This window comes from Chionomys nivalis, chromosome 22 (assembly GCF_950005125.1).
Source record: "Chionomys nivalis chromosome 22, mChiNiv1.1, whole genome shotgun sequence".
Taxonomy (NCBI): domain Eukaryota; kingdom Metazoa; phylum Chordata; class Mammalia; order Rodentia; family Cricetidae; genus Chionomys; species Chionomys nivalis.
In genome coordinates this window covers 27,251,060-27,323,148 of record NC_080107.1, presented here as the reverse complement: position 1 = coordinate 27,323,148, position 72,089 = coordinate 27,251,060, and the positions used below count along the sequence as shown (strand labels likewise).

Here is a 72,089-nt window from a genome sequence, read left to right as displayed (position 1 = left end):
CAGCCACGTCAAGTCTAAGGTTTCTAAGCTCATAGCAAGTTTCCATAAGACTCCGAGGGAGCTCATCTGTCAATACCCAATCCCATTCTACTTTCTCTAATATCATTCCCCATTCTCCACTCCTGCCTCAAAGAGCTTGTCACTCCATCCGAGGGTGAGGTAAATCCTTCTAGAATTGTATGCACCATTGGGTACTTAGTTCACTGTCTCAGGCATTTTCTTCTTCAGGGGCTTTCCCAGAAAGCCCTTGTGTGTCTCTAAAGGGGACCAGAACAGTAAATGTAGAAACATTTCCAAACCTAGGTGTGTAACTAGAGAAATCCCAGGGGAAAAAAAAACAAGAACACGGCTGCAAGATGCCCAGTGGGAGCCCCCGGCCGCACAAGCTTGAGGCCTGAGTTCTGTCCTGGGAATTCAGAGTAGGAGAGAAGTGACTCTGGAAGTTGCCCCCTGACCTCCACACCATGACAGCGGCACACGTCATCATCATCCTATTTTAAAACAAGGGAATCCCGGAGGAAAGAGCATTTCCATTCCGAAGCAAGATTTTACAAACTTCCTCTCATTGCTCCCGGGCCTGCCTCCTCCTAATATACTGCTGAAAGTTTTCTTGCAGTTGACTATCTCCTGAAGTAAACACACCCTGCATCCTATCTCTTTATCCCAAGAGAAGCAGACCAATATTTGGGAAGGTAATCAGGCTTTCGGAAAATATGCTGAGACCATCATTTGTCTCAGGGGGCCGGCACCTGGGAGTCCTAATCTAGACTCAGGAGAGAAGGCTTTGAGTGTGCACCTTTGAACAAACGTGGCAGAAAGCAGTAATCTGCAAAAACACCTCTGCAAGAATTCTGACAGTTTAGGGCATGGGGACGAACCCGGTCCAGTGTCTAACATGCAGATGGCCGTGTTTGCAGTGGAAGATGGGGTTACTAATTAATAACTGATTAGCAGCTAAGAGTTACAATGCGAAACAAGAAACTACAAAATAAAGATAGCCTACACTGCATAATCAGTGTTGTCCTAAACAGGGGGAGGGGGGTTGCCCTGTACAGGAGGGCCACGTGGTTGTTACCCAGCATTCTCTAGTTTATGCCTTTTGTCCCTGTTTGTGAGACAGGGGTCAGCTCCCTGAATAAAGCAACAACAGGGCCCGTGGTAGTTCATGAGTTAGTGATGTAGAAAGTGACTCTGCTAGCCTACAGAACAGGTATGAGTTGGGAAAGACAGTGGAGGAAGGTGGCCAAAATGTGTGGCCTACTCTGAATGCAGAATAACACATAACCATGTCTCTGGCTGGGCAGAGAAGGCATGCAAGCAGTGTGTGGACCACTTAACTGTGAAAACTGAGCAGTCTCCATGGAGACTACCTCAATTCAGTCTCCAACCATCAGAGGCAACCGGGCAGGGCCGCAATCCTGATTCCTCTCTTGGAAATATACACACTCTCTTTCTCTCTCAGGAGTTCTTTTTAATTTTAAGAGTGAATTTTCATGAATTTACATTCTCACTTGCTCACTCCTCACCTACATTGCCTTATTCTTCGCAGACATGAGATGACGAGCTTGAAGCCACTACCTCGGTGGCTTTGACGACTGCAGAATCCCCAACAGCCTATAGCCTGCCAACAGTAGCCAGGAAAGTGCCTCAATCTACAAACCCATCCTTTGGATGATAAACAATAGGGTTTAGTGTCTTTCACTCCAGACTCTTGCTCCTCCGGAGTCTTGTTTGCTTGCCTGTGTGTCGTCAGCCTCAGGTTTTTACCAGGACAAAAGCAGAAGCCATCATCTTCTGCACTTGGAAATGACACCTAGGAATTGGCCGTTCTGGGAATCTTCGGGCCTCCGCATTTCATTATGATTCTGGTTTTGTCTTGTTTGGTAGTTGTCTTGTTGGTCTGATTACGGAAGATTACTTTGGTTTTATAAAGAAAGCCTACATTCTGAAGTAAACAACATTTTACTCAATATTCACATTTCTGTGTGTGTATATATATGTATATAGATCACAAAACAGGAGAATCTTATTTTCTGTACTGTTTCGTTTTTTCCATGTAAATATACTGTCCCATTTGTAAAAGTATTAATGTTTGGTTTTTCTTTCTAGCCATAGGTAATCCTAATATTCCAATCATAATACTTAAAAAGTAAAGTCAGAGTGAAGAACCTAATTTCTGCAAATGTTGACTTCCTATTAGAATCACTTTTACAGAAAAAGGCCAGGGCTCTGAGGGTGTCTGGAACAGGCGTCTCGAGGGCCTGGCCAGTGTGCAAGGCACGCAACATGAGAACTGCAGCTACAGAGGACGCATTTTTTACAGGCTGTTTGCCTTGTTTTACATTTGCTCTTAAAATCTAAGGAAAGCAGAAGGAAGGATTAAAGGTTCATAATAAGTTTTACAAGCCTGGGCACTGAAAAAAAAATCTTCAGAGTGTTATGAGGCGTTAAATAAATTGAACTGACTAAATTCTCCACCCTGTTGTCATGATGGCCTTTACACCTCTCACCACGTGGAGACAATTAGGTGTAAGCCAGGCTTAGAAGGATAAATTTCGGGCGGTGGCACACACCTTTAATCCCAGCACTCGGGAGGCAGAAGCAGGCAGATCTCTGTGAGTTCGAGACCAGCCTGGTCTACAAGAGCTAGTTCCAGGACAACCTGGGCTACACAAAGAAACCCTGTCTCAAACCAACAAACAAAGATCTGGGCCTGGAAAGATGGCTCAGTAGTCAAGAGCACTGGCTGCTCTTCTAGAGGACCCTGGCTCAATTCCCAGCACCCACCCACATGACAGCTCACAACTGTCTGAAACTCCAGATGCAGGGAATCAGATAACCTCACACAGGCAGGCAAAACACCAGCACATTAAAAAAAATAAAAGGAATCATTAAAAATTTTCATTTTTTTCTTTTTTTTTTTTTTTTTTTATTTTCGAGACAGGGTTTCTCCGTAGCTTTTTGGTTCCTGTCCTGGAACTAGCTCTTCTAAACCAGGCTGGCCTCGAACTCACAGAGATCCGCCTGCCTCTGCCTCCCGAGTGCTGGGATTAAAGGCGTGCGCCACCACCGCCCGGCTTATTTTATTTTTTAAAAAAGAAAATAAACTATTTTTTTTCATTTTACATACCAATTCCAGCTCCCACTCTCTCCCCTCCTCCCATTCCCCCATATACTCCTCAAAGGCATTGCTTTGGGGAAGGTCCAAGGCCCTCCCTACTATATCTAGGCTGAGCAAGGCATCCATCCAAAGAGCCATCAGTAGGGATAAAGCATGGTGCCACTGTCAGTGGCCCCTCAGTCTGCCCAACCATACAACTGTCACCCACATTCAGAGGGTCCAGTTTGGTCCCATGCTGGTTCCTTCCCGGTCCAGCTGGAGTTGGCAAGCTCCCTTTAGCTCAGGTAAACTATTACAGTGGGTGTCACCCTCACGGTCTTGACCTCTTTGCTCATATTCTCACTCCTCCCACTCTTCAACTAGACTTTGGAAACTCATCATTAAAAATATTTTAAAATGTACATTTTCTCCATTACTGAAGTTTCCCCACAAGGATGGCTATGAAAGGACCCCAGAGGCAGAACGAAACAAGCATGTCTATTTTCTTTCTTGTTTGGTCTGCCTGCTTATTTTATGTGTGTGGGCGATTTTCTGTGTACCTGGTTTGTGCCTGATGCCTGCAGAGGTCACAAGAGGGCTTTGAACTCCTGGAAGGCTCAGTTAAGCGCAGTGTGAGCCATGCTGTAGGGTCTAAGAATCTAACTCTGGTCCTCTGAAAGAGCAAATGTTCTTAACCCCTCAACCACCTCTTCAGCTTAGCTCTTTCCTTTTGTTGTTTGGTTTTGTTTTGTTTTGTTTTTCAAAACAGAGTTCCTCTGTATAACAGCTCTGGCTGTCCTGGAACTGGCTTTGTAGACCAGGCTGGCCTTGAACGTAACTGTTTTCAGGTATTACTAAGACAACAGTCTCCCATGGCATTTTAGGCACATGCTCAAAATGGACACACAACGTTAAAATAAACATGCTTGTCCACTTCACTACGTAAGTCAGTCTGCCAAAGGGGTTTACTTCCACACTACCAGTCATAGGGTCTCTTCTGTCACAACCTTTGCAACATCAGGCTCTGAAGAGAGAAGCTACAAGAGCATCAAAGACAACAGGTTAGCACTGAGAGGGACTGGCAAATGTCCCCCCAAAACAGGACATAAAGAATAACAGGTAGCAATGGTCTCCCTAACAGGGACCAGCTCAGGTGCGACAGAGAAGGCAAAAAACAGCAATAGGTTGTCGTGGTCAACTCTAGCCGAGGCCAGCTTCAGGGACGTTCTGCACAAGAAGATCTGTGCATAGTTGTTGAGGACCGGCCTCAACAAAATCACCTCTTCCCAGAAATATAAGTAAGAATATGAAGATGCATAAGGATAAGACAGAAAACAGAATAATACCGGGAGGGTATTCTAGTGATTACTGAAATTCTGAAATTTACCCACATTTATTTTTCCACAGTTTTTATACCCAATGTAAACCAATAGCATAGGAAAATATTGATGTCTGATTAAAGAAAAAGTAAATATAAATGATATCAGAACAAGGTAAATAACGCATTATATAACAGATAAATATTATTTTTACTTTAAGGATATTTTATAACTCTTTATATTAGTAAATTTTAAAATCTAGTATGATTCATAAAAAAATGAACAAAACTGACTCGAGATAAATTATCAAGATAAAGTCAGTCCATAAATGTAGAAACAGGAAGAAGTAGTAAAATTATTAGACCTTAATAAGTAATTTCTGTGTCATATGAACCAGCTGTCTCTTGTCCAGTCCTGTGAGAATGGTCACCTTTGGGAAACCTACTGACACAAATAACCACACTATGATATTTGTGGAAGGAAAGCAGATGAGGAGTTTCTTAAACATCTAATAAATTTAACAATTTTTGATGTTTAAAAAAAGGCTTAAAAGTAGAGAACAGAAGAAAATCGCTCAAACTGATAAATGGCGTCTATCAGCAACCTCTGGAAGCCCCCAAGCTGGTGAAATCTAAGAGCCCTTCATGTTCATACCACCTGTAAGTACCCTGTCCCTGATGACAACTCTGCATTGTTAACCCACTCCACCTTGCCCACGTTAACAGCGCAGGATCGGAGTTTGTCTTGTGAACTTTGCGGTTTACACAACGCAAGACATGGTCTCTGTCATGAGAATCTCAGATGGAAAACTAGCCGGAAATATCCCCCATTTCATATCTAACTCTGTTGAGAGTTATTTTGTGCATGCATGTGCGCACATGCACATGCATAAGTGTATGTGTATGTGTGTGTTTCCTCTAACCATTCTTGAGAAATTCTGCTCACTCTTAGCCCACTCTAACATCATTTGAAAGCATTAACGATGCTTTTGTTTTGTTTTGTTTTTATTTGTTTATTAGAAATTCGATGCTTTTGTATAGATATTTCTTGTCAATAATGTGAGTCTCCTGCCAGTCAGAACACCTGAGCATCCTAGTACCTCAGGTTCCACACCAGCTCAGTTAATACACAGCTTAGGTTCATCTCAGCTGAGCTGTTTGGAGGAAATGTCATCACAGCTTGTGAGCGGCTCTCCTCTCTTACAGGCACTGCGCCCTTTGTGGAATGGCGTTTGTAGCTCACACGGAACAATGACTGCATTTGTTCCCATCAAAGTCTATGACTTGCAAACAAGTTAGAGAATATTTTTTCAGTTTTATGTGTTCTGGGGTGATTACAATCAGATAGGTTTCAAATGTCAATACGTTCTAGCGACTGCCCGAGTCCTGCTGGTTGTTTGGCTATGGAGAATGGGAGCCAGCTTTAAACAGAAGATGGATGTATCTTCTGTTTAAACAGTGACAGTCAGAGAAGCAAGTTAGAGAGACAGGCTAGAAAAAGCCTAAGAGGCAGAGCGGTTCCCAGTCACTCTTGTTCTGCCATCATTGCAATTAGTGACCTCTGACTTGGACCCTTTCTGAGCAACTCCAGCCAAGGATGCAAGTTCCAAGAGAGTCCAGCAAGTTAGGTGCTGATGTGTCCAAAAAGTAGATATTCTAAGGACGGGCAGTTTTTTAAAAGGAAATTAAGGACTTTATGCATAAGTACAGGAAATGGGTAGAGGGTAACCAGATCTGATATATTCCTCTAGCAGAAATGCTGGCTCCAAAATGCCTGCTGCACAGGATAGGTTAAGATGAAGTAAAACGGCTGAAGAGAGCAATTGGTTATTTTTATGAATGTTTAATTTCCAATAATAACTGCACTGCTTTTACTCAAATTGTTTGTAGTTGTGAAGGGTTGCTGGAGATTACCGGCCAGCTAAACCTCTCTGAGGCATACTTTGAGCCTGCTGACCCCAAACCAAAGGCAGCCCTGGTTGCTGGCGCAGTGGGCGACCTTGTTTTAGAATCCCCAGTCGCCCTAGGCTGAAGAGCTGGGGGCATGATCCACACTGCACGGTCTTCAGTAACAATCCGCAAGCTAACCCTCTGCCAGACTCAACACCAGCCAGCTGGACCAGCTCTTGTGGGTTTTCCTTTATCTGCGAACGATCTCAAGACTTTTCTAAGGAGGATCCAGAGCTAGCACACGCCTCTCTGTTTTAGCGGCAGCAGAGGTCTGAGTGATCCCCAATTTCCGTGAAAGCAGACAAAATGATTACACCGCAAAATCAAAACACAGACGATATTTACGGCTTGATCAGCTTCTTCTGCTGTGTTATCCTTCTGAGCTGATTCTGTGTGTGATCGAGAATAAAGAGCCTTAGTGGTGACACAATGCTTGAAAGCTTTCACGGTTTAAGCCTCTAACAGCCATGACGTCTAATGTTGAAGAAGATATTAAAGCTAACGCATGAGAACATAAATGAAATCTGGCTCACACCTGTAATCCCAGCACTCGGGAGGCCGAGGCAGAAGGATGGCTGCAAGTTCAAGGTCAGCCTTGTCTGTGTGGCAAGTGCTATGCCAGCTATATATTTGTGTTGAAATTCTATTTTCCATAGGGTAAGGCAAAACTTCTTAAGAATATGACTAATTCTAGGTTAAGAACAAGAAATGCACTGGGTGAATCAGGAAATTTGGTCATAACAGACAGTAAATCTATACTTGCTAGGATCCTGTCAACAGAATCTTGCAGACAGAGGAGAAGCATGCCCTAGCTGACAGGAGGGTGCTTAGTATCCACTGAAAACACATCAAGGCTCCATATATCCATATACTTCTAGCTGTTCAATTTTGTTTCAAACATCTCCTGTAGTGGGGTGTTCCTTCACACTGTGTGAAGCTGCGTCACTGTGACTGGTTTAATAAAGAGATAATGGCCAATAACAAGACAGGAAGAGGTTGGGCAGGACTTCTGGGGACAGAGAGGACTCAGAGAGGAAAAAAGCAGAGTTGCCAGCTGGACACAGAGGAAGCAGGAGGAGATAAAAGCCATGAGCCAGGTGGAAGCCATATAAGAATATGAATGGATTAATTTAAGTTATAAGAGCTAGTAGGCCAAGCCTAAGCTACAGGCCAAGCTTTCGTTACTAGTAATAAGTCTCTGTTAATTTTTGGTTATCTGGAGGCCCAAAGAAAAGGCCTGTTACATCTATCTATTTCTGCATTGATAGCACATGCTTCAAGGCATGCATGGTAGTGTACATTGCAATCCTAGCTCTCAGGAAAATCTGCACTTTAAGGCCAGCCTGGGCAACAAGAGCAACTCTATCTTTAAAATACATACAAATGGTTTAGTCGCTACAGCGAACGGTAAAGCTGAAAGAAGTATTGACGCTGTGAGAAAAACTGCTGGACTTGATCTTGAATATACATTTTTCTCAGGATCATAAATTTCATGAAAAAAGAACATGCTATTTCATACTAACATCCACTTGTCATGAATTAATTTGGGGAGCACTACCACACTGAGTGACCATGTCTGGGAGACCGTGTCCTTTATTTGTGTCTCTCCTGTTTCTCAACAAGCTTGCATAACTTTATTTATTTGGGGGTTTGAGACAGGTCCTCGTTCTTAGCCCTATCTGACCTAGAACATTTTCTGTAGCCCAGGCTGGCCTAGAACACATTCTGTAGCCCAGGCTGGTCCCAGGCTTGCAGAGATCCTCCCATCCCAACCTTCCTGCCACCTGGCATAATTTGTATAATGCTAGAAACAAGGCTTCACATGCTTTCACGAGATTGACCCCTTTTTAAACAAGTTGCTTATTTTTGGGTCACCGGTGACTATGGAGGCTCAGTTCTATTGCCCTTTCTAACTGCTTTCTGTCATTAGCTGTGTTAGAACTACGCTACCTGCAGCAACCACTGCACATCCTATTTGCCCTAACTCTTTTGTATTACCTGCACCGACATCACACCCTCAGCAAATACCAACCATTTTCTTTCATCTTTTCAGATCTTCATATCTGCTCTGTTTCCTGCTGGAAGCCCCAGAGCGGCAGGCCTTCCAGCCCAGTGTTTATAGAGATGTCATTTCTACCTTATTACATAATGTAGTGACAGTGTCTCCATCACGGGCTTCCCGGTGACTAGTGGCTTATTTATGTATGCGTAAGCTCTTTTATGAAATGTATATTTAACCAGATGTAGCAGAAGTTTAAGTCGGAATGCCTGAAACCATCAGCAGTCTGTCTTGGCCTGGATGTCAAAACTAAACGGGTAGCCTTGGTATCTGGAAGGACTTGAACGCACTCCTTGACACCCAAGAATAAACTATTTATAGATCATGGATTCTCAGACATGAGCTGCAGTTTTTCACGGGATATGAAAGTTTTCAAATACACAGTCCTCTGGGATGCGAAAGAAAACAGTCTCACTCCTCCGACATAAGCCTCAAATAAACCGTGTGTCTGCTGAGCAAGGTGCAGTGTTTCCTTCCACAAGGGTTACCGCTAAGCAGGACACCTACCGCGGGTTCTGGATGGATCTTTCCTGCCGTGGGAAAGTCCTGGTTTGCAGCGTGGGCCTACAGTTGCCGCTCCCTAACGTCTGTTATTTCTGAAGTAAAACTAACTTAGACATAGTGTGTGTGATCATGATAAGCCGTTGCCAGTCTTGATATTTTACTTGCTGTTTCTGTTCATATTTTCCTTGTGTTAGCCTTGTACATTTTGTCTAACATCAAAGTTATCCAATTGTTCTGAAATGAGTTTTGGAGTTGAAAGTTCTTTTCTGCTCATCAGGGCCCTTGGCCTGTCTCAGGAGGACTGTCAGAATTGCCTGCATTTTCCCCTTTTTGATATGAGGCTTATTTGTTGTTTTTAATGGATGTGGATGTGCTCAGAGTTCTGTGACTTCTTTAATCCAACGTGAAAACTTTATTCAGAAAAGTGTTCTTTTAATATAAAGTTGCCAAAGTATTGCTAAAGAATCGTTCATGGGGGGCTGGAAAAATGGCTCAGAGGTTAAGAACATTGCCTGCTCTTCCAAAGGTTCAATTCCCAGCAAGCACATGGTGGCTTACAAACATCTGTAATGGGGTCGGGTGCCCTCTTTCTGGCCTGCAGGCATACACATAGACAGAATATTGTATACATAATAAATAAATAAAGAATCATTAATGGTATTCTCTCTATAGGTGTGTGTGTGTGTGTGTGTGTGTGTGTGTGTGTGTGTGTGTGTGTACGAGAGAGAGAGATCCACCAGCCCTGGCTAGCCTGGAATTCTCTATGTAGACCAGGTTAATAGAGATCCACCTGCCTCTGAATACCAGGTGCTCTGCTGACAATGTTCTTTTTTTTTAATTGTTTTTATTGAGCTATATATTTTTCTCTGCTCCCCCAGCCTTCAACCCTCTCCCATGGTCCCCATGTTCCCAATTTACTCAGGAGATCTTGCCTTTTTCTACTTCCCATGTAGATCAGATTCATGTATTTTTTGGACAATATTTTTGAAAGCTGTTGAAACTCTCCAGCGTCAGTACCCACAGCTCCCCATTCCTCCCGCTCTCTTTCAGTGACGTACACCACATAGTTATTCTTAGTAAAGTTATAGGAGCTGTCAATTATCTGACTCTTCTGGCGATGTTTTTGTTGGTGCTCGTTGTTGAAAACAATGGCCTAGATACATAACTTTACATCCAAAGGTTTTGCTTTGTTGTCTTCGGGTTTCCGCTCATGCTGATGTGGAACCTGTTGAAATAAGTGACTAACAGAAAGATTTCTACATCTGATGCCACCTAGACTGAAAAAGTAACACGATGCCCCAAACAGTGATTTAATAACCTACTACACAGAATACATACAAAGACAAGCAAAAATAAAGTAATTTAGTAGGGTCATAAAGTATAAGCTTGGTATTTTAAAATCGAGTGTGTTTCCCATCAATGATAAACTTTGTAGAAACATCAGTTCTAGTACCACAAAGAAAAAATACATTAAATGTCAGAAAAATAAATCTAACAAAGGTGAACAAAACCTTGGCAAAAGAAACAGTACCGTGTGTGTGGTTTTCTGTTATAAAATGGCGAGTCTGTCTAATTGATCTACAGGTTCAAGGAAGCTCTAGTGAAGACACCAGTGTTAGGATGATCTTTAAGAAAAAGAACAAAGTTGAAGAGATTCGCTGGCAGACATGAAGATGGAATGTATGTCAAAAATATGGAAATATAATTAACACACAGACAGTGAGGGGGATGAGCCTTGGGGTTTGAAGCCTTAGTATAAAAAATAAAATAAAATAAAATGCAATGTGTGATTGACACAAACCTAGACGCCCAACCACTGGAACATACTGAGTGTGGAAACACACACGGTCACCTGGCTGTGACAAATGGTTCTGCTCAGCTGCTGGGAACGTGTGCATCGCTACCTCCTACCAAATATAAACGTGTGTTCTGTGTTAATCATAGACCTACACATGAAGAACAAAAGCATGAATCCCCCTGGAAACTCCCACAGGAAAATGCGTTCCTGCTAATAAGCCAGGCAAACAAATCCAAATGGGATTGGAAGTACTAAGTATAAAAGAGAAGGTCGGGAACTAGATTACATCGAGTCTTACAGCTCTGTTCATTAGCGGCGCCATTACGAGAGTGAACAAATGTACGTGGGTGGACTGTGTTTATTTATTGTTCTTAATAGATTCTAATGTGTTTGGTGTTCTATGAAAATAGAACAAGAACAGCTAAATATTAGAACATGGGGAAGGGCTGGAAGCAGACGATAAATTATGAATGAGGACCTGAAGCTTGGATTTCTCTAGTTCTCAGCCCGTCACCGTTTTTCATTTTTGCTAATGCATAAAAATATAGTCCGTAGTTAAAGTCTAAAATCCAGCGTGATGCTGCACAGCCTCTGTTCTGAAAGGTTCCTCGGACTGTAGAGTTCATTGAGTTCAATAGTCTTTGTTAATTTTGGTCTGGTTAATTTGGGTGTGTGATGTTTTGGACCTTTTGCACATTTTTCTATAATAAAGTTTTAAATTTTAGAAAATCAAAATAACGCTGTGCTAGAGTAAAGTCTGTTCTTTCCTCTGCATTGAAAGGAGTACTATGTCCTTTAAATGCATTCAAAAAATCAGCACATCGTAAAAAAAAAAAAAAATAGAAAATCAAAATAGAGAGAGAGAATGTGGGAGAGGGTGAGAAAAGGCCAGTCACAAAGTAGAATACAAAATATGGGATATGTGTGTTGTGCAAATGTCTCATATACAGAGTAGAAAAACAGTAAGAGAAAGGACAGTGTTTAAAAGTGGGTTAGGCCCTGTAAAATCATTCATGTGCTGCTCAAGCCTACTGACCCAAGTTCAGGCCCTGGAACCCACAATGGAAGGAAAGTTGTCATCTGACCTTTACACACATACTGTGGTGCATGCACACACACACACACACACACACGCACACACACACGCACACACACACATACCAAATAATAGTAATGAAACTTGTAAATAAATAAAAACTGTGAAAAACTCAAATGGGCATGACACAAAAAAAAAAGTTGACAAGCAGATAAGACAATTCTCAAGGTTATTACTGATCTGAAAATTTTAATAAAAATATTACTGCATAATCATGCAATTTTTTTTCTTTTCTTTTTTTTTTTTTTTTTTTTGGTTTTTCGAGACAGGGTTTCTCTGTGGCTTTGGAGCCTGTCCTGGAACTAGCTCTTGTAGACCAGGCTGGTCTCGAACTCACAGAGATTTACCTGCCTCTGCCTCCCAAGTGCTGGGATTAAAGGCGTGCGCCACCACCGCCCGGCTATAATCATGCAAATTTAAAATTCGACAAAGTCCAGCACTCGGAAGAATGTGACTAACCAGAACACATCTGTGCTATGCAAGAGCTCAGACTGGCACAGCCACTTAGGAAAATGGTTGACTGTCTGCTGGAGTTAAGAGCATCCTTTTCTTACAACACAGTAGTTCAACTCCTAGAGTAGATTCACAAGAAATGAGCTTCTATGTGTACCAACAGGGGTTCAGAAGGATGCTCACAGAAGTTAGTTCACAGTAGTCAGAATAGGATACAACCCAAATATCATCTATCCTAGAGTAAATCAGTGGCGACATAGTCACCAAATGAGGGTCTACACAGAACATTGCAAACTTGGGTGACAGCATGATTTGATGACAAGACATTGAAAGAAGACAAACACAAAGGACTATGCTAAATGTAATTTCATTGTTTAGAAGACAAACACAAAGAACTATATTAAATGTAATTCCGCTGTTTAGGTTTGAAAACATAAAATGGAGCTATGGAAACTGAAACTTGCTGATCGCAGGGCTGCTGCAGTCATGGTTTATATTGTTATCTGGCAGATAAAAAAGCTTTCTCTTTTAATTGGCCACACGATTTCTGTACTGGCATGTACACTTCTACTTTTAAATTAATAAGGAGAAATAAATCTGCAGATTTATTGATAGATATTATGTTTCTGTTAGTGTTTTTACAACAGATGAGTAACCAAACATCCTACAACACCCTACAATCTGTTTTCTAAGCTCAGAAATATTGTTTTTTCCTAAATACGATTTTTGTATTAAGAGTTTTTTTAGCAAACTATCATATTAAATAAATTTTTTTTAAAAAAAAAGAATTATCCCCCCACCCCCTTGCCACTTGCAACAGATGGGACAGCTGGCCTCAAGGGCAGGAGAGCAGGAGAGCGGGCCCTGCACCTCACCAACTGCAGCACTTGGGAAAGCGGGCCCTGCACCTCACCTGAGCACAACAGTACAGCTGGCCTGGTGGTGTGGGTGCCAGTGAGCTAGCCCTGAGGGTATGAGAGCAGAAATGACCCCACTCCTTCTGCCTGCTGCAGTGGATGAGCTAGTTGGGGTAGTCCCGGAGAGCTCACCCTAGTGGTGAGGATGAGGGAAAGCAGGCAGGCTGCCCAATCCAGCTACCACCCAGGCTCAGAACCAGGGTTATGAGTGGGCCCACCCCAATGCCCAGCTCATCTGTAAACCGCTGGAGCATGTGAAGGGGCTGGTCCTGCAGATCCACAGCTGCAGGGTCTCCATGACACAGGGCAACAACAAGATATGCAAGAGGAGTTCCAGTACAGAGAATGTAGCAGGAGTCAAAAGTCTTGAACCAGACCAATGACTCATTGCAATGAAGATGTACAAGTAAAGATGTGTGGTTCAAAGGGGAAACTGTGTGGCTCACTGTGTCAAGATACAACTTACACAACAAGACTTTTTGTTTGGTTGGTTGGTTGGTTTTGCTTTCTGTTTTTCTTTTTAAATTAATTTTATTGTGGGAGGGGTTGTAAGGGCAGAGGGATCATATGAAGGGGTGGGGGGGTTAATGGAATCACAATGCATGATGTGAAACTCACAATGAATCGATAAAAAGGTTTTTTTTTAAGTTTTCAAAAAAATTATCCACGTCCAGCTAACTAATATCTACAAATGACGTTTATTTCTTGCAGTTACATGGATTTAACATCTAGTTCAGTGACCACCACCCCTCTGAGGTTTTCAGAGTATGTGCTGGATCTCTTCTCCAGCTAACTGGTTTCGCAGAGACAAGCTATTTTCTACAGTGCTGAAAGCTACACGTGTGCTGGGTCCTAACTAGAGAGTGTGCCCTTGGTCCTGACTGAAAGTATTGGGCCTCTTGATGTTTGGACCACTTCAAAAACCAGTCTTTGAGGCCAGAAAAATACAAGCACAGATTGACTAAAAAGGAAGCCACCTGAATCACTCACTCCCTCAGGCAAATGAGAACCTGCTACCCTACCAGGCTTGTTAGATTCTACTCTTGGGCTTCCAGGGGCCCAGTGGATGTTAGAGATAATATCTACTTTATTCAAACCACATTCACCTCAGCTTTTATTTACACGAAATGTTCTGAGTGTACAGAATGGGACTCCATGTTAATTTCTTTTTTTTTTTGTTTTTTTTTGTTTTTGTTTTTTTTTATTTTTAAAACTATTTATTTCTTTTTTTTTCTTGCTGATTTTTTTTATTAATTAATTAATTTAATTATTAAAGATTTCTGCCTCTTCCCCGCCACCACCTCCCATTCCCTCCCCCTCCCCCAATCAAGTCTTCCTTCCTCCTCAGCCCAAAGAGCAAGCAGGTTTCTCTGCCCTGTGGGAGGTCCAAGGACCACCCACCTCCATCCAGGTCTATTAAGGTGAGCATCCAAACTACCTGGGCTCCCACAAAGCCATTACGTGCAATAGGATCAAGAACCCATTGCCATTGTTCTTCAGTTCTCAGTAGTCCTCATTGTTCATTATGTTCAGCGAGACCGGTTTTGTCCCATGCTTTTTCAGTCCCCGGCCAGCTGGCCTTGGTGAGTTCCCGATAGATCATCCCCATTGCCTCAGTGTGTGGGTGCACCCCTCGCCGTCCTGAGTTCCTTGCTCGTGCTCACTCTCCTTCTGCTCCTCCTTTGGATCGTGAGACTTCAGTCCAGTGCTCCAATGTTGGTCTCTGTCTCTGTCTTCTTTCATCGCCTGATGAAGGTTATTATTCGGGGGGATGCTTATATGTTTTTCTTTGGGTTCACCTTCTTATTTAGCTTCTCTAGAGTCACGAATTATAGTCTCAATGTCCTTTATTTATGGCTAGAAACCAAATATGAGTGAGTACATCCCATGTTCCTCTTTTTGGGTCTGGCTTACCTCACTCAGGATAGTGTTTTCAATTTCCGTCCATTTGTATGCAAAATTCAAGAAGTCATTGTTTTTTACTGCTGAGTAGTACTCTAATATGTATATATTCCATACTTTCTTCATCCATTCTTCCATTGAAGGACATCTCCATGTTAATTTCTGCTAAGATTTGCCACATTGCCTTTGTCCAATCTCTCAGCCGTTTCGAGGGCTAACATTATTACTTTGTCTTTGTATATCAATCCCTGTTTCTCACGCTGTATTTTATATTAAAAAGATTAAATTTCCACCTATTTCCTGTTTCTATGTCAGGCATCAGTGGCCTGATTATACTCTTTTCAAATGTGAAGTTACATGTGGAATCACCTGGATGTGAAAACTACCCGCTACGTGATACTATTCTTGGCTATAAATAATACAATAAAGCTATGGTATGGGCAGGCAAGCAGTCCGACACGGCTAAAACCGAGACAGAAAATACCATTGATTAAACCATCTGACAGATGCATCTCATACGTTAAGATACTTGGAACATAAATCATAAATCATAGTTTCAAATAAAAAAGTCCTGGTTGGATGGTATAGAGAGAGTAGGCAGTGGTTTGCAATGGGCTGTGCATTAGGTGGACAGCTCCGCATGCTGCATTCGAGGCAATAGCAGGGATTTATGCGATGATGATAAAAGATGTTCTTTAGCTGAGAGGAGTTTACCAGCCAGTAAAGAAATTTAAAACAAACATTCCATACTGTTGTACTTTTTGTGGACCGTGGTTATTGCTCTAGTCATCCGGGACCAACAGTGATGCAGACGGCTGTACCATAATTTGTGAACAGAGCATGAATCAGACATCAATACTTACCCTGAAGAGCCAACGTCTTTATTTTGCTGGTTGAAGTGTTCCGTGCATTTTACTGAAATGATACCCTGATGTAAATGGCTCTGGCTAAAACTGATTATCATTTAATATCTATCCTAATTATACAGAAGTAAAAACAACACACTGGCATTCTCGTGCAGTCAATGTTTAATCCTGTAAAGGCACAGGCATTTCTGAACAAACTGAAAAATATGAAATAGTTCCATGATTTTAGACTTTGGAGTAAAAAAATAACAAATGTATTGACCTTCATCAAAATAGCTTTATGTGACATATAGGTCTGTGTGTCTGTGTGTGTATTCAGGAATCAATTTCGATGTAAGTGAACATCTACGTGGACAGACAGCCCCCACACTATTGCAATCTTGCTGTCAGTAATGACCTCTCACCCTGGTAGACAGAACAATAGAACAGGCTTTCAGGAAAAATTCCACTAGCAACTTTGCCTGGGAGGAAATCAATAGCTTCCTTCCTACTTAGCTTCTCTTCCAGAGCACAGAGAGCAGGAAACAGATTCAACCTACTGAATGGCAAAAGACAAGTCTTATTTTTCCAATGCCGCTCATGCCAAAGAAAAGCCACTTTTCTGTACCAGACGTTTCAAATCCTTTAATGTTTTCTTGGCCTATTGTATGTGACAGACGCTGTTATTCACGTGAGAAGTTACCAGCTATCTATTGTGGATAGAACTATACCTCGACTTCTTTGCTGTTGTTGTTGGACTCGGTGTCTCTTGGATGCTGGCATTGCAGGTGTATGCTACCACTCCTGGTTCAGTGGTTTACTAGAAAGATAAAGAGGCAGTCACAAGATGATTGCTTGTATTCCAGCTTTTGCATCCTCACTAATCTGTCGCTCGGTGCTATGTACCTTAGTTAATGATGTATACAAGGACGGTCATATGATAATCACTTTCTCCTAGGTTCATTATTGAAAACCGACTTAAGCCAAAAATGGCCATTTGGCAGCTGTCAAATTATTTGGGCAAATATAGAGAACCTCCTTGATAAATTCAGAATTAGAAGTAAATGGGACCATCTCTGCAACTACCCACAAGATGATAAATTACTACAAGGCAAAAAAAAAAAAAAAAAATCAGATAAATGCACCAAAAATTAAAGCAAGCAAACAAAAAAGCCATGAACTCCATTCTTCTAAGTTTATAAGATCATTACAACTGACTTACATAAATGGCTCGTTTCAAGGACAACACAACAGTTTCTGAGGGCTAGGTACCAACTACCTGCTATAAAAAAGTGGCAGAATCCTCCTTAGCACCATACATCAAAAGGAAGGCATTTTTATAGAGCAGGAGCTGGATCACACAGAACTCTTATCGCAGTGCTGGGAAAGTTTGGATAGAAACACAAAGCATCACAGAAATTGGGATGCAGGGGGCTGGAGAGATGGCTCAGTGGTTAAGAGCACTGCCTGCTCTTCCAAAGGTTCTGAGTTCAGTTCCCAGCAACCACATGGTAGCTCACAACCATCTGTAATCAAGTCTGGTGCCCTCTTCTGGCCTGGAGACACACATGCAGACAAAATATTGCATACATAATAAATAAATAAATAAATAAATAAATAAATAAATAAATAAATATTTTGAAAAAAAAAGAAAGAAAATGGGATGCAGATGGGAGGCTGTATAGCTATTGTCTCCAAATTGAAACATTTCCTCCTGGAGTACAGAGGCAGGCTCACAGGCTTGAGAAGCCAACAAAACTTACAGGACTCAGGAAACTCATGGAATTTACAGGACTCAGGAATTTACAGGAAGCTCATGGAATTTACAGGATTCAGGAAGCTTATGGAAATTACAAGACTCAAGAAACTCATAGAACTTACAGGACTCAGGAAACTCATGGAACTCACAGGACTCGGGGGGGGGGGGGGGGTTGTGCAGGGGACTTTCCAGGCTCAGGAAACTCAGAAAGTCACAGGATTCACAAGGGTCCTCTCAAGGTTCTAGAAGCAACTAGAAACTTAGAAATTGCTAAGAACAAACAGCTATTCCCTGAGAGCTTCCTGTTAGTTGTTCAGGGTTCTCCAGGGATACAGCTTAGGGGAGCCATCACTCATGCTGGAGGTGGATCTTATTGGAGACATTTGGGTCAGTGGAGCAAGGCCACCATCAAAGGGTAGGTGGGTAGGTGCCTCCCTTCTGCTCCTCTCTATGTGAGGACACGGTATTCCTCCTACTGGAGGATGCAGGAATCAAGCATAAAGTAGACTCTAAACTGCTGATGCCCTTACCCTGGTCTTCCCAACCTCCTGAACTCTGAGGAATAACTGTCTTTTCTTTATTTATAAATCATATATCCTCTGGGGTTCTTGTTAAAGAAGTACACAGCAAGTATTCAAACATGATTCTGATGTCTGGAATGTATAATTATGTAGCCATGCATGGCAAAAAAAAAAAAAAGACTTTGCATTTGTGATTCTATTAGGGGTCTTGAACCTGGAAAACTATTTTGGCTTGTCCAGGTGCACCCAGTGTAACCAAAGACTTCCTTTTAGAAGTGAAGCAAAGAGGACCAGAGTCAGAGAGAAACAGAAGTGAGAAACAAGGCAGAGGCAGCTGATGTCAGAGTGATTGATCAGTAACCATATGCCAAAGAAGACAAGTGGCCTGCAGAAGCTGGACAAGGATGCCCTGGATCACCTACAAGGAACCAGCATTGTTGGAACCTTGATTTGGGCTCTACAAGGCACATTTTGGACTTCTATCTGTGTTATTAGAAACCTTTGATTGGTGGAAAATTGTTCCACCAGAAGCAGCAATCTAACATAGGACAGGGTACAAGTAGCAACAGCCTAAACTCAGAGAGGCCATAGACAAGGGGTTTTATCAGGGTGCCCGCCACTGCTATAGACTTATCCCATAAAAGAGAGCAATAATTATTTGTGCCCACTCTCTCTTAGGGTCCCCTCAATGATGGAGCTAAATAACCTGATTTCTGTAAAAAAAAAAAAGGGGGCCCTCCCAAACTGTCCTGCTAAGAGCAAATTCAGAATCCTAACTAGAAGCAATGGACAGCCTGCACACGCCCAGAACAGGAAGCCTGTGTGCATGGATGCGTGTCTGATTGCTTTACAGAATTCAGAAGAGAGTAGAGCCGTGGAGAAATTATGCACGCAGTCTGTAATCAAGCAGGAGACATCAAACACGTGGCCTAAAAACTAGAGTCCAAAATTACAAAATGAGAGAGTTTGATGTCTCCCAAAGATACACCACCATAGCTTACAAGGAGGTATAGTTCCTCAAAAGTGGGACAGATTTTCGTAGCTAAGCCCAAAACTTGAAAAAAGACACCCCATCACGCATAAAGCTCCAGCGTGTCTGCAAACAACTCTTCACTTCTCTGTCAGATGGGATGGCTTGTTCTGTGCCCACCGCAAATACTGAGTAGAGGCAAAATACATGCCCACACGCAAATTCGCAGCCCCAGAGAAACCGGGAGGGTCATATTTTATTGCCACTTCCAGGCTGATAGTCTCACTTAGCACTTTTAATTTGCAGTCAGACGTTAATGATATAGGCAGCATGCCAGATCTGTCCTGCCATGGGGCCCTAGCCCTTCTACGAAAAAGGCACAAATCACAATCCACATTGTACCTCCCCTCCCCCTGCCCCTGGTCTTCCCTGCAGCCAGACCAGACTTCAGCTCACAGCAGATTTAGAACGCTGAAACTGTAAGGATCAACTACCCTTCTTAGTTGCCAAGTCTGTGGCGGAGGGGGTGGGGCAGCAATGGGTACACAGGTGGAGGCCTGGAAACCTTATGTGTCAATCATTTCTCACATTCGGTTCACCTTGGTTGTTTGTTTGAGACAGGGTCTCTCATTGGCCTAGAGCTTACCCATTGGAGGCTAGTCAGTGAGCCCCATAGATCCAGCTTCCTGAACTGTTTCAACCTCCTGAATCCCAACTTGCTGGGATTGCAGGTGCACACCCACACACCTGGATTTCTTATGTGGATTCTGGGCATCAAACTTGGGCCTTAGTGCATACGTTACAAGCACGTTATCCCCTGAGCCGTCTCCCGCTCTTCATGTCTACCTTTTGTAAAGATAAGAATGTGCACACCCTCAGAAGATACTAGAACAGGCTGGGGTGGGGACCAGTTGTTCAGATGATGCTCTAGAACTCAAACAATTGGACTCTATGCTGTAAGGTAACATATCCCATCATAGGTTACATGTCAGGCTTTAGGCCAAAATGGATGCTGCTCACTCTGTCACTACTGATTTTTAATGTCACACCCCAGGGAGTAGCACTGGGGACACAGCAAAACATAGATAATCCCTCCCACTGGCCCTATACCAACTCCCTGAACTGTTTCAACATATTGAAATGATTATATGAGATGCTATATGCAAAATACTTGGTACAGAATAGCCGATATTCAATACATATATCAATGTTTGATTTGACAATGACTATGATGGTGAATATTGGCATAAAAGTTGGCAAGTTTTTATCCAGGGCCTCACGTATATATGCTGGGCAAGCTCTCTATCCCTGAATTACACCCTCCATGAGAGCTAGTGAAAGAGGCAGGTCATGACTAGGCCTTGAATCAATTAAACTCCTTCTAACAACCTAAATCTTGCACGGAAATTTCCAAGACAGCTGCAGGTACCAAGAATCCAACTGAGCTCTGTCCTGAGTTATCAGAAAGATCATAAAGGCCATGAAAAGTCTACCATAATTTCTGCAGGATTTGAGCTATTCCAGAAGCTTCCATCCTAACACTCAAAGGTCACAGATGCATAAGTACACACCTCCCAATCCCCCACTCATTCACAGGACACATGTATCCTAAATACATAGATGCACAGTGCAGATCCTCCTTCGAGAAAGGGCTTCGTCTCGGCTGCAGGCAGCAGCTCACGTCCAACCAAAGGACTCCGTCACCACCTGTCTTGGCTACAGAAAGCTGCGGGGCTATGCCCAGTCCCTCTCCAGTGCCTGAGCTCGGCATGGGGAACAGTACTTCAACACATGACTCAACACCAAACAATTCAGACCTCAGCCGGCCTCTCAGGGGCCAAAGTTTATCCAGGCCTGCCTCACACTTCAACATTTTTCACTGTTAATTTTTCCTTCCTTCCTCAATTCTTAATTCCTGATGTGTTTTACAGCCAGACTTTCAGTGTCTGATTCCAGAAAACCCAACCAGAGATTGTTGAGATGCAGTGATGGAAGAAAAGACAGGAGGGAGGGAGGGAAGGAGGGAGGAAGGGAGGGAGGGAGGGAGGGAGGGAGAGAGGGAGGGAGGGAGAATGGAAAGAAAACTACAATATCCTCAGCCCTAGAACCTATAACTATGTAGCCTTACTTGCAAACCAAACTTCCCAGATGTAATTAGCAAAAGGATTTTAAATAAAAAATCATACTCCATTACCCAGGTGGGAACAATGTAACCATAAGGATGGTTTTTCTCTTTCCTGGGGTGATGAAGATCAACCTTCAAGGTTCTAGGCTAGACGCATACTCTCCAATCACAGCCATAAAGTTCCTTATAAAATGAAGAGAAATAGGAAAGTCAGACCAGAAAGGGGGCTGTGGCAAAGAGAGCAGGGGTCAGAGCAATGTGGCTCTCAGAAGCAGGACACAAACCAGCAAACCCCAGCAGTTCCGGTAAGATGAGACGGTCCTTCCTTGGAGACTCCAGAAGAAAAAGCCCTGTCCAACAAGCACCTTGACTGCAGCTTCATTACACACGATTCACACTTCTGCTCTCCTGACAAGGAATTTGTGTTAAGTCACTGAGTTTTCACAACTCTGATGCAACAGAAAATGCATAATAGGAACTTGAGGGGAGGTGCTACCGTAAAACATACCTGAAAACCTACTTTTAGAACTGAGCAATGGGTGGAGGTTGGAAAAGCTGCTGAACATAGTAAGAAAAAGCCTAGCATGCTTATAGTGGAGATTCAAAAAGAAATAGGAAATGGTGGGGGGGGGGGAATGCATGTTCTCAAATAATACCTAAATTGCCATGAAGAGAACGCTGGTGAACAGACACTGAAAAGGCTCACCGACGGCTCACAGAGAGTTTGGAAATGTGTTACTGAGAACTATAGGTGGCAAGATTCTTTTACGTCATCTCAGAAAGCTCCAGTGAGCTGTGTCCTTCAGCTTAAGCAATCAACATGGATATGAGCTTGAGAATCCAAAGTATTGGAGAGGTAACCTGTGTCTTACTTCTCATGGTAAAAATGCAAGAGGAAAAATGTGGGCTGCCAGAAGAACCAACAAATGGAAGGGAAGTCAGCTTTTGATGACTTAGGACTTCAGTCCATTCTTAACGTTCAGGGAGACACAAAAATGAGGAGACACGCCACCGTGTTCTGAAAAGAAAGCTACAGACATGGTAAAGGGTCTTCTGCTTGTGCTGCAGAAAGATCAACGGGTCAGAAAGGGTGCTCAGTCACAGGAGGATTCTTTGAAGAGATGACTCCTGTGACGGCTGGGTCCCCACAACACCCCAGCGGAGGTGAGGAAACACTGCGGACAAGCCTCTCTGTCTAACGGAGTAAATCCTCATGACAAACATGGAAGGTTTACAAGGTTCACAGTGAAGCTGCAGAGACAGTCAGCTTTTACAGTTGGATCAAAAATGGCCCCGGAGCCTACCTGTTATAGACTGATCTCCTCTGACACTATTGGGAGGCGAAGAACTTTCGAGAGATGGAGATGGGAACTGGTGGGCTGTTTCAGTCACAAGAAGCCTTTTCCTTGGAGAGGATTATGGGGCATTGGGCTCCTCTCTCTTTTTGCTTCCTGGCCTCTATGAGCTGAGCAGCTTGCTCCCACCACAATTGCTGCCTTGAAAGAGACCTGAAAGCTTCGGAGCCAATCTTAGAGTCAAACTTCAACCCTCCGGACGCTGCAGGCCAAAGTTAACCTCGTCTCATTTTCATCAGCCCATCATCTGTTACAGAGGACCAACATGGGGACTGAAAGGAGCACGTGGAGGAGGGTTGTAAGACTTCATCAGGCAGGAAACAAACTTACGAAAGTGCTCATCTGCAAACATGTGCTATTCTTCACGAAGAAGAATAAGTAATTCTATAGATAAAGCCTCAAACCCAGACCATGGAGCTATGAACTGTGCAGTACTTTTCCCACGTCTTGAAGTCTGATGTTGTTAGCCCTGCTGGGTGTTGGCCTTGCTGAGTACAAAGCAGTATCTTTAGTCCTCCCATGACCCCCCTCTTGACCCAGAATGCATTCTGTCCTGGGCCAGCGCCGCCACTGCGGGGGAGGGGCAGAGGGATTGTATTTTGTATTTCATACGTTCGTTGATGGGGCTGACTCTTGCCACAGAACGGCCTGTACTGGCCCCAGCCGTGCCTGTTAACATCCGGGGCTTTGAATTGATGGCATTTTAGATTTGGGGTTGAGGCCTTCAGAGATTGTTGGGAGCTGTGAACCCCCCAGATCCTGAATTTCTTGTAAACAACTTGTTTTCCTCTGCTCTGAGACAGCCTGCAGCTGCTCTGAGCATGAGACCCTCAGGAGCGCCTGATGGGCAGGGGCGTGGTTTCTGGTGCGTTTGGTGGTCATAAGTGGGCCTTGTGATGAAGGAATTATCTGGATTATCTGAGGGCGCCCAATGTAATCACAGGATTTATAGCAGTAATAGGAAACTTTCACAGGGGTCCCCAAAACGTATGCTTTAAGACATCCTAACAGGGGTCCCCAAAATGTACGCTTCAAAACATTCTAACAGGGGCCCCCAAAATGCACGCTTTAAGACATCCTGGCTTGAGAATTTTCGTTGTAAAATGGTCTAAGAGCCACTGATTTCTGAACGTAATTTGTCCACTGAATTTGCTTTTAAAGCATTAAAATGCAGCCAAGTGCCCTGAGCACCTATGATCAATTAAAAGATTGCATCTGGATACAGAGCATGCAGGTGTGCGAGGCTAGTTCTTGGTACCTCCACAGCAGCATCCTGCCTCCAGAAGAAAGCTAATGACAAAGCTGGACATCTCTGCCCAGGGGCCTGGAACCCAATGTCCACGAACCAGAAAGAAATCAACCGCAGTTTAGCCTGGAGTCACTGTTGAGGGACCCCCAGAAACAGAACAGTAATCTGCTGTTATTTCTTTCCTGGCCATCATGGAAGGAAGGAAGCCTGGCTTTTTCTCACAATGCAAGAGACGGACGTAGCGCAGTTTGGGTTTGGTTTCTATCCCGAGCAGAGGTCTTGACAATGAGCATCTGGAAGCTTGTCCACTATAAACTGTTTGGGTTCCTTTTCCTCTCTTTCCTGAGGCCGCAGTGACATGATACTGTAGGAATTCTGCCTTTCATCTGCCGCCTTTCCACTCACAGCTCATAAAGAATGGGCCACACTGGGAATGAAAGCTCCGCACTCGTTTCTTAAAATACCAGGGGGATTTCAGCTCCGCAGACCTGGGACTGGATGCCAGAGAACATTTTTCCTGAGTTGTGGCAGCCTCAGTGCCTGGGGCTCCTCCTGGATTCCCACCCGGCCCTTTAAGGCCTGAGCTAACAGCTTAAGACGTCTTAGGAGAAAGATTCAGTAACCAGGTGGAAAAATTAGATAAGAGGCTTTTCCTGCTTGTTGTCTTTTTGCTAATAACAATCTTTCAAAGGCTTGTCATGCATAGGTTTTATACAAAGGGCCAGATTTTCTTTGTGCATCTGTTATACATATCCTTGTTTAAGCCAAACTTGCTTTGACTCTGCTTTCTAACTACCAGCAAGATGCTTTAAAATAAATAAATACATAAATAAATAAACAAATATGTACCTGATACCCACCACAAAAGGCATAGACTCTGAATTAGAACACAAGTCTGTGTAAGCCCAAAGCCTGCAATAGTTTTTGTATGTATGGTACTGCAGATCAAACCCCAGTCCATGTGTGTGCTAGGCACACTCTGTACCAGTGTAAATACCCATCGACCACGCCCTGAAGTTCCCCATCACCAGTGGTTCTATACCCTAGACTTTTTTTTTTTTTTTCGGTTTTTTGAGACAGGGTTTCTCTGTAGCTTTGGTGCCTGTCCCGGAACTAGCTCTTGTAGACCAGGCTGGCCTCGAACTCCCAGAGATCCGCCTGCCTCTGCCTCCTGAGTGCTGGGATTAAAGGCGTGCGCCACCACCGCCCAGCTCTACCCTAGACTTTTGTTCTTTACTAATGCTGCCCTAGTTTCTTTCTGTGTAGAAGGAAATGTTAAGGTTTTAGTCATAATTATCCAATGTAATCATACATTATTATTGTATTAACTGACGAAACATTCTTCATAATCCTATTGAGCTCATGGCCTTCCTGTGCAGCCTGGACGGCTCTGAGGGACTGCAGTGCGTTTGCGCTGTGAGTTTGTAGAGTGATGTGCTCTGTCTACCTGCAGATAGATCAGATGAGAAACCACATGCTTCATGAAGAGATAGTAGACTTCCCAATATTCCCTTCAGAAGGTGACCTGTGTGTACGCCCCTCTCTCTTGGGAACTGAACCCAAAAGCTCAGGTGTGTCACAGGATTCGAAAGTCAGAAGTAATTATTCCCCTGTTGGACCTGTGGAAGCAACAAGCATCCTAGCGTTCTCAAGGCCAGACCATCCGAGCTACACCTGTTAGAAATAGCCAAGCAATTGTGCTAAGGAAGTCAGGTAGAAAACTTTTGAGTATTGCCTGTATTCTGAGAGAGGTTTGGAAGTCCTGTGGAAAGCAGAGACACTGGAGCCCCTGCAGACTCTCATAGACAATGTGAAAGTCAAGAGAAGGTTAAAGTGGTCTTACGAGAATTTTGAGCCAAGGTGACAAGCAAGTTCCATCATCCCCTCCATGCCCCAACTCCCACTCTAACGTCCTGGTATGATTCTCGTGTGATAGTGAAATACCAGACAAATCTGACTTAAATGATGCTGATTTCTGACATATACTAGAAGAGAAGCTCTAACCAGAAGGGAAAAGGACTGAAGTACGGACGAGCAAAGGACTATTTCCTTACATATTGGACTTTGTAACGTAAGAAATACAGATCACCAATATATGATAAATTAAATCATAAATACATATTGAAATATTGTAGTACATTTTCATCTTTGCTCTTCTGTGTATGTGTGTGCATACATGCATGTGTGTGTGTGCATGTGTGCACACGCACACACGCCACACTACGTGAGTGGGGAACAAAGGACAACCTGCAGGAGTTGATTCTTTCCTTCTACCCTATGAGCTCCAGGAATCAAACTCACATTGTTAGACTTGGGCGAAAGCAACGCTGCTGACTGACACACCTCTCCAGGCTTCATCTTTAGGTTTTAATAGAAATTTCAAGAAACTCACAAAAGTATAGTCAATGCTACATTGAACTCCTCTTCCAACATCTTATGTCTTCTATGATCCACTGCAGAGAGAGAGAGATGTGTGAGCATGTCATCACTTTATTGTAGATACTAGCCACTCTCTACAACTGAGCTGCAACCCACCCCTATTGTAAAATATTTTATAATGAATTTTGGCATTGAGTAATTTCATGTAAACATTTTTGTCTTTAATAGTTAAGGAATTTTTAGCATTACCAAGATACCATTACCACACCTAATAAAACCAACAATAATGGTGTAATATAGCTTTTATTCCTGGTCAAATTTCCCTGGTTGTCTCACAAACATCATTTTAAGAATGGCATTCGCATTATGATTCAAATAAGGTCCATAGATTTTCTTAGGTAATAGGTCTCTTAGGTCCATTTTAATGTGCAGTCGTAACTTTACCCTCTAAAATCTGTGACTGTTAAATTTCTAATGCATGTGTAATCGTGCCTGCGGACTCAGGCTGATCCCTGAATTCACAGGTTGCCAGGCTGATGCAAAGGTGCTGTGTTCTGCAGGACAAAGAATTCCTCACAATGGAGTCTGGCGCCCTCTAGCGCATTTTCAGGTTGCAACTGTTTCTCAGTCTCAAGGCAATTTTGAAACAAAATTAAGAAGAAACTGATCCTGGTGTGTCTAGTTCCCACTCGATGACAGTTTAGCTGAGAGTTTGTCACACTGCACCACTCGGCAGTGAGGCTCTTTAATATTGAAAGACAACACGGACATCCAAGTTCAGAGTCAGGAGCTAATTGCTTAGTCCTCCACTTGAGTCCTCAGACTGTTGTGGAGATGGTCACACTCCCTCACTCAGAGTGACATCATTGATGCTGGAGTCTTCTAGACACCTCCACTGTGTTGGTGTCTCTTATTCCAAAGTGCTGCTTCCTGGTGGTATTTGGGACTCCATTGGGGTTGGGTTGGGGAAGGTAAACAAGGCCTACTACAAAGGCGACGAAAGCTTGTTAGCTTTTTGACGTGGCACACCAAAAAACTGGGGTGAGGCTATATGAAAGGAAAACATATAAATGCATTCTAAAATTCTTAAGGCCAGACCACATCACCTGGACAGAATGAAAGAAGCGTGAACTGTATTAGAAACGTTGTGTTTTAGAAAACGTGATGCTGAAATTAACCTATTTTAGAATACTGATTGATTGCAGAGAATGTAAAACTGGTATGAAAATAAAAAGAGCATCAAACCCAGAAGCATTTGTTTGCCTTGGCTAATTCCGCATCTCTGGATATATGGAAAGTTTGCACTGTTGGCTACAACAGCATTAAGGCATACTTTTCTCTCTGTATGTTTAAAAGCAATCATGACTTCGGGAGGCAGGGGCAGGTGAATCTCTGTGAGTTCAAGGCCAGCCTGATCTACAAAGTGAGTTCCAGGACAGACGCTATACAGAGAAACTGTCTCAAAGAAGCAAAAAGCAGCAGCAGCAGTAGCAGTGTTGTTTTGGTTTGTTTCTTGTTGCTGCAATAAACATTGACCAAAACTAATTCAGGAAGTAAAGGGTATATTTGCCTTGTACTTCTATATCACAGCCCATCTAAAACTAAACCTGCAGACATGGTGATTGAGGCCCATGGCCAAGGCCAGCACACTTTTGGAGAGAACTATGTTCAGGAACTACAAGAAAAAGCACCAAACCCTGCGATTCTATCTTCCTGTCCTGAGATCAAATGGCACTTCATTGGCCATTTACAGAAACAGAATGTCAACAAATTAATGGCTGTCCCCAACCTCTTCCTTCTGGGAACCGTGGACTCTGTGAAGTTGGCAGACAAGGTGAAAAATTCCTGGCAGAAGAAAGATTCTCCTGAATGACTAAAGCTGGTGGTCCAGGGGCTGGAGAGATGGCTCAGAGGTTAAGAGCATTGTCTGCTCTTCCAAAGGTCCTGAGTTCAATTCCCAGCAACCACATGGTGGCTCACAACTATCTGTAATGGGGTCTGGTGCCCTCTTCTGGCCTGCAGACATACACACAGAATATTGTGTACATAATAAATAAATAAATATTTTTAAAAAAAAGCTGGTGGTCCAGATTAACACCAGTAGAGAGGAGAGTAAACATGGCCTTCCGCCTTCAGAGACCATGGTGGAACACACAAAGACCAGTTGTCCCAGCCTGGAGTTCGTGGGGCTCATGACCACAGCAAGCTTTGGACATGATCTTAGTCAGGGACCAAACCCAGACCTCCAGACGTTACTGCGCCTGCAGCAGGAGCTATGTGAAAAGCTGAGCATTCCTGCGGACCAGGTGGAGCCGAGCACGGGCTTGTCCGTGGACTCCCAGCATGCTATTGAAGTGGGATCCACAAACGTCCGGGTAGGAAGCACCAATTTTGGAGAGCTGGATTGCTCCAAGAAACCCACTCAAGACTACAGCAGACCTGAAGGCCTCAGTGCCAATGGCATAAGAACAGAGAGGCCAGGCCAGCTAGAGAGATGAACTATGCACCAGCCTAGGTTTTCCGTTTGGTGTCCACATGTTCCCAATCACACTCTCCTGCGGCCCGTGTAGAACGCTGAGGATTACCTGTGTTGATGGAAACCACCTGGGCTTCGCCTCCGCTGTAAGAGGCTCGATTCGAGCAGTGACTTCAGCTTGAATTTGAGGAGTTCCAAGACTTTAGAATTAACGCTGAATCAGTAGCCTGGAACTGGACACTGCCTAAGCCTCCATGAATGTCTTTCCCGGGGCAGCTTCTGCGTTACTGGTGTCTATTACCGAGAATATCAGAGGGATTCCCATTTGCCTTCCACCCTAATAGAGCGCCCTACACTTGTTCCTACAAGTCCCCACTGAACACTCACTGGCTCCTCTGGACCGGGATGATTTTTGCTGCCCTGGCCAGTGATGTCTCTAGCCACAGCTCCTCTGTGGCACTGACCTGAAATTCCAGGGTAGCACTTGGGCCTTTCTGACATCCTGCTGAAAAGATGGGACTTGGAGCTCGGTCCTTGGGGACTATAGTGATGGAAAGTGGGGGTTTCTTCTCCATCATGATCCTTTTCTGGCTTTAGCAAAGACTGTCCCCCACTTGCCTTTTCTTTTCTGGGGACATATTTCCCAGGTGTACTGATCGCTACCCCAACATACACACTTTATTTATAAGCCAGAATTTTGCAGCTCTTGATTGTAATGTTACAAGATGGTCAAAGACCTGGAAGCAGCTGGGCATAGAAGCACCTGCCCATAACTCCAGCATTTCGGAGGAATGGGCAGAAAGAACAGATGGCAGACAGCAGCTAAATGAGACCCTATCTAAAATAAACAAGCAAACAAACAACAGAACAAACTCAGAAGCACAATTCTCCCGTAACCACAGAAGAGCTTCGGTGGGGGCTGTTTAGTTCCTGATAGATTTTCTCTTGTTTACGCCAGCTCTTGTCCTTCATCTATTTATCCAATAACTTCAGAACCTGCTGCTGAATGTAATTTCATACATTTAAACCACTATGGTTCTTGTTGTGTTTCGATCAAAGCTAGTGTGGTATTTCAGAGTCTTAAATACAAATGTGAGCTTGAATTATACCATCTGTGCCAACTGCAAAGTGATTAAAGGTTTATTTTTATGAAAAATAAAAAGATCACCAAAGTGTAAACAGGGCTTCCTCTCTGCACACCAGATGACCCCATCTAAATACCTTTATACAGCAGTTCAGCAGTAACAATTTTTCAAGACTGGACCCTAGGATGCATAAGAGAAACTCAAGTTTAGAACATTATCACCTTTGAATTCTTCACCTAAAGCTAAGATTCAATGTAACACAAACTCTCTGTTAGCTCAAGGCCACCCTGGGTCACACAAGATCCAATCTGTCTAAAAGAGAAACAGAGCTCACACAAAGGTGATCCCAGCATTTGAGATCACGTGCCTTTAATCCCAGCACTAGGGAGGTGGAGACAGGAGTGACATGGCTGGGTGGAGAGAGGAACACAAGGCAGGAGACAGGAGCTCAGGTGTAGTCTGAGGCAGCAGTCTGAGGCAGCAGTCTGAGGCAGCAGTCTGAGGACAGGAGCGCCCCTATGGTCTGAGCGTCGATAAGAACTCTAGTGGCTGGCCGCTCTGATTCTCTGATCCTTCAGCTTTTACTCCTAATATATCTGACTCCAAGTTTTTATTATTAAGACCAATTAAAATTCGTGCTACATTTGGTGCCCACCTTTTGAGGTACGAATTCATGAAAAAGCCGCTTGCCTGTGGCTTTACAGGCACTGGCATAGGCCAAAACTACATGCAGTAAAAGTCACCACTCTGCCAGCTACGTTTTCCTTTCTTCTCTCCTGATTGACTTTCCCTGGACCCCATTCTCGGGCTGCTGTCAAACTAGGTAGCTGCCTTGAAATGCAGCCAACCCTCTACTCTTCTACTCAGCAGGAGATGGTCACATCGTCATTGTCATCGTTGGTAGAGTTGGTGAGAAAATTGGGAATTCTTAAAGGGAGGAATTAGTTAAAAAGAGAGAGGTTTTTTTCCCCATGTTAAAAATGGGAAACACAATTATGTGTCTGCGTGATTACACAATGGATGATTTAAAAATGGAACAATTAGGGCTGGAGAGATGGCTCAGTGGTTAAGAGCATTGCCTGCTCTTCCAAAGGTCCTGAGTTCAATTCCCGGCAACCACATGGTGGCTCACAACCATCAGTAATGAGGTCTGGTGCCCTCTTCTGGCCTGCAGACATATACACTGACAGAATACTGTATACATAATAAATAAATAAATAAATTTTTTAAATAAATAAATAAAAATGGAACAATTAAATGAAGGGACAATCAGGATTGACATAATGCTAATTATCATTTTGATAATTCTTGGCTTATCTCATAAAAAGTTGTTTGATATGTGTGCCAAGATACAGGCCTTAGAAAAACTCCAAGGAAACTGCAGCAGAGATGTTCTGAGATGTTGGATCACCTGGGTCATTCATTTTTATTGGTGTCTGGCCTCTTGCTCTGAAAATTCACAGACTTTCAAAGGTAACATATATATCTGCATTAATGCAAGTATAGACTTGTGTTGTGCATAAGTTAGCCAAAGATGACTTTTTGTTTTATTTTTAGTAAGTAAAATATACATGTCTTGTAGCTTTTCTAGTTTTTTTTTTTCAATATGTCTATAGCCATGACTTTCAAGGGGTCTTCCTTGATCAAACCTGATTATCTTTAACCTTGAGTGAATCTAGTCTTTCATTTTCTGTGGGAACAAAAACACAACCTCTTCCCCAAAGCAGAACATCTTTTGACTTCCATTTTGAAGTCAAGACATTTTAAAATATATAGTATGGTTTAATCCAGCAGCATTCACAACCCAGTGTCTCTTAGCAGCTGTCATTTGCTCATCCGCCATCAAGAAATTAAAAGACAACACAACAGCATACAGGACCCAGACTCCCATGGATTTCCCATCTTTATATGGCTTTTTTTCTTTTATATTACTTTACTCATTTTTAAGGACTTTATCGTTTTTAAACTATTCTTTTTTTCTATGACTGTCTATATCTTTTTTTTTTTTTTGTCTCAAGCCAATGCACAGTTTTAAGCACACTGTAACCTGTTAGGAGGTTTCTTTTGTCTGGATCTGCCTTTATTGACCATCTATAGTGTTCTTTGATTGCATGAGATGAATCTTAAGCTGATATGTCAGCCACCGGTGGCTCGGCTTTGCCAGTGCATGGTGCTAATGCATGGGGGACTGGTGGCTGACAGCTGGCTCCACCTAGCAGGCAGCTGCTGGGAGAACCATCTCTGTACTACGGCTGGCATGAGACTCTGAGACTATGTTTGGCTTCATTTTTGGGTGTATTTTCTTAAGCTTTCTCAGGTTTTATTTGGCTGGACTTTGGGAAGCATTTGTAGGCAGACTTTTCTGTCCCACCAGCCTGTTCCCAAATGAGTACCCTCACAGAGACTTATTATTAATTATAAATGCTGAGTACCCTCACTCCTGTGGCCCACTGGGGATAGAGAGATTGGATTGAAGATAAGTAGGTAGACAGACAGAAAGACAGGCAGGTTATTTTAATTTATTCTTTGAGATTTCAATCATATCCAACTCTCCTACTTTCCCCCTCCAGCTCCTCCCAGATCTCACCCATGTCCCCCTCCCAACTTCATGTCCTTTGTTTAAAACTAGCACACTGAATCCAATTAGCGTTACCCACATGTGCATGGGTGTGGAGCAATACATGGAAGAATGGACAACCTGCTAGGGACCACATCCTGAAAGTGATCTCCTTCCCCTAGAAACCATCAATTATTGGCCACCTCAGTTAGTAGCGGGAGTTCATGTGCCCCCTGCCCATCAGGACTGGAATGTTGACTGGCTTGATTTTGTGCGGGCAACCACAGCTGCCATGAGTTCATAACCACAGCAGCCCTGCCATGTCCCGAACACATTGCTTTGCCCCAGTATTCCCTACCTCTGGATCTTACTATCCACCCACTGCTGCTTCTACAGTGTTCCCTTAGCCATGGCAGCAAGAAAGAAGGCCAAATAAGCAAGAGAGACGAGCAATCTCTCTCTTACTGTGCCTGTGCCTGTGCGTGTGCGTGTGTGTGTGTGTGTGTGTGTGTGTGTGTATCTTGACTGATACAGAAGGTGCTGGCACATTTGGGGAAGTCTTCACACATCAGGTAAGGGACTCTCTGCAATTCTTCAGGGTATGATCCCTACTCAGGTGATTTTTAATTTGTGGCAAAATGACACTAACATCAACACCACATCTTATGTAAGGAAATTATGAAGGAAGGTGCATGCAGACTGCAGCAATGCAAACATGAAGAGTAATGAATGCATAGAGCCTGGGGAAAGGGGGTGATCTAGGGGCAGAATCCAAATGCTTGGCAATGTACAGAACACAGGAAGAAATCTGTGGGGTTTTTCACTCCAAAAGGCAGCTCTCGGGGGAAAGGGAGAAAGGTATTTTTAATAATTACCCAACTGAAGCAAGCTGTTCTTCTCCACTCTCATACACAGGCCTGAAAATGCTTAGCCATCATTTGGAACAGATTCGTAAGAACGCTTCAGAAGACGCTTGTAATAAATTGTGCCCAGACAGCTATACTTTAAGTTAGCATCTCAGCTCTTGCTGGATCTGTACTATACTAGCTAGGCTCCTTTCCTCCTGTGCTGTATTTCATTCAAAATAGCAAAGGGAGGCATATTCTGCTCCTCGCCTTTGCCAGAATGATGGGAAATAAGTTAACTGTGAGACACTCTTACCACACTATACCTGCTACAGAGGGTTTTCTAAAAATCAATATTATTAATATCGTATTTCCAAGAGAGAATATACTATATAACAAACAAGCAAAAGAGACAGATAATTTCTGGCCCACTGGGTACAGGTTTTTTAGACACTCAGGGCAAAAATCCTTGTCTTAGTTGCTTTTTTGTTGCCATGACAACACCATAACCAAGGCAACTTACAAGAGGAAGCATTTAATCGAGGGTGCACAGTTGCAGAGGTTAGAGTCGGTGACCAACGTGGTGGGAAACATGGCAGCAGGCAGACAGGCATGGCCTCCGGGCAGTAATTGAGAGCTTACATCCTTACCCAAAAGTAGAAGGCAGAGAGCTGTCAGCCTTCAGTCTACCTCAGAATCCCGAAGAAGCAAGTTCCAACACAAGTAAAGGAATGCGCCAGGAACAGGACAGCTGAAACTGCCAGGCAAAAGCAAAAGCTTCCTTCTCCGTGTCTTTTTATGTGGGTTGCCACCAGGTGTGACCAGACTTAGGGTCTTCTGACCTGGAATAATCCAATCAAATCTGTCACCAGTGCCTAGCTGTTTTGGTTTTAGTTGACTCTAGCTGAGCTGACAATCACAATCAGTCATCACGGTCCTATGTAAATGCAGCATGGATTCTAAAACTCGTTCAAATACTTCCTCAGTGTTTACAGCCTGTATCGTGTGTTCTGATATACACTGGGGAGAACAGAATAAGAAAAGTTCTTCCCTCAAGAAGGGTGATGTGTAAGTAAAAAACAAGGGCCTACACCCAAAACCATCTGCAAAGATGCAGTCTCTTGCCAACTTTTTTCTTTTCTTTTTTTTTTTTTTTAAAGAAAGTTGGGTCTACTCATTTCCTGCGCTGGCTGTGGCAAGCTCCCACAAGTGATGACGTAAAGCCAAGAGTCCTTCTCTCATTGTCTGCAGCAAGTAGTCTAGAATGAGTATGTTCTCGGGGCCAGAGTATAGTCGGAAGTTTCTGTCCCTCAAGCTACACCCAAGTCTCTACACAGAGGCTGAATATCAATTACAAATGCTCAGCCAGTAACTCAGACTTGTTACTAGCTCACTCCTACATTTTAAATTAACCCATATTTCTTACCAAGCTTTGCCACACGGCTTGGTGCCTTTTCTCAGCACTGCAAGCCCATCTTGCTTCTCTTGGCATCTGCTCACGACTCCTGACTCTGCCTTTCTTCCCAGCACCAGCCTTCTCTATTTGGCTCTTATGCCTAACCTTATCCTCTCCAGCTACTGGTCAGTCAACTTCTTTATTAAACCAGTCACAGTGACATACATTCACACAGTGTAAAGGAATCCTCCACACGAGAGGAATCCTTCTTGCCCTTCACAGCTCCAGGTGGCTCCTGGAAACCCTTACTGCTCCCCAGCTGGTAGGAAAATAAAGCCTCGCCCAGCTTGCTCAGACTGCTGGAACAAATGTCAGAGGCCAGGTCATTTACTAACAGAGGACATTTTGCTGCTCACACTTTTGGAGGCCGGAGATCCAAAGTCAAGTGACTGGCAGATCTGCTACCTGGTGAGATTTGTAGCTGCTACCCCGTGGGCCAGGAAGGTGGAACAGTGAACTGAAGACATCTCTTAAGACCTAGCTCCTCTTCCTCATCTCCCGTTTTCCCCTTTTGGGATGGGAATACCTCTGTTATTCCTTGCCCACCCTCTGATTTTGGAAGGACAAACCATCTTTGGTTTCCCACATTCATAACTAAGAAGGAATTTTGACACAACCCAATTATACGAATCTCACTGATGTCTGATTTCAATGAGGTGGCTGCATCTTAGATGGTGGAGTTTGGAACTCTGGAGCTGTTGAAATAGAATAAATGTTAATTTGGGGTGTTACTTTTCTGTTACTCTTCTAGAACATCAAGACCAAAATCAACTTTAAGGGTTTGACTTAAAGCTCCAGAAGGGCAGCCCATGCTGTCCGGGAAGTAAGACAATGGTGGAGCATGCATAGTCATGAGCTGGACATTGAGAGATGCCTTCAACCAAAAGTAGGAAGCAGAGAGAGAAGCTATAAACTCTCAATATCCACCCCCAGTGACAAACTACAAAAGACTCCAAAGACTCTACCATCTTCCCTAACAGTGCTATCAACTGAGGACATTTCTCATTTCAAACACCATGGGTTTTGCTTTTTAATTCTCTCTCTCTCTCTCTCTCTCTCTCTCTCTCTCTGTGTGTGTGTGTGTGTGTGTGTGTACCATCTCTCCAGCTCTAGAATAAACATTCGACTCTTGATAAGCACATAAATCTTTGAGGTTCAGGGCTGGAATATTAGAGGCAGAATATTTGTACTCTCAACAACTCATATGTTAAAACTCTAACCCCAATGTGATGTCATGGTTTGGTTGTAAAACATCCCCAGATATTTATGTGGAAGGCATGGTCCCCAGCTGGCAGCACTACAGGCAGATCCTAAGTGTGCTATGGTCATCAGAGAACAATTCGTTGATGGGCTCATAACTGAGCAGACCTTTAGAAGAGAGGACTTAGATAGAGTCCACGGTGCTTTACTTGGAAGAGGGAAGAGTAGTGCTATCCCTAAACCTTTCTCTTGTCTCCTTTGGCTTCCCAGCAGCCATGAGGTAAGCATCTTAGTTCTGCCATGCCCGTCTCACCATGATGGCAACTTGGCATGAGCCCAGTTATGCGGTAAAGTAGCCGTGGGCTGAAATTGTGAGCCACGGTCTATCTCCCCTTCTTGCAAATTTGCTCAGGGATTCCGTCACAGCAACAGGAACCTAACAGAGAGGGTATTTGGAGGGGAGGGCTTGAGGGGGTGACTGAGTCAAGAAGAGCCCTCCTGATACCATTAATGGTCTAAGAGACGGGAGAGCTTTCTTGGTTTCTCCCAGGAATAGGGCCTTTACCGTGGCCCAACCAAGGCTGCACCCTGATCTTGACTCCACAGTCTTGAGAAGTGTGAAAAATGTCTATTGTTCAAGTCATCCCACGAAACTTTGCACCGCAGTCCAAAAACCAAAAACATTCTTTCGCTTGACAGATCGCGGCCTCTGAGGCACAAATCTTGTTCAGACTAACAACATTTGTCTCATTTGTCAAGTTTTGGATTTGTTGCCTGTATGTTGGTAGCGGAAATACAGTAATGAAACAGAAATTATTTAAACATTTGGGATATAGATGGCAAAGAAAAATAAGGACATAATAGATTTTTCTTATGCTCCACTGGTAGAGTTGAAATAACCATGATCATGTTTGTTTACTTTAAGGGGAACAAATAGAGTTCTATTATTTATTATACCAGGATGAGCTCTGCGGCGCTCCATTATGTAAAACTGCCTTACTCTGGGGCTAGATTCAAGGGAGCCAGAGACCTGGAGACGAACCACTATAGCTCTTCTTTCTTTGTCATTATTACTGTGCTGTTAAAGTAATAACATTGGAGGGATAAGATGATGGATGCCCAGGATGCAGAGGGCCCTTGCTTGGCTAATTGATGGCTCAACTCACAATTTAATTTTTCTATGTTTTCCTTTATTATGGCGTAAAAGGAATACACACCCAGTAGAAACCGTACTTCCGCCGTTGAATCTTTCCCAGGCTAGTGATGCGCAGTGCAATGCCTTCTAGCAAGGCTGAGCAGCGGCCGTGAGCTGAGGCTGTGTGTCAACAGGGTAAGCAGTCATTTCTCTACCATAGAATAGACGGTGTAGCAAAGTTAGGGTGTTCTACAAGCTATCTGAATTCAAAGCATATTTCTTGACTCACAATGTGTTGAGCTCACAACGCCCATCTGGTTGACACGTCATTGCAAAACTAGAATCATCTACAACAGCAAGCACACAAATTTATCCCAAGATTCTTTACAATTCTAACAGAGCCACTCCTTTCCCAAGTGACCGTGGCCAATACTCAAACACCGTGCGGGGTGAATACAAAGCCGAGAACCTGGCGGCAGAATGACAATCGCACAAACCTACGTCAGGGAAAGATTTCTTCTCCCAAAAACTTGGGGTTGCAGAGAAAGTGAGATTTCTTCACAGATTAGTGAGATTTGTTTTCGTTTATTTGTTTGGGGGTTTCGGGTTTTTTTATTTGACAGTTTGATGTAGGTATTATTTTTGCATTGAATGCTAGTCCCATTCCCTGTCATCTGGGTAACTTTGGATAGGTATTTTAGTTTTTCTAAATCCTATCTTCGTCTCCTGTAACATGAAGAGAACGGCACACACAATGTATGAAACGGTGAAGTGGATGGATGACATGAGAAGCAAGCACAGACACTTCTCAGTCAGGGGAACAGTGACCATGCAGCTGAGACCTCAAGTGACCTTCTGCCTTGCAGAGCTCAAGAGCTCTGTCTTAAACAGGAACGTGTCGGAAGAAGGTCCTATAAAGTCAATATGTGTGCTGCGAAGATTAATCAAAACTCTACGATATCTGTAACACAGCTGTTCACATGCCCGCTTGATATTTGTTTTCTCTCTCTCCCCCCTTCCTTCTAAAGCCAGGGCATCTTTTCTGAGCTCAAGGTGGAGCCCCTGGGCCCACTCCTCGATGAGCTCCTTCACGTGTCTGACCCTGCTAGTGTGAGACCCGTCACGAGCGTCTTGTAGACAAATGGTGGTGATATCACCATCCACACTCTCATGACACAGGATATGGTATTTGTTCAGTGTTTGTTCATAAAACTCACACTTGTATTTCAGGTAAAGGAAAATGTCGGTATCCAGCACAAGTGTTCCTTGGCTTCTGGCAGACTCGAGCGCAGAGATCCGGAGTGCCGCTGCAGGGTTCTCTTTTCTCTGGAGGACGCTCCCGGGGCTCTGCCTATTCCGATTTCTCCTCTCACCGGCATGCTTCCTGTTGTTTTCTGAAGGGGAGATGGCTTTTGATATCAAAGCCTCTTTGAGCTTCATGATATCCAGGAATGAACCTCGCACAGAGATTTTCCCACTGGACCCCAATGGGCTAAAGTTTAAAGAGGGGATTTTCTTCTTCAGCTCCATGACCAGACTTTCTAGTGCAATTTGAGTCCGAAAAACAGACAGGTCCAGGATAGCCATCACGTAGTTGAAGACCTAAAATGAGAAAAGGTCAAAACAGTATGGCCTAGTGGAACCAGAACCAGAACACATTGCTCTCTGCCATTCTTCCCACCTGGGCAGTGCTTGCTCTGAGTGGGGTCTGGGTGGCCAAGCCGAGACTTCCCAACTTCTTGCTCTAGATCACCCCTTCAGAGATCCCACACCGCACACTGCAGATTCACAGCCCACACCACACACCCCAAAAACGGAGGGTAGAAAATAGTCTGAGACAAAACGCTGTCTTGAAGCACAGTGCTTTTCAGAACCCATCAATATAAAGAAACTATGGCTGTAAGCTCCACAGATGGGCATCCCTCTGTAGACAGGCCTGCCCTGCCTCCCTCTCCCAACTTAAATGGCAACAGCTTGGCTATATCAGAGCCCAGGTTCCCGAAAGAATATATGTGGGAGTTTTAACTTTCATTCTTATTCCACCTTCCCTGCTCCTTTAAAGTTACTAATCATCCTAATTGTCCCCAGCATAAAATCTTTAACCTGCCTCTTACCCACGACAGCAGGAAATCTCTCAGTCACTTTAAATGGGATCACAAGACACACACACACACACATACACTGAAATATATAAACAAATTGTCTAGAGGCAGCTCTTGAGAACTGAGAAGTTCCTGCTTTTGTTCCTAAGAAGTCATGGGGCAAGAACACTCTGTGTGTCTTTATATACCAAGAAATGGGGCCCAGGACCTCACAACACACCCTGGGGCCCACACTCACCTTTTCGCTGAAGTGAGAGACCACGAGCTGAGGCTTTGAGGTCAGAGAGTATCTCCTTTGTCTGATGACATTCTGTGCAGCTACGGAAACAGTAGCATCAAAAGTGTTTGACCGTCACACCAATAATTACCTTAATTTGCAAAAATGGAGTTGTTCTATTGTTTAGAAAGTGAGGTTTTTGCTCCATTTTTTTCTTGTAAACCTAACATTCAAATGACTTTCCCCTTGTGCTTTAACATGCTGAAGTTGACCATAAATGTGTTAACAGGTTCCTAATCCTATTTTTTTTAAACACTCAGGAGTAAAAAACAATAACCCAAGTCAATTCTCCATGCTATCTGCTCTAGGCAGAGAAAGACTACCTTCAGAACTGGAATCCCACGCTGCCAACACCTGTCTCTTAACTCACTGCTAATCCTCTCCCCCTTCTCTCGACATTGGCAAACCCAGCCCTCAGGCCTCTTTGCTGACTATGACCAGCCCGTGGGTAATCTCAACGTCTATGGCTCTAGACATCTGCATACATATCACTTCCAAACTTCTGCCCCTACTTCATCGTCCTAACAGGGGTCATATCAAGGAAAGCTCACGCCTTGTTTGGTGTTTCCTGAACATACTAGAACATGGTCCTCCGCAACTCCAAAATGACATCCTGCCATGGTCTCTCAAAGGCAGCAGAGACCTGTAGATCCTATTCCCCATACTGTGCCGCTGTTTCAGACAGGCAGTTCCAACCCTCGGTCCTCTACTCAGAATACAATGGCTCCCACCTAGCCAAAACGACCCAGAACCCTTGCCTGGCCCAGATGCTACTCAGCACGCATGGGTCCCAGCTCCCACCCCAGCCACATCTACTACTCTGCATACAGACACACATTCCATTTCCTGCCACAATGGGCTCCTTCCTATTGCTCCAAACAGCCAACACGCTTCCTTCCCTCCTTACCACACTACCCACCCGGGCATAGCTAATTCTTCATTTATCCTAAAGTGTTCCTCCCCCTTATCCACATGAATTCCCCCACCCCCTACTCCCAACCCCCACCTCTTGCTTCATTCTGGTCTCTGCTCAACTGTTACGTAAACAGAGTATTTCAGCTCTGGAAACATAGCTTGTTGGTACAGTACATATCTTGCCGGGATGAAACTTTGGGTATTATCCTCAACATGCCTAGTGTACATGAAACTTTGAATGTGATCCTTCAGCACATGTGCACGTGTGCGCACACATACATGCACACATGTGCGCACACACGCGCACACACACAGTGTTTCTAACCAGATTTAAGGAACTGAAGTTGGAGAATCTCAGGTCAGCCTGGGAAACATGATGAAATTCCATCAGAGTAGAGGAATTTTTTAATGCTACTTCAAACTTTGCCAATCCCATGAATCATTTAATCAATATGAAATTTTAATTTCACCAGGAAAATATATACTAAGTATATAAAATGTTGGTTAAGAAGTACCTTTCTTTTCTTTAAATATGACATATGCAACTCCTTTGGTTCTTGATGGATAGATCACCTCTTCCACGTGTCCAGCCTCATCTTGGAAGTAACGCTTCACCAGCTGGTCTTTTAAAAGGCCAACCGGAAGACCAGAGACGACAATCGTTCTCTCAGAGACTGTGGGGTCTCTGGTCTTCAACGCTGATGCCTATAGAAAAACAATTAAGACACCATTTAAATAAGAGTCTGCTGAAAGGTACCATCACGTCGGTGAGACACAAAGCCCTTTTCCACAAAGGTGACCAGCAGGAGCATGCCTGCCTCGTTCTGCCTACCAATATAGACCTTAGTCAAATTTGAGTGTACAGTGATCCCTTTATTTTTGAATAAATAGAAAGTAAATTTTTGATTTTAGGAAGGCCCAAAATAATAGAAAGTGTCACCAAAAGAAAAAAGGGGGGTACATTTTTGAGATGGGGTCTTACTATGTAGTTTTAGTGTAACAAGTCTTTTTCTATCCTGACAGCCAGCCCCCAAATAATGACATGGAGACTTCTTGCTAATTATGAAAGCTCAGTCTATAGCTTAGGCTTGCTCCACTAGCTCTTATAACTTAACTGCTTTTATCAATCTATGTTTTACCACATGGCTTTTTACTTCTCTTTCATTCTGTATGTATCTTCATACCTTGTTGGCATTTCCTCTACGCCTCAATTATCTCCTCCTACTTCCTCTGTCTGGAAGTCCCGCCTACACTTCCTGCCTAGCTATTGGCCATTTAGCTTATCATTACACCAATCACAGCAGTACACCATCACAGAGTGTACAAATATCCCACAACACCTTCATTAGCCTTGAGCTTGCTATTTAGACCTGACTAACTTCAAACTCAGAGATCCTCCGGCCTCTGCCTCCCTAGTACTGGGATTAAAGGTGTGCAATCACACCCAGGGAGATGTACTATTCTTCTTCCTAACAGTTAAAAAGTGGCTGTGAATACAGCTCAGTGATAGAGCGCTTGGGTCGTGGGTGCAAAGTCCTGGGCTACAAAATAGCTACAAAATGGAAAAGTTTGAGAGAAAATATCTTCTGGATTAGAGAGTTCAAAGCATGTCTTACTATCAGAATCAGGGGAAAGTCCTGCAATAGTGAGGGGGCTGTACAGACAACACTGTCAACCAGGGATCTGAGGTGACACGGGGACAGAGAGGACATGCACGCTCTTGCAGATCCTGCTGCCATGCAGATCCTTCATTTATTCCCTAATCCTCTTGAGTCCACTTCTACTTCGCCCCTTCATTTATCTCCCACCCCAAGATAAGAAAATGAGTCTATCCCAAGATGTGCACGGTTAGTCCAGTCTAACTGTGGTGAAATTCAGACCTAATCTGTCTTACGCAGCTAAGAGAGGACAAGGTCTCCTGAGCTGGACTGATGATTAACAAACCACAAAGGAGCTCTGGACTCTGAGTGCAAGGATGGTATTTCAAATAACACTCCTCTGGGGGAAGAGCCTACTGCTGGCCTCCCAGAAGCGAGGGCAAATGAATGGTCTCTGTACACACAGTGTCTGCCCTAAAAGTAGGAGAACAAACTCAGTTCATTGGTGCAGGAGATTTCAAACAATTTGGGGGAGACAAAAATACACCAAGGTGTATGTAAGAATGAGACAGAAGAAGGAAACGGGGGTTGTGGGGTAAAGATGGCAGTCTATATAGTAGGACCCTCGGGTACGAAAAAAGAACAAACACAACAGGTCACGGATGGACACCCGAAAAGCAATCGCTCCAGCTTGCTCCCCACACTGCCTCCTCCCAACTTATACACACTCAAGCTTGAAGACACAAAATCCATAGTAGCCAACACCGGTACAGAACCTCAGGAAACACTGAGGACCATTTTACTTAAGAAAAAATCTAGATTGACTCTCTAGAGACTATAGTTAGCCTGGGCACCCATGAGCACCGCCCCCTCTTTTCTGCCATTTGAAGGGGCCCCAGCCTAAAGATTGTGAGCAAACTAAATCTTAAGTAAAAGGGGGAAATGAAAAAGGAAAAGAAATTTTGACCACCACTAGAAGCATTTCCCTTTATGTGGAAAAGGAAAATTACATATGATACGAGACCAAAATAAATTTTAGCATACATTTAGATCCTGCTGGCATAGTATTTGCTGTTTATGATACACTATGGTTGAGTTTTGACTTCTGGACTAAATGCGCTAAGTCTTCAAAATACCAAAAGTTTTTAAATTGCTACAGAAAAAAAAAAAGAAAAAAGAAAATAGCCAGCGCTGTCTATGTAAGAATAAAGCCAGTGTTAACAGAAACTTAGGGGGAAAAGGACGGGGTTATATTACAAAGAATCACAGAGTGTTACACACAGTTTCAGTACATTATAGAAGATACAAAAACAGCCCAAGGAAATTTTTTAAGTGTGGTTCCAGCACAGCTTTCAAAGTTGAAAAATGAAGAAAACAATCAGCTGTCCCCACCTCCACTTATCACAGCAGAACTCAGAACACGACTAAGGCAATGGTGACAGCCCAGAGGACTCGTGTTCTCAGATTCCCGTGTTCCAGCCAGTTGCACAGACAAAATAAGATGGCACATGAGCCCCATCTGGTGACATTTTGGTTTTATGTTTACAATGTGCGCATGAAGTTTCCAGCACATATACCTTATTACTGAAGCCATTAATAAAATCTGTGTTAATTAAACAGATGTTCCACATCTGGCAAGATGTTGGGTACTAGGAATGACAAGCAGAAAGAAAACTGTTGCCCTGAAATTCTGTTCTCTCCAAAACATGCCCTGGAGGGGGCTGGGGAAATGTCTCAGCAGTTAAGAGTACTTTTCCAGAAGACCTGGGTTCAATCCCCAGCATCAACATGGTGGTTTACTACCGCCTATAACTCCAGTTCAGAGAGATCTGACACCCTCTTCTGGTCTTTGAGGACACCAGGCATGCATGCGGTGTCCATATATACATGCAGGCAAAAAACACACATACAATAAAATAAATTTCAAAAATAAAAGTGTGCTGTGTACTCTTTCTGCCACGAAGCACTTGGATGGGCTTTACGATTCAGATGGTGGAGAAGGTGCTTGTAGCTCGTGGGCGACAGGTAGACAGGGAGTCATTTCAAAGGAGTTTGGGTGAAGGGGGGGCTCTTTATTGCTCTACAGAAGGAAACAGAACACCTCATCTGAGAACACAGATCACCCACAACAAAATCCTAAAACCACAATAAATACCATCCAGGATTAAGAAGCAAGATGAATTCTGGCTAAGGTCCAAAAGAGGCTCCGTGAATGAGAGGCCCGGAAGGCTGAGGTAGAATGGGAATTGATAGGGAAAGATATTAAGAAAAAGACGTTTCAGCACACAAAGCGGTGGGGGTGATCCTCGCTCATGCTCACAGAATTACAAGACAAAGGACGACCACCTGAAGATAAAATGCTCAACTAGGAAAGTAAAACTGACTGGCTGTATGACAGGGAAGGCGCTTTGATGGAAGGAAACGGTTTGTCTAGACCGCACAGTGAAAACACACCAGACCCAAGGGTTCCTCCTGAGTCTCCAGATTAACGTGATTTTCTCAAGATAATTCTCCCTTACAAGAGGGAGGGAAAATGACCAGGGGGACTTTCAGATTTCCAGGGAAGCTGACTTCCTGGCTTTTATCTCTTAGGGCATTCTATTTTGACAGCCCACACCAGCGTCAGCGGGAAATGGCTGGTGAACCACCATCCTTCCTGCGTTTATCAATATCAAAGTAAAAAAAAAAAAAAATCAACTTAAGCTCAGGAAATGCCCACGCCTCATGAGCACTAATGTGTTTCTTAATGCAAGTGTCTATGCAACCTTTATCTTTAGAATCAAAAAACTCCTAGTCGGTGTTTTTGTAGACCTTGTTTTGCAAGGACCTCGCATTCTGTGATCTTGGGAGCCACATCAGCGACCTGCGCCTTCTTCTTTAGCTCACTCATGTCTGAGGACAAAAGGCTGCACGCCTTCTCCTGGGACCAGCTGTGAACAGTTATCCGTTTCCTACGTGCACAGTAAAGAAGAAAAACGAGAGTCCCGAAGAAAGATAATCCTTCAAAGGCTTTGAAACAAGGCAATTTCAGCAGAGACTTGAGGCTGATGGCATTTTACCTTTTCCATGCTCTACATCCAGAGACACTTGGCCTCTATGTCAGAAAGATGGGGGGGGGGGGGTGGGAGTAGAGAGAAGTAAAACTTTTTTTTGGTTTTTCGAGACAGAGTTAATTAAAACTTTTTAAAGTGAGGCACTAAGAAGAACTAGTTCACTTACTGTTTTAGTTTCTATTTGCTTTCTCAATCACCTCTCACCAGGTAATACACATAGACACGCGTGCGCGCGTGCACACGCGCGCGCGAGAGAGAGAGACAGAGAGAGAGAGAGAGAGAGAATATCAGGTGAAACAAAAAGAAACTCACGCATGCACGGTAACTGCTCCAAAACACAGTCCTCTGGGCCTCTGGACAAAATCCCTAGGCCTGGTGCCGGAAAAAGAGACAGCCGTCCAGTGCCCTCCGCTCAAACCCTTCTTCCTAGCTCCCTCCAGTAGTTAACTATGGCCTCCTTTTCTGGGTCACTGTTCTCTTCCTCATCCCTAAACCAGTCTCAGTCCCGCCCTAACCACCTTCCGGAAGAAACCCGAGGGTCCCTTGCGGTTTAGCAAGGAGTGCTAACGGCGCCCGTGTCCCCACGCGTGGGAGCCAAGCCTGCCGCACCCGCGACGGCCACTTCGGGGCGCGCGATCGTGCACGACACGCGCTCCGGGACCCTCGGCGGCGCGCCTCCCTGCACCGCGACCCCAAGGAAAGTGACTTGCCATGGTGCGGAGAAGACGCGCAGGCAGCGGGCAGCCTAAAGCGGGCGGCGGGCAGGTTCCGCTTTCGCTTTCCAGTTCCCGTAGCCCGGGAGACCGAGCGCGGAAGGGCGGGGTCTTGCGCCCGCTGCCGGGTTGGGTTGGGCTCCCGCGTCTACGCGCCGCGTGTTCCGCGGGAATCTGGGTTTCTCTGGACTGCTCTGCATGATTCCTGGGCCGCGCTCCTGGCACTCTGCTCTCTCCCAAGCTTTCTCAAGGCGGGTCTCCTGCAGCGCCTTCCCAGCGGGGTCCACCCCAGCACCTGCGGAATGTAGAGCAGAGCGGGAAGGCGCGATCCTGACACCCAACTCACTACCTGGCCCCCAAGCTGGGGCCAGAGACAAGAGGAATATAGTGCGGTCCTTAAAGTAAAACCAAAGAAATAAGAAAATGAATGGCGGAGCATGAACTCCAATGTAAAAAAAAAAAAAAAAAAAAAAGAAACTGAACTCGTGAGATACCAAATAGCAGATAACCCGATATTAACACAAGCTGGTTTAGGACCAAACGTTTCTAAGAATTTGGGCTCTGTCGGGAACTCAGAACACAGGAGCCCACAGTGCAGCACCTTAGCCTGCCCTGGACTTGAAGCCAAGTCCTTCTGACCCTTTCCTGGGCTCTCCTCTCTCCCGAATCTTTGCTTTCCCGAAGCCAGTCATAAAAATTAGAATTCCTCTTCCCCAAAGTGGATCATGTACAACAGACCCCTGTCCTCCCAAACAAGCTACAAAGACTAGAAGTCTTCTGCTCCCCTCTCTCTGAGGGAAGACTAACTCCGACAGGAAGAAATGCTGTACAGAGTGAAGAATTCAGGCTGGGATCCTGGGAAGAGGACCCTCTGCAGAGGAACTACATCTATCCTGTATGCATGCCTGTCTGTGGCTTTTCTTGATTGCTAATCTGTTGGTCTGTAGTGTGTAGGCATGTCTTGTCTTTTTTCTTTTCTTTTTGGTTAAGTTTTTTGTAATATTTGTTTATTTATTATGTATACAATATTCTGTCTGTGTGTATGTCTGCAGGCCAGAAGAGGGCACCAGACCTCATTACAGGTGGTTGTGAGCCACCATGTGGTTGCCAGGAATTGAACTCAGGATCTTTGGAAGAGCAGGCAATGCTCTTAACCACTGAGCCATCTCTCCAGCCCCTGGTTAAGTTTTTAGAGACAGGGTTTCTCAGTGTTAACAGAGGGAGCTGGCTGTAGACCAGGCTGGCCTTGAACTCACAGAGATCCACCTGCTTCTGCCTTCAGAGTGCTTAAAGGTGTGAACCACCATCAACCAGCTGTGGGCATTTTCCTGATTGCTAATTTATGCAGGTGAGCTGGGCCTACTGTGGGTAGTACCGCCCCTTAGATGGGGCTGCCTGAGAAAAGTAGCTCAAAGGGACCCTAGCAGGTTTCTGCTTCAGGTTCCTGCCTTGGCGTCCAGCCTTGATGGGCAGTAACCAGTAAATTAAAAGAGACCCTCTCCTTCCCAAGCTGCTTTTTTGTTGTTGTTTTTGTTTTTCAAGACAGGGTTTAACTGTAACTCTAGAGCCTGTCCTGGAACTAGCTCTTGTAGACCAGGCTGGACTCGAACTCACAGAGATCCGCCTGCCTCTGCCTCCCGAGTGCTGGGATTAAAGGCGTGCGCCACCACCACCACCCGGCTCTAACACTACTCTTAACCCCAGAAGAGATAGCCTAGTGGTATAGGTCTAAGAATAAACATTTTCGAGTCTGGCAGACATAGGAACAAATGCCAACTCTACCGTTCATTAGCTGAGTAGACGGCATCTGGCTTTCGGTTTCCTTCTCTACCTAGAAGGCTCATTTCCTTGCTTTGGCACTCTGAGGATGTCTTTGAAGAGCCATTGTAAAGGTCACTTAACAGCTAAGTCCAGACCCAATGTATAGAGCCTATTTTTACTAATACTTATTCTGAAATCTGGCTCTTTCTATCTCGACAACGAAGTACATATTTCATCAAAAATTTCAATATTCTTATTAAAGTTATGATATCAGCTCATAAATTATTCTAAGGAGTTACCAGTATGACATAAGGACGTCTCCTAAGGAATCTTTAGGAGCAACCTGAAGTGGACCTGGAAAAGGGTCTTTAACTCAGCTTTCTCGCTGTCAATGGGATACTTAGCACCGCCCAGCCAGAAACAGCTTCTTGCAGGCTGACCATGTCACTTCAAGTCCCCAGGCTTCCAGACTTTTCCCAGATATTCAAGACTATAACAAAACATTTTCAGCATTAGAAGAGGCTGTAATTAAGAACACAAGCTTGTAAGAAACTTTCCCAAACTTTGGTAGAGCACAGGGACCAAGTGGGAAGAATTTTTCAGTCCAAGTGGGAACAGTTTTTCAGTCTCCTGGAGAGTGGTTCGTGACAAATGAGGCAACACCCACTTTGAAAGATCTGAAAGCACAGTTTCCTGCTGGCCTCAAAAAGCTGTCAGCTTACCGTATATTGATTTTCTTATGTTTAGATATGTTCCTTATACACCTGATCTCTCCATGACCTTTATCATGAGGGGGTGCTGGATTTTGTCAAATGCTTTTTCAGCATCTAATGAGATTATCATATTTTTTTCTTCAGTTTACTTGTGTGGTGAATTACATTGATAGATTTTGTATGTCTAACCATCTGTGCATCTCTGGGATGAAACCAACTTGATCATGATGGATGAATTGAATTTTTCGATGTATTTTTGGATTCAGTTTGCCAGTATTTTACTGAGTATTTTCACATCAATGTTCATGAGGAAGATTGATCTATAATTCCTCTTTACTGGTTGATGTTTTTTGTAGTTTGGGTATCAGGGTAACTGTACCTCAAAAGAGTGTGGCAACATTACTTCTGTTTCTATTGTATGGAACAGTTTGAGGAGTATAGGTATTAGCTCTTCTTTAAAGTTCTGGTAGAGTTCTATGCTGAAACCTATGTGGGATATATGTTTTATTACCATTGGTTAATAAAGAATATGCTTTAACCTATGGCAGGGCAGAATATAGCGAGGCAGAAAATCCAAGCAGAGATCGAGACAGAAAGAAGTCAGAGTCAGGGAGACACCATGTAGCTGCCAAAGGAGAAAGAAGCCAGAACCTTACCAATAGGTCACAGTCTCATGGTGACACATAGCTTAATAGAAATGGGTTAATTTAAGATTTAAGAGTTAGGCCTAAGCCATTGGCCAAACAGTGTTGCAATTAATATAGTTTTGTGTGATTATTCGGATCTAGGTGGCCAGGAAACCAAAGTACAGTCTCCACTTGCAGAAACCATCAGACCCTGGGCTTCATTTTGGTTGGGAGTCTATTGATGACTGCTTCTATTTCCTTGCAGGTAATAGGTCTATTTAAATTGTCCACTTGGTCTTGATTTAATTTTGGTATATGATACCTATCCAGAAAATTGTCCATTTCTTTTACATTTTCCGATTTTGTGGAGTATAGGCTTTTGTAGTATAGCCTAATGATTCTCTGGATTTTCTCAGTGTCTTGGTTATGCCTCCATTTTCATTTCTGATTTTGTTAATTTGGATGTTCTCTCTCTGTCTCTTGATTAGTTTTGGATAAGGGTTTGTCTATCTTGTTGATTTTCTCAAAGAACCTGCTCTGTGTTTCATTGATTCTTTGTATGGTTTTCTTTGTTTCTATCTTATTGATTTCAGCCCTCAATTTGATTATTCCCTGTCTTCTTCTCCTACTGGGTGAGTCTGCTTCTTTTTGTTCTAGAGCTTTCAGGTGTGCTGTTATGTCATGAGTGTGAGATTTCTCCACTTTCTTTATGTAGGCTCTTAGTGTGCAATGAACTTTCCTCTTAGCACTGCTTTCATAGTGTCCCATCAGTTGCAATATGTTGTGTATTCATTTTCATTGAATTTTAGAAAGTCTTTAATTTCTTTATTTCTTCTTTAAACACAAAGTCATTGAGAGCAAGGTACTGATTATATAAAACTACAGTAATTTTTAATTACTCTGTGTGTGTGTGCATGCATCTCTAGCATTTTGTTACAGTAGTAAAAACAGACAAACATTCTTCACATTTTTGAAAGCTGGAAATAATCTATTTCCAAATAATAACAGAAATGGGTTTTTTGGTGATAAATACAAATATTTATTACAAATTGTGCCATTGAAGCAATATCTCATGTCTAACAGAATGTAGATGTAATGAATGTTTCTGAAGATAACTTTAAAACACATAGGTAAAATATCAGGAGCAAAAAGCAAAATTTCCCCTTCTGGCAATTGAATGTTTTCTAGAATGAGTGACTTTTGCCAGTATTGAAATACAAACTTACTTTGTTGTTTTAAGACAGGGTCTCACTGTCCAGCCCTGGATGACCTGAAACTATCTATGTAGACCAGGCTGAACTCACAGAAAGGTCACCTGCCGTCTGAGTGCTTCGAAAAAGGTGTGTGTCACCATGCCTCGCTTGAATTTAATCTTGTTGTCAGGTCATGAAACATATCAGAATAAAACTTCTAGGAACAATTCTTAAGACGAGCCTCTCCACCGACGTAAATAATTCAGTTCCAATCAGACCAAATTAGATCAAATAAAAGATACCCACGTTTAATGCAGCGCTCCAGAGTGGCCAGGAGACCATGGCGAGGGAAGGGTGTAGGGGGGAGACCATGCAAAACCAGGAGACCATTCTGGGCGGCAGCCTAAATAGCCTGTGGGAGTGGCCCTGACCCTCCCTGGGGAGGGGTCAATCCTTGGCGGGCTTTCCTAGAGAAGGAGGCTGGACCAAAGCGACTCCCAGGGGAGGGGGTGATAACGGTAATCCTACAAGAACGTGAGTTGAGATCGGGAGCCGAAGGGCAGCCTGGGCTACACAATGAGACCCTGTTTCAAAGGCCGCAAAGAAAATGAGTAAACAAACAAGAAAAATGTAGAAGAAAGAAAATGCTGTCCTTAACCAGGTGTGTTTGGGGAAGGGATGCCAGGAAGGAATCAGTAAATGCTTGACACTCTTAGCAAAGTAGACTTCAAGAAAACAGCCCCTCTGCTCTGAGAACATGGGGGTTTTGGAATTTCGGATTGCTACGCAAAGAGGAAGCAAATGAAATTAGCCCACATGGTCAAGACAGAGGCATCAGCAGGGCTCCGGGTTGGCAATAGTCAGAGGCCATCCACAGAGAATAGGAACAAAACCCCTCCCACACAGCCACTTACCCTTCATAAACACACACAGTGGTGCTGAAAACAAGGAAGAATTTTGTTTTGTTTGCTTTTGTTTTTGGAGACCAGGGTTTCTCTGTGTAGCCCTGGCTGTCCTGGAACTCACTTTGTAGACCAGGCTGGTCTCGAACTCAGTGATCTGCCTGCCTCTGCACATACACGCACACACACACACACAGGTGCTGGCATGAAAGGCTTGCGCCACCACTGCCCAACATAAAAACGAATTTTAAGATTTTGCATGGAAGAATAAAAAGACGCAAATTAAAATTCTTTTTTTTTTTAAAGGAAAACAATATTTTGTAAATGTTGACAGTTATTTGGGCTCAAAGTTATAGCTTCCATGTGCTTTCTCTGGCCTAGTCTTCAAAATACGCAATGCAAGACTCATCTAAAGAGCACTTGACCGCATCAACTTCTCCACCTCCGTTGTTCCTCCTTTGGAAGTGAATGTTGATTAAATCCTCCACATCCTCTTCATTCATCCGAACGCCTTTTAATCCAGTCAGAAGTACGGTCCTCTTCGATATGGCTGAAAACACCTGTGGAAGAAAACCAACTTGTGAAAGAAGGGCATTTTCAGACAAGAAAATGTCCGAGGGAGGCGAGTTTGAGACAGATGACCGTGGTGTTATGAAAATAAAGGGGGTTGGCTGGGCAGCTCAGAGTAGAGTAGGAGTCTGTGGGTAGTCAAAGCTGTGACTGGCAATGCCAGGGACCAGAAGAATGCCGGAGGATCTCAAAAGTACAGACTAAAATATGGATTGTCAGTAGGTGTGATGGCACACGCCTGTCATTCCAGAACTCTGGAAACTGAGGCAGTAGGATGGTGGCATTGAGTTTAAGATACATGCAACCCTGTCTCAAAAAAATATGGGTGAAGGAGAAGCTCGGGGATAGAGTGATTACATAAAGTATTTATTTACATGAAGGCCTGGATTCAGTGCTCAGTACTTCCCCCAAAATGTGTGTGTGTGTGTGTGTGTGTGTGTGTGTGTGTGTGCGTGCGCGTGTGCGCGCGCATGTGCGTGTATATTTGCTGTAGTTTTCAGGGGGATGGAGAGATGCTCAGAGGTTAAGAGCACTGGCAGCTCTTCCAGAGGTCCTGAGTTCAATTCCCAGCAACCTCATGGTGACTCACACCCTTCTGTCATGAGCTCTGGCGCCCTCTTCTGGCCCACAGGCATACATGCAGGCAGAACACTGTATACATAATATAAGTGGGTAGACAAAGTTGGTAGGCAGTATTGCCATTAGATAGCTGAGGAGGAATAGGAAACAGGAGCGGGTTTGAAACAAAAGGGAGCTGAGTGACAGGAAGCAGAATTGTGTCTGAAGCCCAGTGATTGACAGATACACAAGGAAAATATCTCTAAGTAAGTCTCTATTTACAAAAATAAGAATTAGTTTTATTTTTTTATTTTACTTTTTAATTTATTTTTAAAACAATCTTTTCTCATTTTACATACCTCTCCCCACCTTCCACCCACCCCATCCCCACCCACTCATCAGAGAGGGTAAGACTTCCCATGGGGAAGTCAACAAAGTCTGGCACATCGCCTTGAGGCAGGACCAAGGCCCTCCCCACTATAGCTAGGCTGAGCAAGGTATCCCTCCAAAGAGAATGGGCCCTAAGTAGCCAGTTCAAGCACTAGGGATAAATCCTGGTCCCACTGCCAGTGGCCCCACAGACTGCCCCAACCACACAACTGTCACTCCCATTCAGATGGCCGAGTTTGGGGAGTCGGTAAGCTCCCACTATCTCAGTTCAACTGCTCCTATATGGGTAACCCCATCATGATCTTGACCCAAGAATTAGTTTTATAATTATCTAAGTGATTTCAGGGATTTTGCAGGGAGGTGGGGGAGTCATTGTTGTTGGCATACTGGGGAGGCAGGCTCTAAGGTCTAAGGAGCTAGGCTACTGCTCCACCCCTGTGTTAGGATTCAGGCATTCTGGTGGCCCCTGGCACCTGGCAGGATGCACTCAGGCACTACCAGCCCAGGTTCTATGGCTGCCACAACCCTACATGGTCTGTATGCAAGCTCTGCCCAGTCCAGCTCTCTTCCAGCTGTTCTTCTGAAGCAAGGCAAGTACAGGTCTCTGCCTCCCTCTCTCCGTCCTCTTCCTCCCTCTCTCCCTCCCTCCTCCCTACCTCCCTCCTTCCCTCCTTTCTCCCACCACCACCACTGCTGTCCTTAGTCTCCTCTCTCCCCTTCCCCCTTCTCAAAATAAACTCTCCACATAAGCTCTGTGTGAGGCATAGTTGTCTCTATCCCGCCCGCCATGAGGCCTCTATGCTCTCACTCACCAAGGTCCCTCTCACACATAATCATTACACCCTGTACCCTTATATTTTGACTTCTTATTTTGAGACAGGATCTTAAGGTTGCCTGGGTTACCTCTGCAGTCTGCAGCCAAGGACGGCATTAACTTGAAAACCTCCCGCCTCAGCCTCCTGAATGGCTGGGATTCCAGGACTGCACCACCAGGCCTGGCACCAGTTTTTTTTTTTTTTAAAAAAAAAAAAAAAAAAAAAAAAAGGCAGAGCTTTGCATTAAGATATTGTTTAAAATACAAACTCATTCTGCACGGACCAAGCAAAGGTGAAGTGAAGAGACTGCTTAGACAGCCCTCACTGAGAAGCCGAGTGTCGCAGACATAGCTTGTTCCATGTTCTTTGTGTGTAGTGGCGGACCAACGAGATATCGCCCGGAAGGAAGAGTGGTAACTGTACCTGGTACTTTTCCAAGCGTCTCTCTATAAAGGGAGAGACTGTAACTTGGCAGCACTTTGGATTCATATAAAGAGGGTAGGTTTTCTTCTTCAAAATCCTGTCGGCAACTGAAAATCAGCAAAAAGAAAGTGTTTTCTCATAAACATGTATCATTTATAAATAAGCATAAATAAATAAACATAAACATTTATCATAAACATTTTAAATCATAGTGAAGCTTCTCTCGCATGGAATACTATCAAATAAACATCAAAGTGGGCAGTTAATTCGTAAAGAACTCTACAGCCCATATTGAAGGCTTCACAGTAATCATTTTGAGAAACACTAGTCTACACAATAAGGAAACCGAACCTCCTGTCTTAAGCATCCAAATATAAGAGGGGTAAAGGTGGAACAAATCCACTTCTATGAGGCATTTAGAACAGGGAAGTTTGTGGAGACCAAAGACTTGGAGATACCAAGGACTGAAAGAGGAAGAATTGAAAAAGGAATTATTGTCTAATGAGTGACGTTTCTACTTAAGATGACAAAATGCCCTGAGGATGGAAAACGGTGACGGCTGCACAGTACTGTGAGTGCATTTCCTTAATGCCAGCAAACTGCACGCATTTCTTCAATTAATTTTGTATGCACTCGTGTATGTAGGTGTGCATGCATGCATGTCACCACGTACATGTGGCCATCAGAGAAGAACAAGTGGGAACTGGTTCTCTGCTCCTACCAGACATTGATCACAGATCGGCAGCAGACACTCACTAGCTGAGCCATCTTGCAGCCCCTAAATAGTACGATTCGAGTGTTTCAAATGGTAAGTGGAGGCAGGAGCAGAGGACAGAGGGGCAAGGAAGGACCCTCAGTTGATTAGGCCTACCCCAGCCCCATCTGTGCCGGGTTATGACCTAGGTGACTTTGGCTGTCTTATTTGGCTTGCTTCTGAGAAAGGCAAGTAGTTACAGCACCTGCCTGGTTATAATAAGACCGCCAGATACTGCTTATGAAGTGACCAGAAGACTTTATACTCTTTCAGAATTACCTAAACGTGTAGCTTTTGGTTGGACACCACTTCTAGGAAGGACTCCCCAGAGAAGAAAACAGAACAGAATTCCAAGCTAACAGAGTGTCAAACTGCACTGTGATTTATAATGGAGTTCCTCCTGGATATTTCTCAATACAAGGAATAGAGAGATTGACATCAATCAGATAAGATTTGGAAAATTTGAAAAAGGCAGGGTGGTGCACAGCTTTAATCCAAGCACTTGGGAGGCAGAGGCAGGCGGATCTCTGTGAGTTCGAGGCCAGCCTGGTCTACAGAGTGAGTTCCAGGACAGCCATGACTGTTTCACAAAGAAACCCTGTCTCAGAGTGGAAAAAAAAAAAAAAAAAATATATATATATATATATATATATATATATATATATATATATATATTTTAAAAATTTAAAAACCATTTGGAAAGTTTAAAGCTGGATCCTTGACTATGGAAATTCCACCAAGTTGGAATTGTCCTTCATTTCAAAGGCAACATGTTCCAGCTGCACTGAAACTCGGGGCTTTCTCACAGGACACACTCTACCTGGGGCTCATGAGCATTCCTCAAAGACCCAGGTCAAAACCGCACAGTGGTGGGTTTGCATGAGCCTGGAGAAAGGTCTGGAAACGTCTACACCAAAGGAAGGGAATTTCGAAGCGATTACTCAACCCTTCGCTGTCATCATTATGACTTCTTTTTTAAAACACGTATTATTTTCATGCAAAAGATAATCTAATCAGTCCATGTTTTAATGGCATCACAGGATTTCTATGATTCAGAAACTCAGGGAAAACCCTAGGACCATACTAATGAGAAAAGCAGAGGTGTGCATGAAGAATCAGGCAGAATTGCTCTATGGCACACCACCGTGTGATTTTAGGGATATGATCCGTCTTCTCTAGACCTCTGCCTCCTATCAGTGACATGAAGCTATGTCAGAGCTATGATGAGCAGAGACTGTAATGATAAAATGAGGGGACACACACATGCATCTGCTGTCCTGCCTGACACACGATCTCACGCATCCACTGTCCTCCTGACACACAATTTCACACACGCATCTGCTGTCCTGCCTGACACACGATCGCATCAAATAAGGGTAAGAAAACATCAACTGGACCAACAAGATGACTCAACAGGTAAAGGTCCTTACTGCCCAAACCCACAACCTGGATTCAACTCCCAGGATCCTCAGGGTGGAAGAAAGAACCAACTGACGTAAGCTATCTTCTGACCTCCACACTAGCGCCACAGCGTGCACACATGCGCAGACGCGTGCGCGTTAAATAAAAAAATTCTAAGAAAATAAGTTTTTTTTTAAAAAAAAAAGAGTGTTCCAAAAAAGGAAAGTCCCCCCGATTATCATGCATTTCAAATACACAAATGGGCAGAAACTGTGCAATGGCGAAGTGTCTGCGTACCTCCACTTTCCAGGAACGTGATGACGGCGCTCCCCGACTTCCTGTCGTAGTTCACGCTTTCCACCTCCCCGCCTCCGTTCGCGGACTTGTAGAAGCTCAGCTCCAGCTTGTCTCTTGTCTGCTCCTCCGGCAGTTCATCAGGGATTCCCGTAACATTGATCTTCGTTTTAGAAACGTTCACATGAACCTGGGAAAGCATTTCAGCGTCACAAGTAAGAAGAATGCCTGTGCCCGACAGAGTGGCTGAAGCCACTCTCCATGACCGTCTCACCTGGAATCTGACGCCTAGGCTTAGCGGGACCGGTTGCGCGGTGACCACCACGGAGTTCCCCTCCAGCTGCACCACTTGCTTCCCCATCGTTATCACATTCTGTGCAACTGAAACACAATTTTAGAAGCAGACCGTCGTGACGTCCGAGAAAACCTTACGCGTTTTATTCAAGGAGGCGTTGTTGTCTTTTTTCATGTTCTTCAGTTTTGTATTTATTCTATTTATGTATGTGGGGGAGGTGTGTTCTTGTGAGGGGCATTTGGGTGAAGGTCAGTGAATAGCTTGTGGGAGCTATGTCTTTTTCCAGCATGTTGGTACCCGGGATGGAACTCAGATCAGCAGGCTCAACAAGGGCCTCTACCTGCTGAGCCATCTTACTGGCCCCATTTTCTTCGATTTTAAAGAATCAAGTTTTAGCATTTTTCTTGGGATTTCCAAGTTTCAGTAGTCTTACCTCCAAAGTAGGAAAACTCAGTGTCACCACGTGTAAGCAAAAATGGCAATACAGAGATTTTGAGATTCTAAATTCTCTATCATCCTCTCTCTTACATCAGCCTAAGAATTCTGCAGATTCTTTATATTGTCAATCCGGACACATGCTCCCTCTCCACAGCACTACCAGGGAATTTCCCCAGGGCAGTCAGCTCAGCCAGAATGTCCCCATTCATAAGCTAGGAACACTTTTGTGGGCCACTGTCGTTTTATCCTCGTTTTATCTCGCTTTGTCCTTTGCCAATGTTCTTATGTTACCAGCACCAAAGCAAGTGCTCTTTTCCGTCTCTGTCTTTCCAAGAAAGACATATTGCTTTGCTTTTTTCTATCAGCACGCTTTAAAATATTGAGAGCGACGCTGTATCATCACATAGATGGGAGAGGCTCTGTAATACAACCACACGAAAGCCAGGATAAGTTCAAAGAATGCAACGCTTCTTTAAGATGGATATAGGGAGGGGTTTCTTTTTGTTTGTTTGTCTTGTTTTGTTTTTCAAGGCAGGGTTTCTCTGTGTAGTCCTGGCCTTCCTGGAAATCATTATGTAGACCAGGCTGACCTCAAAGTCACAGAGACCTGCCTGCCTCTACCTCCCAGGTGCTGGGATTAAAGGCATGCGCCACCATGCAGCCAGGAGTTTCTTCATAACTGTGCGCTATGACTTTATAAAACTCCAGCTGTTGCTATGTGAGCCACTTATTCTAATTTATCATGAAGATAAGAGATGATTGCTTCCTCTCTTATAAACTTCATGTGTGTTTATGACAACCAGGGAGCACACCCGAGGCTGGGGAAGACACAAGGCTGGAAGTCAGGGCGTTGTCGGGTGGGAATTCAGACTCACTATACCACAATATGACTCTAGAATTTAGATGCTTTTTGTTTTGTTTTGTTTTGCTAATGGCAACAGATGACGATAGCAGAAAACATCAATGAAGTAATACTCAGATGACCCTCTCATTATCCCCAAACCCCTAACATCTGGCGATCTAACTCAACAGAGAGGGACCACTTATATTCCAACTTTAGTTACTGTGACTGTCAAACTAACCCCTGTTTACTTCTGTTTCCCTGGCGCTATGTCCTGGCTTGGGGACTCCAGAACCACATCAAGGGAGCAAGCAGCATCAAGGCTGCTTCTGAAGCGACTCCTACATCCAGCAAACCCAGGAGACTGACAGGCAGTGACTGTCATGTAGAAACCTGTCCTCAGATCCTCCCCTATGTCTTCCAGTAACATGCCAGTGACTGCCTATTACCAGCAAAGCTCCCCCTCAACTGTGGGCATGGTTCCAGGGGGAACAAAATGATGGTGTGGGTGGATGTTTCATCTCTGCTTGCCTTGACCTTCTGTAAGCTTCCTTTTAACATTTATTTCCAGGTCAGACTGACGGGCCAGATGCCAGAAGACACAGGTTAAAATCACAGCTTCTAAGGATCTAAGCATGAAATGGTCCTGAAGACCACGTTGGCCCATCCCGTAGCTTTGCAGTCAGAGCCAAAGCCAAGAAGTAGTGGCCTGCCCTCAGGAATGTTGGTCCAGGAGGATGTGCACAGGCACTTAGGGTACCCTCTCAGCTCTGGAGTTCAACAAAGGAAGTTCTTCTATAGGCTTTTGTTTCCTTCTCTGGCATACCCCTCACACATAGCAACAATGGCAGCTGACATGGGTGTGTTGTGTGCGTTCAGTTAAACTTGTCATTTAATACTATCACAAAACCTGTCACCAAAATCTGAGGCTTACAAAGAACGCAACTCACACCTCAAGAGGAGATAAAGCCAGCACTCAAATTCTCCTCACAAAGGAAGCCAAGCCCTGAAGGGGCCCATACATTTTTGAACTTGGCCAACATTAGGTCCCAAACCTTTCTATTCCTAGGTTCAATCTAATCACTGGGTAACTAATCACTAAATCACTTAAGCATCTTCAGACTCTGTTTTCTTACCAATCAAATACACACAATAATTATTTTAGCTATCCTGTATTTATAGAATTGTACAAGTATGAAACGAGATGTCCCAGAGAACACCGGAGAAGTAGAGTCTGCCATTTTCATACTCCCAAAATTGTATCTATTCATTTACTTTTTTATTTGAGATAGGGTCTCACTATATAGGCCTGGCTGACCGGAATCTAGGTAGGCCAGGTTAGCCTCAAACTCACAGAGACAGGTCTGCACCTGCCTCCCAGGTGCTGGTATTAAAGTTGTGCACTGCCATGCCTAGCAAGTTCTACTTCTTTATAATATTATTATAACATTCTAATATGCTTATATCATTTAAGGGACATATGTACTGGAAAGAGGCTGACACTGGATATCCCAACTCCTATATTTTATTTCCAGAGGCATTACTTTTTGAATGTGTGATAAGCATGAATCCTTCAATATCATTGCACACATAACACTGTGAGTATTCCACATAATTATATATAATATTATATATTGTAGATATTACGTCATTATATATCATAGGTATTAAAACCAACACATCTAATATACTTAATGCCTGGATTCCGTCTCTGTAAATTGAGACTATCAATTGCCTCTGCCTCCAAACGCCACTATGAAGACAAGAAGAAACAGCAAACACAGACTGCCAAGTGACAGCCAGACATCTATGGAAGATCTTTGAAGGTCCAAGTGCTTGCAAAGGTGACACGGTCATTTTTTTTTTTTTTTTTTTTTTTTGGATTTTCGAGACAGGGTTTCTCCGTAGCTTTTTGGTTCCTGTCCTGGAACTAGCTCTTGTAGACCAGGCTGGACTCGAACTCACAGAGATCCGCCTGCCTCTGCCTCCCGAGTGCTGGGATTAAAGGCGTGCGCCACCACCGCCCGGCCCACGGTCATGTTTTTAAGATCAGTCATACCTTCTTCCTTCTCAAAGGTGATAAGTGCTTGTCCTTTCTGGAGCTCATAGAGAATTTGTGAGCTCACTTGGAATGAACAGGAGCTATTTGAGAACTGGCCACCATCCTCGGAACTCTTCATTGAAGTGAACTTAAGCTTTCTTTCTGGTATATTCTCTTTAATCTAATTAAAACAGATGTGTTTGATTAAAATTAAGACAAGACGTAACAAGTCCTTCCAACGATGGTATGATTGATCTAGTCATCTAATAATTTGTTCTCCACTGACTGTAAAGCTTTATGGTATATTGGCTGTAGTCTTACATAACATTTATAGTAATTGCTTCTTCCCACAAAGCTTCTCAGTAAGGTAATCAAATGTTGACCCTTTAATATCATTTTATTGATGAAATCGTAAGTATATAATCCTCTCACTTTTCCTAAGCAGTGTTTAAGTTGATTGATATTGTCCAATCATAAATCCCCACCGTTTATGTAAAATAAGTGCCTCATTGTGGAATAATCTTTTCGCACACTAAGAAGATGTGTCTTTGCCAAGGCACCTTCTGATTGGTTTAATAAAGAGCTGAATGGCCAATAGCTGGGCAGAAATAGGTTAGGCGGGACTTCCAGGCAAAGACAGCAGAGGAAGAGATGAATTTAGGTGCAGAAGAGACTCCAGAGGACACAGGAGGTACAAGATGGGAAGCAAGGCAAAAGCCATGAGGCAAAAAGTAGATTAATGTAAATGGGTTAATTTAAATTATGAGGTAGTGAGGACAGTGATAGTTTTAGAAGATAGTTTAGAAGAGAAGAAACAAGGGGTAAAAGCTTATTAGATGATTCAAATATAGGAAAATTTAGGAGAGACTTTAAATGGTACAAATCAATACATGCCCAACTTCTTTGTTCTGAGACGAGAACTCTCTGTATATCTGTATAGCACTGGCTAGTCTGGAGCTTGCTCTGTAGACCAGGCTAGCCTCCCACAGGGATTCTTCCTGCCTCGGTCTCCCAAGTGCTAGGACTAAAGGTGTGTGTCACTATGTTCAGATCATATCAAACTCTTTAAACTGTGAGATTCACTTAAATTACTCCGCATGAGAGGGGAAGACAGTAAATGCTGTGAGTGAGGAAACCAGATGTTTGACCCAAGAGTGATCTGCAATAAGCAATGCTGGTTTTTTTTTTAACTTTTATTAATTTATGGTTTTGTAAGTTGTATCGTGCTAGCTAGCCATAGGTGGTAGGAAAAATATGCATCGTAAGTATAGTACATGAAGAAATCACGATGCTAATATGCAAACACTAGGTAGAACTATTGAAGTCCTCCTGGTTTCCCAAGGAAAACCTGCCTCTGGGATGAACCACTATATATCTCAGCGCACACTTTATTTAAACGGGAGCATAGAGAATGCCTTCCTCTGACTTTTACGTATCGATGTCATGTTTGTTACATTCATGCACGCTGTATATAATTGTTTGTTCTTGATTTGGTGTAGAATTGAATTGTATGGGTATAGAATAATTTACTATTCATTCAACTATGGAGGAACACTTGAGTTTTTCTCCATTCGGGGTTGTTACAAACAGAAGCCCAAGTCGGACATGGCGGCACACTCCTTTAATGCCAGTGCACGGGAGGCAAAGGCAGGTAGATCTCTGTGAGCTTGAGGTCAACCTGGTCAGCATAATGAGTTCAAGACCAGCCAGATCTCAAAAACAAAAGCAAATCCTGGTGTTCTGAGTGGCCCTAATGCTTTAGAATTAATCGTGTATAACTACAATTTTGTCTGAAAAGTACGTGTCCATTAAAATATACATAAAATAATCACAGTACTTGGAATTCTCTGGCATCCGAGCTTAACTCCGCTTCAAGTCTTTTGATCTCCTGTTCTAGCTGTATGTTTTCCTTTAAAATTTCATGAATTAATCCCTAAAAAAAATAGCAAACAATAGAAAAAATTAAATACCTTTGCGATCCCTTTCCTAAATTAATTAAAAGATGTAAAGCCCACCACCCCCGACCCAAAGGCTAAACAACCTTAGGACAGCCTCAGAATAAGTATGCCAACTTCATAGTGCATATGCTTAGCATCTAATTCCAGTGCATGATGGGTCTTCTTTTGTTGTTGTTTTGTTTTGTTTTTAATGACTTAGTTTTTTTTATTTCATATGCATTGGTGTTTTTCCTTGCATGTATATCTGCATGAGGGTGTCATATCCCCTGGAGTTACAGACAGTTGTAAGCCACTATGCGGGTGCTGGGAATTGAACCCACATCCTCTAAAAGAGCGAGCAGTGCTTTTATCTGCTGGGCGATCTCTCCAGCACCTAGTGGTTCTGCTAATCCTACCAAGATTCGTTAGCTCTGTCATATGAACAAAGAAACTGTTATCTTCTACATTAGACACGGAATTTTTTACAATTAAGACAAGGAGTGAGACTCAGACCTTCTAGACTTTGTTAAACTCTTTCTAAGCTATCTACAACTATCATACAACTTTTAATTGCACTATGATTGTGAACATATTACACTGAGGCTGTTCTTCGTTTGTTTATTTTTTTGTCTCATTTCATTTTTTGTTTGTTTTATTTTTTTGGCGGGTTTTTTTTGGTGTTTGGGGTTTGTTTATCAGCAATAATTCCAACAGTAGCCAGTTGCTTTGACAAACCCAACACAGGCCTTGCTATCAGCTCTGAGCACCTGGATCTCATTTGGTCACTGTTCACATTTCACATCCTGGTAGAAACCCGAAAAAGAAGGAGGGGAGGGAACAATCTTTGTAAGAAAATAAATGGGAACACAACTCTCAGTGTAAAGCTTTTACAATGGAGCAAATGTTAAGGAGCTCTTGGAAAGCCCAGTAGCCCCACAATGCCAATGTATTGCTTGACACAGACAAAGGCGCACCTTAAAAGGAACAGACACAAAGACACAAATCAGTCTTTTTTTTTTTTTTTTTTTTTTTTTTTTTTTTTGGTTTTTCGAGACAGGGTTTCTCTGTGGCTTTTGGTTCCTGTCCTGGAACTAGCTCTTGTAGACCAGGCTGGTCTCGAACTCACAGAGATCCGCCTGCCTCTGCCTCCCGAGTGCTGGGATTAGAGGCGTGCGCCACCACCGCCCGGCCACAAATCATTCTTAACAGCAACTACAATTTTCCTTCATACCTCATTTTGTTCATCTTCCAAAATTTCTATTGATGAGAATTCTTCATAAGCTTGCTGTTTGTTGTCCATATCAGCATCCATGATTCTTTAGTAAAAGAAAAATGTGCGGGGAGGGGCAATGCTTTTACAATTGGATACAACACAAATTCAAGAAAAAAGAAATGAGAGCTTTTACCCTTCCGTTCAAGAAGCATGTCTTCTTACTCAGTGTGTGTGTGTGTGTGTGTGTGTGTGTGTGTGTGTGTGTGTGTGTGTGTTCGCGCGCGTGTATGTGTGTGTGCGCGTGTTTTCATATCATCAAAGTCTCGTCATGTGACTTACAGCCAAACATCATCTGTAATCTAAAGAACTTCACATCTGTAATTGCATTGGAGGGGACACACAGTAAAGGAGCCGCCAACATGACTGCTCCACCTTACGGTTAAGGTCTTTACTGGGAACCAGAGAAAGTATCTAGGGGCAGCTGGGAGAGTCCAAGGCAGAGAGAGAAGGAAGTAGACTGAGCATGCCCGGCAGACTGGACACAGGCAGGGCTGTCTGTGAGAGAGGGGAAATAGCAGGGGATAGCGAAGAGAGAAAGCATGTGACAATAGCAAGCTTGGGTTGTAAAAACGGTGAGTCACAAGGACCAGGAGACCAGTGTGGGGACTTTGAGATGATAGTACTTGTGAGTAGGGACTGAGGGAGCCTGGCGGCCTGCATGGACTTTGATATGCTAATTAGAGAGTGGTATGTCCCTTTTGCCAGCAGTAAGGGAAAGGACCCCTTTGGGCAGACAGAGCCAGCTTCCCGAGTTCCTGAAGAACACTGGCTTTTATCGAACGGACAGAAATCCTCCTCCAGTCCAGGCTGTGCTCATTTCTGGATATTGGGACTCTCCTTTGGAGATCGAGGAATTGGAGTTTTCTCTGAAGGTGATAAAAATCCTTTGCTTTCAACTCAAGGGTACCCAGAAAGCAGTAGCAGACCGAGTCATTGTAGACATGCTGAAATGTTGTTTTTAACCCAGTTTCTATAGAAGCTATTAAGCTGGCTGCTAGATTTCATGCTATATTATGATACAGTGATACATATTAATATATTAATATTTTGAAGCTGGAGAGATGGCTTGGAGGATAGACACTTGTGACCAAGCCCGACAACCTAAGCTCCATCTCTGGAAGCCACAAGGTGGAAGAGACCTGTCCTCTGCATGCAAGCCCAAGGACCAGTTAACTTCCTGGAATGCTGGGAGTTGTAGTTCTTGGAAATAACAAGGCCAAAAGGGAAACAAGGTGGCCTTTTGGGTTTTCCCTTTAAAAGCCCCTACAACACGTGTCTTGTGGCCACTCGCTGGAAACCCATAGGCAGACCTGATCAGAATCCATTTTTCTGCTCAGCACTTTATTGAAGTGCTGCTTCCAATTTGGCTCAGAATTGTGGAACTGGCTTTTCCCTCTCAAATCTCAGGATTAACAGCACACACACACCACAAAATAAGTACAAACATCTAATAAAAATAAATTAAAATTTTTCTTAAGTATCCTAGCATACATATTTCAGCCTAATGGTTTCCTTTGTAATTCTAAATAGCTATATGTTTATTCACGCAGGAAAAAAAAATGTTTAAAGGAAACTCCGTAAGATTCACCTGTCTGTCAAAAGGAGTCAATGGCCCAAAAAATGGTGAAGAAGCCCCCTGCCTGAACATTAAATTAGCCAAAAAGCAAGATTCCCAGATCAAAAGAACTTTAGATGCACATTAATAACATACATATATAATAACTCAATATACTTTTCAAAGATTCTGAGTGGTTAAAGTCTCAGCATTCTTGTAAGAGAAACAAACAAAACATCTATGTTTAAACTAAAAGACTGGGGGGAAAAAAGCCATCTCTTAGTTTATCCCATATGAATAAAGGGATGTCAGGAAACATTCTTCACGGCATTTCCAGGGATTTCTAGCTCGATTCTCCAGTGAAAAGAACCAAGAAGCAAAGGCCGACTCTGGGTGTGGGGAAGGAAATGCACGAGATAAGCCTGTAATATCTGAGGTGACCGACAATTTAAAAGCACTTTTGAAAATATGACAGGAAAGCCAGGCAGTGGTGGTTCATGCCTTTAATCCCAGAACTCAGCACTCGTGGGCAGACAGGTGGATCTCTGTGAGTTTGAGGCCAGCCTGGTCTACAGAGCTAGTTCCAGGAAAGCTAGGGCTACACAAAGAAACTTTGTCAAGGCATCCTTAGTTGAACATGACGTGATTCTTTATTTAAAACAACCCAAAAGACTCCACTGGAAATGCTTCCATCCGATTTTAGCAAAATATCAGGATACAAATATCAGTAGCTTGCCGGGTGTGATAGTACACACCTTTAACCCCAACACTCAGGAAGGAGAGGCAAGAAAGATCTCTATAAGTTGGAGGTCAGCCTGCTCTATATAGTGGGTTCTGTATATAGGGTTACACAGTTAAGACCCTGTCTTAAAAAGTACATTTTTTTAAAATTCAGCTTTTTTGAATACCAATGACAAACTTGTTGGGGGGGAGAGAGCAGTTAAAAAAAAAACAAAAACAAAACAAAATACTTAGGAATAAATCTAATTAGGGACAATGAAAACTTTGAAATACTGAATAAAAAGAGGAGTAAGACACTTGAGGATAGAAAGTCATCTCATGTTCATAGATTGGCAGAGCTATTATTGTGAAAATGACTTTGCTCTCCTCAGATTCAACGCAAATTTTCACCAGAATTCCACTGACATTCTTCACAGACCAAAAACGAAACAAAATTCCTAACATTCATGCAAGCATCAAAGGTCCCGAATAGCCAATGCAGAGAAAGGCCAATGCAGGAGGTATCACCAAGCATATGTGTAGTGTACATACATACAGGCAAAACACCTATACACACACAAGATGATTACAAAATATAGACAAGGGACTGAGAGAAGAGAAGGAAGTGTCCTAAGGGAAGATGAGGGCACAAGAAGAGAATAGAGTATGTGTGTATATAAAGAGAACGTGTGTGTGTGTGTGTGTGTGTGTGTGTGAGAGAGAGAGAGAGAGAGAGAGAGAGAGAGAGAGAGAGAAATAGAAGGGGGAAGTAATTGGGGAACGGAGGGATTCAGGCCTCCCAAGAATATTAGTCCTTCTTTACCGCTTATGGGGCATTTAAGTTATAGCTGTCATTTTCTATGAGTAATTAATAAATGTATAATTTACAGGCACTCTTTCTTGTGTTCATCCCAGAACTGTTGTCTGCAACCCAGAACTGAGCATGTTACATTGTGTGTTTTACAGTGCGTATTTCTCTGCCCAGGACATTATATGTATATATTCCTCTTAGCGCATTTCTTCAAAAATTGCATTATAATTGTTTTTAGATACTATTGGTAAAACACAATATTCTTAAAAGCTCTTGCTGTGAGTGATTGATTGTGTAACACCCCCAGAACATCTTCATCAGATTCATCATCTGAATATCTTCCCTTTCGCACTATGTGGGTTGGACGGGAATTCTTCCCTCTCAAGCAATCTTACTATAAGGAGAAAAGTGACACCCTCAACGATGTCCGTGTTCTGGTCCCAAGAATTTGTGAAAACATTAGATCACACTTCAGGGGAGACTTAAGGCTGCAAACCCAATTCAGGATGGTAATTATTTCTTCTTTAAAATATAGAGCTAGGCCGGGCGGTGGTGGCGCACGCCTTTAATCCCAGCACTTGGGAGGCAGAGGCAGGCGGATCTCTGTGAGTTCGAGGCCAGCCTGGTCTACAAAGGGAGTTCCAGGACAGGCTCCAAAACCACAGAGGAAACCCTGTCTCGAAAAAGCAAAAAAAAAAAATAAAATAAAAAATAAAAAAATAAAATAAAATATAGAGCTAGGAGCTGAGGAGATGGCTCAGGGGGAAAGTGCCTGGGCCCACACACAAGCACATCTAATTTTAAAATGACACTAAAATTTAATACTTTTTAAATTGAAAATTTAAATATTTTTAAATTGAAAATAAATATTTTTAAATTGAAAATAAATATTTTTAAATTGAAAAGTGCGCATTCATGCACATGTGTGTATAAGCCACTAAGGCTTTGTAAATTATTATGATAGTAAATTTTAAAAAAGAAAAAAAAACTGTTCTTACTGCTGTATTTAACATCACCATAGTGAGTCACACTGAGTGCCTGACAGACTAAAGGAAGAAAAAAACAATAATGTATCCATGTCAATAGACCAGAAACTTGTGGAAAGATAGATTAAAATTTCAATAATTAAAAGATCCTAACTGTGTTTCTTTGCAATTTTACAATCAGGTAACACTTTTTTTTTTTTTTTTTTTTTTTGGTTTTTCGAGACAGGGTTTCTCTGTGGTTTTGGAGCCTGTCCTGGAACTAGCTCTTGTAGACCAGGCTGGTCTCGAACTCACAGAGATCCGCCTGCCTCTGCCTCCTGAGTGCTGGGATTAAAGGCGTGCGCCACCACCGCTCGGCCATCAGGTAACACTTTTGAATAAAACAAAGTGGGTGATCTCTCTGAAAGTGTTGACACAGGCCTGTAACCAGAGGATCAAGAGTTCAAGACCAACACAATGAAATCTGTATATAGATACAGATACACACACACACACACACACACATGCAAGTATTTTCATTGCTTGCAGAAGTTGAGTTTACAGACTGAGAAGAAAGTTGGGAAAAACAAAACAAAAACAGAAAGTGAACTGATCGATTCAAGGTTACATTCTTGATTGATTCAAGGTTATATTCTTCCCAAGAGGGGACCAGGAAGAAAGAAAGAGAATAACTGCTTGGTGAATGTCTAAGTGCTTTTTGTCGGGATTAAAGCGGAGGTGATTTTAATCTCTTGCCGGGTGGGCGAAAGCTGCTTCCCCCCCGCCCCCGGTTGGGCAGGACACATGAAAAGTTCCCTTCAGGAGCACACAAGTTAGCAGGTGCAGGAGTCCTCTGAGTCCAAACTGGTGGCCTCCTATAATTCTTACTGAATCGTCTCCTTTTAATGTCTCCTTTAAACAAAAAAAAATCATATTTTCTGAAAAAGTGAGGTGTGACTTCTTGAGAAATCTGTTTTCCTAAGAACACTCATTTTAAGTTTCCTTGTCCCGGGAGAAAGAAGAACGGCCAGGCCTGAGCGCAACTCCCGCCCGCGGTAGGCGAGTCCCCAAGCCACGCTCGGGGCTGGAAGCCTCCCCACTGCCCCCCCACACACACACACACACCGGGTGGAGCATCCCCGACTGCCGGGGACCGGACGGGACGAGCACTCACCCGCGCTCCGCCGAGCAGCTCCAGGAAGCAGTCGCTTAGAACCGAACCCCAACGCGAAATCGCAAGCCGGGTCTCGACGACGGTCACAGCTCAGTCACCAGTGGTACTTTCGCTTTCGATTGTTTTAAAAACAGGATGCTTCGGTTTCAGGTCCTGCGGACTTTGTCCCGGGCGCCATTGCTGATGTTCCTCTATCTCCACACGAATTCCAAGACATGCTTTGAAAAGCGTATTTGTATGTGCCCTACGCGGAACACACTGGTGAAAAACTGGCTGGCAACTAAAGTCGAGGCAGAGCTCTCCATCCAAATCCTAACTCTCACCGCAGTTTCCTAGACGGCTACAAAGTTTGACGCCAGCCCAAGATGGTCCATGAGGCTGGGAAACCTGTTTCCTGGGTTGGTTTTTATGACCTCGTCCCTTGAAAGTTTTCTTCTAATCTTTGTTTACGTTGTGAAGCGTTTGTAAACAAACACTCCGCTAGATGTTAAATTTTCCTTTGCCAGAAAAAATATCTGACTTTTATCAAGAACGGTAGTGTTTCCTAATCCTACACCAGAGCCGCTCCAGACAGCTGAGCCGCTTCTGAGTACAGGGACGTGGAAGGCAGCAAAAAGATCTCAGCGTCTTCTAGGTTGTGGCGTCCTATAGCTATGCATAGTAACCAATAACTCGGTCTAAGAACACTGATAAAACCCTGTTTACAGGGGCTGGAGAGATGGGTCAGTGGTTAAGAGCATTGCCTGCTCTTCCAAAGGTCCTGAGTTCAATTCCCGGCAACCCCATGGTGGCTCATAACCATCTGTAATGAGGTCTGGTGCCCTCTTCTGGCCTGCAGGAATACACACAGATAGAATACTGTATACATAATAAATATTTTAAAAAAAAAACCCTGTTTACAGTGACACCACTGTAAACATACATAGAGCTACATAGAGGGACCCTACCTTTAAAAATATTAAGAACGAGGGTGTCTTCTGTGTTGTCAGTCCAGTTAGAAAGTACAAAAAGTCTGTGTATTATGTAGGTTTTCTTTTGAACTTTAGTGGAAGCACGAATTTGTTAATGAGAATTTATAAGAAGCCATTGGTTTGGACTGAGTTTGTACATTAGGCCAACGGATCGGAACAAAAGGGAAGTCGCTCCTGCTGAAATCCCAGGTCGTGGAGAAGAAAGTTCTCCTTCCAATAAACTAGATGAAAGGTTATGGCCAAATCCCTAAGCAAGCCAGTTTTACACAGCAGAATAATAGCTCTGCCACAGAAGAACTTTAAAACAGCCTCTCGGTGACTGGAGCGATGGCTCAGTGGTTAAGAGCATTGCCTGCTCTTCCAAAGGTCCTGAGTTCAATTCCCGGCAACCACATGGTGGCTCATAACCATCTGTAATGAGGTCTGGTGCCCTCTTCTGGCCTGCAGACATACACACAGACAAAATATTGTATACATAATAAATAAATATTGTATACATAATAAATAAATAAATGACCTAAAGTGTGTTTTCTAACAGCTTATTCGTGTTTGTGCGGGGTTCACATTCTTCAGCCACCACCCCCCTCATTTTTTTGACCTGTAAAATTATTATCTGCCCAATTCATCAGATTCTGATTCTGATTCTAGAACAACAAATGAAAAGTAAACTTGGTTTTTAAACTAAATGTGTTGTGATTTTTGTCTTTTAACAGCCAAGGGTTATTGATTCAATATAATTTTCTTCTTTTTTTTTCTTAATTTTATTTTTTATTTTTGGAAGGAGATACTAGGAGACATGACAAGGACTGCAGAAGAGCTGTTCTAATATCGACTTAAGGAGAAGCAAAGGATGGGTAAAGAGGAAGGCTTTTGAGAGCCTCGCATCCTTTATCATCATTGTTGTTACTGGGCGGCAGGTACCACCGGAGCTTCTAAATGATTCTCCTACCTTTGCCTCCCATCTCAAAGTAGGGGTGCTAGATGTGCAGGTGTAAGTGGGTCTCAGAATCTGCCTTTTTGATGTGGGTTCTGGAGTGGCATGATGTCATCAAGCTTACCAGACACTTTCACCTGCCCAGGGATCTCTCTGGCCTCCTAACATCTTTTTGTTTTTGTTTCATTTTCTTTCTATTAACTTTTAATAACACACAAAGAAATAAATTTCTTTGTGACATTTTCACATCTACATATAAAAGTAAATTTATGTGTGTATATTATGCTTTGTTCTTGTTCTCCCTCTCTCCTCCCCTCTAGTCCCATCCTTTCCCCTCTTGCTGATCTTTCTTCTCCCGAAAGAACGCCCCACCTGCTCTCTTGTTACATGCATTCTATTTCTCTCTTTTGTTTTGTCTAAACTGGTCTAGAACTCACAACCTTGCTGCCTTGGCATCTCTAGTACTGGGATTACAAGCGCTCCACCAACCCCGCCCCCCCAGGACCCTGTCATCCTAAAGCTGAATAATAGGCTAACAGTTGGAATTCAGCTTAACTTTTAGGCAGGCACTCAGCAAAGTCCAGTTCATAAGGACAAATATTCAGTCATTGCACACAATATTAGCAATTACATATTACAAAATTATGTATTTTAGCATTACATATTTCTCTTGGGTTTCTATTGCTGTGAAGAGATATCATGACCCCAGCAACTCTTATAGATGAAAACATTTAATTGAGGTGGAAGCTTACAGGTTCAGAGGTTTAGTCCATTATCCTCATCAGCATTGTGGCAGGGAGCATGGCAGCATGCCGGCAGACGTGGTGCTGGAGAAAGAACTGAGAGTCTTACATCTTGAGAGCAACAAGAAGTTAACTGTGACACTGGGGGTAGCTTGAGCATAGAAAAGTCCACCCTCCCGCAATAGCACACTTCCACCAACAAAGCCACACCTCCTAATAGTGCCACGCTTATGTGGGCCAATTACATTGCAACTACCACAATATTACACATTATAAAAATTCCTTGGGATTTCATGGCCCTCTTTATTTTGCCAACAACTGGACGACATTTATGTCTTATTCCCACACATGAAGAAACCAAAGTAGGAAGAGATGATCCAAGTCAAGCAGCCCACAGAGTATCTCAAATAGCATACTCTTCTCTCAATCACAGAACTAGTGTCTCCGTGTTGTATTCTATATTTAAAGGGAATTCTGTCTTTAGATATGATTAGGAAATGCTGCAAGTTGGACTTGCTTCTAGACAGTGAATGTTTGAATTAAGGCTTTAGACTATCCTGTCAGGATCGAGAGTCTCACTTGGGGGCTGCAGTATAATGTCCACCAGCACAATGAGACTCTGAGGGGTACTACAGAGAAAAATTAAGCACACATTAAAATTTTTAACTTTAGGCTGGATATGGTGGTGCCCATATTTGGTCCCAGGAAGCAAAAACCAGCAGATCTCTGTAAGTTCTAGGCCAACCTGATCGGCACAGCAAATTCTAGGTCAGTCAGGCATACACAGAGAGACATTGTCTCAAAACTAATTGTAGGCCGGGCGGTGGTGGCGCACGCCTTTAATCCCAGCACTTGGGAGGCAGAGGCAGGCGGATCTCTGTGAGTTCGAGACCAGCCTGGTCTACAAGAGCTAGTTCCAGGACAGGCTCCAAAACCACAGAGAAACCCTGTCTCGAAAAACCAAAAAAAAAAAAAAAAAACCTAATTATAATAATAATTTTACTTTTACTCAACCTGAAATTTGGCAGACTAATATAGTGAATCATTATTTTCAAGAAACAGGCATTAAGATCTTAGACAGCTTTTTTTTCAAATATTTATTTGTTTATTATGTATACAGTGTTCTGCTTGCATATATGCCTGCATACTGGAAGATGGCACCAGATCTCATTACAGATGGTTGTGAGCCACCATGTGGTTGCTGGGAATTGAGCTCAGGACCTTTGTAAGAGCAGGCAGTGCTCTTAACAACTGAGCCATCTGTTGCTCCAGCCCCATT

The 72,089-nt window shown here is 43.4% G+C and overlaps 2 protein-coding genes and 1 pseudogene across 2 annotated transcripts; 1 reads left to right on the top strand and 2 right to left on the bottom strand.

Moving 5' to 3' along the window:
* The first annotated feature begins 27,900 nt into the window (after positions 1–27,900).
* LOC130864896 (pyridoxal phosphate homeostasis protein-like) lies at positions 27,901–28,766 on the top strand (annotated as a pseudogene).
* An 8,347-nt stretch (positions 28,767–37,113) lies between these two features.
* Positions 37,114–47,556, bottom strand: Rbm43 (RNA binding motif protein 43). The gene is given in 7 exon segments (XM_057755574.1): positions 37,114–38,656; positions 39,395–39,474; positions 40,864–41,053; positions 45,600–45,755; positions 45,757–45,786; positions 45,788–45,833; positions 47,495–47,556. Coding segments are annotated over 7 exon segments (1,323 nt in total). The 3' UTR covers positions 37,114–37,897.
* A 3,632-nt stretch (positions 47,557–51,188) lies between these two features.
* Nmi (N-myc and STAT interactor) lies at positions 51,189–68,626 on the bottom strand. Its single transcript, XM_057755362.1, has 8 exons — positions 68,163–68,626; positions 62,896–62,980; positions 61,565–61,660; positions 59,746–59,908; positions 56,387–56,493; positions 56,116–56,302; positions 53,664–53,770; positions 51,189–51,467 (listed from the first exon to the last, which is right to left on the bottom strand). The coding sequence occupies exons 2-8, from the start codon at positions 62,974–62,976 to the stop codon at positions 51,285–51,287; spliced, it is 924 nt and encodes a 307-aa protein (XP_057611345.1). The 5' UTR covers positions 62,977–62,980; positions 68,163–68,626; the 3' UTR covers positions 51,189–51,284.
* Between the last annotated feature and the right edge of the window lie 3,463 nt (positions 68,627–72,089).

Excerpts from the sequence above, each read along its gene's own strand:
- Nmi (XM_057755362.1), bottom strand. The coding sequence starts at position 62,976 with ATGGATGCTGATATGGACAACAAACAGCAAGCTTATGAAGAATTCTCA. Across the intron at positions 56,494-59,745 it reads CACCTTTGAGAAGGAAGAAG|TTGCACAGAATGTGATAACG; the intron begins GTATGACTGATC and ends ATTGTGTTTCAG. Across the intron at positions 56,303-56,386 it reads GCCTAGGCGTCAGATTCCAG|GTTCATGTGAACGTTTCTAA; the intron begins GTGAGACGGTCA and ends ATGCTTTCCCAG.